This window comes from Euphorbia lathyris, chromosome 2 (assembly GCF_963576675.1).
Source record: "Euphorbia lathyris chromosome 2, ddEupLath1.1, whole genome shotgun sequence".
Taxonomy (NCBI): Eukaryota; Viridiplantae; Streptophyta; class Magnoliopsida; order Malpighiales; family Euphorbiaceae; genus Euphorbia; species Euphorbia lathyris.
Window position 1 is genome coordinate 109,944,481 of NC_088911.1, and position 72,089 is coordinate 110,016,569.

General features: G+C 38.8%; 1 protein-coding gene, 2 long non-coding RNA genes and 1 pseudogene across 3 annotated transcripts; 1 reads left to right on the forward strand and 3 right to left on the reverse strand.

The window, feature by feature from the left end:
* Nucleotides 1-721: 721 nt before the first annotated feature.
* On the reverse strand, nt 722-1,994 carry LOC136220953 (E3 ubiquitin-protein ligase AIRP2-like). The gene is made up of 4 exons (XM_066008810.1): nt 1,868-1,994; nt 1,632-1,698; nt 1,306-1,540; nt 722-1,050 (listed from the first exon to the last, which is right to left on the reverse strand). The coding sequence occupies exons 1-4, from the start codon at nt 1,973-1,975 to the stop codon at nt 840-842; spliced, it is 621 nt and encodes a 206-aa protein (XP_065864882.1). The 5' UTR covers nt 1,976-1,994; the 3' UTR covers nt 722-839.
* Nucleotides 1,995-23,139: 21,145 nt separating this feature from the next.
* LOC136219415 (uncharacterized) lies at nt 23,140-23,895 on the reverse strand. The gene is made up of 3 exons (XR_010684140.1): nt 23,643-23,895; nt 23,408-23,553; nt 23,140-23,321 (listed from the first exon to the last, which is right to left on the reverse strand). It is a non-coding gene; the product is annotated as an uncharacterized lncRNA (long non-coding RNA).
* A 6,119-nt stretch (nt 23,896-30,014) lies between these two features.
* On the forward strand, nt 30,015-37,009 carry LOC136217369 (uncharacterized; annotated as a pseudogene).
* Nucleotides 37,010-40,273: 3,264 nt separating this feature from the next.
* Nucleotides 40,274-41,003, reverse strand: LOC136220952 (uncharacterized). The gene is made up of 3 exons (XR_010684767.1): nt 40,777-41,003; nt 40,542-40,687; nt 40,274-40,455 (listed from the first exon to the last, which is right to left on the reverse strand). It is a non-coding gene; the product is annotated as an uncharacterized lncRNA (long non-coding RNA).
* Nucleotides 41,004-72,089: the final 31,086 nt, after the last annotated feature.

Here is a 72,089-nt window from a genome sequence, read left to right on the forward strand (position 1 = left end):
CATTTGGCTTACAAAACAAATAAGATTAATATTCACATAATTGTTTACAGTGGAATATATAGCATATGAAATGTTAGACAATTCATCATTTACATGTAATTCTTTACCAAAGCCTTAGACTACAAAAGCACAATCAGACAAAGTCCACCTCCTAACTTAGCTTTCACCTAATAAAATACAAAATATTAAACTTTGAATTCATTGCTGAAAGGCCAACAAATCTGCCAATGGTGAAGAATATTTTTGTTTATAACCACAATTCATCCAACCGAGTTTACTGCATAAGAAAAACGTATAAAATAAGGATACACAACACCTGACTACATTTCCAAACTTTGGTTTACTAGTACTATTTGATATCTATTTGACAGAGCTATATTGCATGATCATATGAGCCATGTACCTTGTTAGATTTGTGTTGCCGGAGCTCGCGAATGGCTACATTGACCTCATTTTCTTTTTTCCTGTAACTTTCATTCTGAACAACCAAAAATTGGATTATTTCACCATACTCCTATTCTAGCAATAGAATATTAAATGAACTTTTAAACAGTAGAATAATGTGTATACACAAGAAGCTATTATCATGGGCAAAGCTTCTTTATGAGGAAAAATAATGCTTGACAACATAACCATTGATTTCTCAATGAATTTTCTGTTATCCCTAGCAAAATGGCTATGATTGCTAAAAGTTATAGTCAACCATCCAGTTTGAGTTTTCCAAAATCTCTACCTTTGCAAGTAATAATTCACAACCAAAGACATTTACATTTTCTTTCATTTAATATATACAGTCATCGCTTATAATACAGTTGGAGTCTTGAGTTTCATAAACATCCTCATCTAACATGACAATCATATGGAATAATTACATGATCAGGAATAATAAGAGGCAGCTTATCAATGTACATGAAGAGCCTCTTAGAATTCTCTCTAAATATTATGGATAAATCAACAGTATCAGACTTATCTGTATAGATCCAAAGGTCATCGACATCGACTCTTTGTAGACTATCTCGACAGAAGGGACAAGATTGAGACCGTGTGTTCCTGCAATGAATACCAAGATCACATATTCTCAGATTCCAATCATAGTCAATACAGGGGAAAAAGAAGGCTATTTAATCATATTTAGAGAACTCTGATAGTTCTTTCTTTTCTGTGATGGTTCTTAATCACATTCTCAGATTCGAATCATTGTCAATAAGATGCTAAAACATGCTTATAATTTTCATTTTCTAGATAAGTAAAATGAAGTGAGCAGAATATGTACTCAAGACTACAGAGGAAGAAGACAAAGCTTACCAATCTTGATAGCACTTCAAACACAAAGAATGGCAGCAATGGGGCAAAACGACCTTACTGTTATTCTCCATACAAATCCCACACTCCTCATCTCTTTCTATGTCAACTTCCGAGAGTTTTCCCCTCTCTAACTCATCTTTTCTTCTGTATCTGATATTACACATCTCCTTCTGCTTTTTATCTTCTAAATCGGTAATCCCTCTTTGAAGTTGCAAGAGTGATGGAAATATCGCACCTGTCCGAAACCAAAACATCTAAACATAAGATTTCGTCATTTTTTGACAAGTTTTCTCCCCAATAAAAGGAAAAGTTAATCTTCAACTCACCATAAAAATCTCTAAGGCTAGCTCTCCTTTCGAATACAGACATGGTTGTCTTTCCATTAGCATAAGTCTGCATGAAAATGATCACATTGTCACACCCAACAAGAAGTTGTAATCTTATAACTACATTGTTGAAGGTGATCAAATGCAAAAAGTATGTAAACAAACAAACAGAGAAAATAACAGATGCAAATGATTAAAAAAGGACTAAAGAATGCAAGCTTGAAAGAACAAGGCACCTTGTAAATTAGAATTCTTAGCAAACCAAGTGCACCAGCAAGGTGACAATCTGTCCATTGAACAAGAAAAAGAAAAACTTGAGCAGCTGGACTATATGATAGTCTCATCTGAAGACGAGCTCCATCAGTTTCCCTTGGATAATCTAAAGCCCTGCGTATAGAAACAGAGTCAAAATATATCCAGCAATTTCATATCATAGTCATATGTTGAATAGACCACACTTTGACTAGTATCCATAATTTCTTCTTTCAGTGAATAAGCGCAGCAATTGTCATGTTTAGTCTAATTAAAATCAGTATAATTATGAACAAAAGCTTTAGTCGACAATCATTTTGAAGAACCCAGGTTTGAATAATGATGGTAAGGATTGGCATACAAAGAAGAAGATTTTAGCCTAAAGGTTAAAACTGCTATATATGTGAAGCAATTCAAGTTTATTGATGTTGATAATTCCTAAGCTAGAGGATGAGCTTTGATAGATGATGACCAATGTAGATACCCATTTTGTCCGGGATAAATTATCATGTTTTTCTGATTTCACCAGTTTAAGCCAATTTATTTCGTGAATATTTTTATTGTGGATAGTTACTTAATAAATTAATATTTTGCACAAGGAAACTGAAATTATGTATATAATCCCTATAATCGGTTAAATGTTCATGTTATAAAGATTAAACCGATTAATTAGGATGTTCATTATTAATTAAAGGAATGTTATTTCTTTGATTAAATATGAATGAAATAATGTTATTGGCCTGGAGGTGGGTAATGGTAGATCTATTAGCTTCTGGTATGACACCTGGATTGGTGATAAACCGCTGATTGATGTGTGTAATGCCCCTCCGTCGGCTGATCTCCTTTCCTGGAAAATTGCTGATGTGGTGGACTCGGGGGGAGACTGGATCTGGTCAAAGTTCGACTCTTTCTTTAGTCTAGAGACCCTTCTTAACATTAGAGGAGTGAAGATTAGCAATCAAGAGGAGGATAAGGATAGACATTGCTGGGCCTTGACGAATAATGGTACTTATTCTTGTAAATCGGCCTATGAAGCTTTTACCCCTAATAGGGCTGATCCTCCCTTGGAGATTTGGAAGTCCATATGGTCCCTCAAGATCCCTTACCGTATCAGGAGCTTCCTTTGGCTGGGTATCAAAGACAGGCTCCTTACGAATGCGGATAGGCACAGAAGGCACTTGACTGAGTCTAGTGCCTGTAGTAGATGCAGAGGCAATGTGGAAACCTTGTGCCATGCCTTGAGGGATTGCCCAAATAGTAAGAAGATCTGGGAAGGGATCCTCCCTCATCACATCCTCCCTTCCTTCATGGCCTTTTCTGAAAGGGACTGGTTCTCTCAAGGAGCCAAGGGGAACTTGCTGGCCAACATGGAGCACGGTGTCATCCTCTTTGCTATTACTTGTCACCAAATCTGGAAGTGGAGGAATGAAGAATTATTTGCGGGTAAGGCTGTCCTTATTCCTGATTTACTGTTTTTCTTCTCGAAGAAGCTCTTTGTTATTACTCAAAGCTTTGAAAGAGATTCCCTTGTTCGCCCCTCCCCGGATAAAGAGATCCTGCTAGTTGGCTGGAGTAAGCCTAGAGAAGGGTTTGCTAAGTTGAATACTGATGGCTCCTGTCTTAGCAATGACAGAATTGCTGCTGGAGGAGTTCTTCGGGATGCTGGTGGCAATTGGATGGCGGGGTTTACCCATAACTTGGGGACGGGCTCCTCCTTTTCTGCGGAGCTCTGGGGTATCTTGTCAGGTATTAAACTCGCAATTCGCATGGGTGTTAAAAAGCTCTCGGTGGAATATGATAATCTGGAGGCTATTAACAGGATTTCAGATAGCCAGGCTGTTTGTCTAAAGAGCCAGAATCTCATCAAAGCTATTTTGAGGCTTCGTCCTGCCTTTGAGTATCTTAATTTCTCCCATATTTTTAGGGAGCAAAACCGCGTGGCGGATCGCTTAGCACCTGCTGGGCATGGGAGAATGTTAGGTGTTTCTACCCTCTCTGTTCCTCCTTCTTTTCTTTTGCCTTCTCTCCTAGAGGATAGGATTGGGGTCAGCCTTCCTAGATTGATCCCGGTGTAGGTTTTTTGTTGGTTTTGTTTTTTTTCCTTTCTTTTCTTACCAAAAAAAAAATAGAGTTATAGCAAAAATATGAAATAATCAAGTTATAAAATAGTAATTAATTTTTAGTTGTAAATTCTCGATTAAGTAATTAAAAACGGAATAAAATCTATATACTAAATGTTTATGTGATGAAAATAACAAAGATGAATGAACATAATATCTTATTAAATAGCTTAAGAAATTATAAGGGTCTAGAGGCCCAAATCCAAATCCAAAGCCCATAAACAATCAATTAGTGTTTGAAATATACCAAACTAATTAATTGAGTTTAACACTAATTAATAAGCACTTTATGCTAAATAATTGAAAAATTTGCCTATATAAAGAGGCCGGTGGACCCAAAAGGGGGACAGACAAAAAAGAGAGGAGGTCATTTAGGAAAGAGGCAGCTTCTTCTCTCTTGATGATCTTCCAAAGATCACCATTTCCTTTTTTATTCCATTGTCAACCCACTTTCTGTTACATTTATTACTGTATATTTCCCTTTTTTGTTCTTTTGTCAACCTACTTCATCTCTTCTTGTGACATTTATTACTGCTTCCTTTTTTTCCAAAAGTAGAAATTCTTGACCATTAAAACCTTAATGGTTCTGTCTCTAGGTTCTAAAGACAAAACCATTAAGGTTTCCATTAATGGTCTCAGATCTATGTCCTTAATAAAAAAAAAGGAGGAAGCTTTAATGTCTAAACATCAAGGGAAGGGCATTTAAAGACCTTTTTCTGGTTTTCAGGTTCTGGAAACCAAACAAAAGGCCTCAAAAATGCAAAAGATCTAAGAGATCTGGAAAATATACCTATTTTCCAGATCTGAAAGAATCCTTTAAGATGTCTAAACACTAAAGTTTCCTCCTTTCACTTTTTATACCACTCTGGAATCTTTAACTAAACCATGAAAAAAAACAGAAAACTTTATGAAAAAAATGACCTTATTACAGTGAAAACCCTAAGACCCCAAAACCACCTATAAAGACAGAAAACTTTATGAAAAAAATGACCTTTTTATTACAGTGAAAACCCTAAGACCCCAAAACCACCTATAAAGACAGAAGCTTTATAAAAAATGACCTTTTTATTACAGTGAAAACCCTAAGACCCCAAAACCACCTATAAAGACAGAAGCTTTATAAAAAAAATGGCCTTTTATTACAGTGAAAACCCTAAAACTTCAAAAACCAAGGGTAGCAACACCAACTTTATAAAAAAAAGGGAGACCCTTTTTTACGATACCCCCCCCCCCCCCCCCCCCCAAATTCAAAAGTCCAGGTATCAACTTCCAAGAAAATAAAAAAAGGCAAACACTTTCACGTAAACACCAGATTCAGGGAACCATTGACAAAATGGAGTACAAACTAGCAAGGAGACGAATTTCTTCATTAATAAAATCCAGAAAATCCCATAAATGTCATCAGGGTACAAGTCGAGCACAATATTCGTAACAAAAACAAGAAAAAAAATACAAGTAACCATCCCCGCGTCCTCTGGTCCGTAACAAGTTAATGAGTCACCAAGATCTGCATCCCGAGCTCTAGGAACTCAGAAAAACACAAGAAAAAAGTTAAGAAATGGTGAAAGAACGAACATAAACAAAAAATATCTCAGACACGACTTACCTCAAGGGAAAACCGCCGGCAAGGGTGGATCGGACCTCCTAGGTACCTCGGAGGCGTCAAACGATGGCTCTCCGCTCTCCGAGGGCGTCGAGTCGTCTATAAACTCCTTAAACGGCACGGATCAGAAGCGGTTCAGCTCCGTTTCACCTGCAAACACCAAAAAATGGCCATCAAAACGACACGCTAGAAACCGGGAAGAGAAGAAAGGGAATAGGGGGAAAAAGCAAGGACTTACCATGGATTAGCCGCGGACGGACAGATCGGAGCGGATCTGCGCAAAACGCGAGGGAGGAGGGAGATCCAGCGCTCCGGCTTCGAAACGGAAGATGGAGAGAAAGAGGGGGACGCTACGGTGCTATCGGTACAGCGGCGACTCCATCGTCGGCAGAGCAAAGAGGCGGCGGAGCAAGCCCAGGCGGAGATCGCAACTCTTGGCGAAGGGAAAAATAGAAAGAGGAGGGGGGAAGCTGCACAATGAAAAAAATGAAGACAAAACCCTAAAAACGCAAATATATACCCTACTATTTTAGATTCCCAAATTACCCTTGCGAAATCCCACATTGCTCCTTTCTCTTTTCTATAATTTGTGAATTCGGCCCCCCATTATTCTAACTGTTTAGATCAAGTCCCTCCGTATTGCAGTTTGACCCCTCCTAAATTACATTTCGCCCCCTCCTTGTTTATTTTTGTTCTCCAATTCGACTCTTTTCATTTTTGTTTGTTTCGATTCGACCCCTCCTAATTACATTTCGCCCCCTCCCTGTTTATTTAGTTCTCCAATTTAACTCTTTTCATTTTTGTTTGTTTCAGTTCGACCCCTCCTAATTACATTTTGCCCCCTCCCTGTTTATTTAGTTCACCAATTTGACTCTTTTTATTTTTTATTCTTCAATTTAATTCCCCCCATGTTACCTTTAATTTCCTTTGTTAATCCAAATTGTAATTAAATCCCTCATGTTTTAATTAGGTCCCTGATTATTTGAGTTAAGCTAGATTAGGCCCTCTTTTAATTGTCTAAAATTCTAATTTAACCCTCAAATCCCTTTTAATTCATTTCTAATTTGGACCCTTCATTACTTAATTTCATATTACTTACATAGTTCAACCAATTTATTTTCACGTAACATATGTGTTATATCATTAGTAAAATATCATTTGTTTTCATATGGTTACATTTAATCCACCTTTTTCTTTTACGAAAAAATTAAACGACTTGATTTATAGCTCTATGTCATAGGGATATAAACCAAACGTGTACACTATAAAGTTAAGATGAATCGATTTATATCTTTATGTCATAGAGGTATGAAAACGATAATAAAAAAAATAAAACTTAATTAACGCGGAATGTTTCCATTTATCTGTATGTGCTACAAGGGTATAAAAAGATGAAAAAAAGTAACGAGATAGTTCGTAGTTCTATGTTATAGAAATAAGAATTAAACGGTACTAAATAAACAAAAACTGAACGAGTTAATTCACGGTTCTATGTTATAGGAATATGAATTAACCGTTACCCAAATTATATAAAATTAAACGTGTTAATTCGTAGTTATATGTTATATAAATGCGAATTAAATGTTGTCCGAATTATTGAAATTAAAAGGATAAAATTAATGATTTAACGTTACATAAATATCAAATACCTACGATATTAATCATGTAATTAAATTATATGCCTTTGTTATATTATGAAAATACAAATAAAATTGAGATAAATCAAATAAATTTAACACAAAAACCACATCTTTTTAGTACCAATATTTGGGCGAGGTAGGGTGATTAATCAAGTTTTTCTTCCCTACACGTAACCGACAAACGAACCAAACATCTCTATTTCGCAGACTCCCTTATCCATTAAAATTCAACCATTTTCGGTGTCCAATCACGCCTTAATTCTGATTAGTGGCGACTCTAAAAAATAGTTTTAACTAGAAAAAACGATTAAACGATTTAGCTTCCGGCGTTCGTGCTTGAAAAATCCGGTAGCGACAGCTGGCGACTCTGCTGGGGACCTGTCAAGCTAATTTAATATGTGATTTGTGTTAATTTGCTTATATGTTTTATTTGTTTTATTAATATATGTGATGTACTTTCATTATCATTATTATGTCATTTTTTTTATCACATTGTTCAATACATATCATAATCCTCACTAGCACACGAACACTCAAAGGCCAGGTTCTGGTCTTACCCTTTTTAGGATTTTAGGTGAGAACAAAGTAGGGGTGCCGCCATGGGAAACCTGGTTAGGCCCGTGAAACGTTTTCAACTCAGACCGCTTTCTCCCCAAGTTTTGGTGAGAAAGATTTTACTAAACCCGGTTCAGGAGTTAGTATCAAAAAGTGGTTTGAGAACCCACCCGTTAGAATTAGACCAAAGCTACCAATAGCAATTACCCTCTCAGAAAAACGTTTAGATACTCACTCATGCATATATATTAATAGAAATGTGGTACAATAGAGTCTTGCATGATGTTCTGCCACCCGTATGCTATCTCATATGTACATACATATGCATGACCCCTTATTAAAATTAAAGATATAACAAACACATTTCACCAGGAAAATGGATCACCCGATATGGAACGTTCCTATGGACAATGAGCTACCCCCTGACGTTATGATAAACATCACCCGAGCTGTTTTAGATGATAGGGCCAGAGAGATGGTCGGGACTCATCAAGACACCCTACTTCATCATTATGTGATACATAATGCCCCGGTCAAGTTTACAGACTGGCACGCTACCTTCCCACACTTGAACTGCTTTTATACAACAACGGAAGATGTACTCGGCTTTCCGCATGAAGCATATTCACTGTTATGGTACCTCTCTCGAGCAGGGAAAATGGGGTTCATTTTAGACAAGGCATGGATGATACATTGTATTCACTACTGGATTGAGAACCCCTGGGCTGTCTCTTATTTTAATGATTGGCTGTTGAAGTATGGGGACTACGAGGAATGGCTCGAGATCCTCCATGTTGCCCCGAATCTCCCATACGGGCTCTTTGTATTTGACATCAGGGAGGAGCTAGAAATGCGGGAGGATGGGATTCACATCCTAAACCGATACGTAGTCCATTTGGAAAGCAACTATGCCATCAACCCCATGCAAGACCCGATTAGGAACAGGCATGCTTGGCTGTAGGTCAAGCAAAAGTTGATGATGTATAACAATTACCACATTGAGGATGTGCCGCTAGCCTTGTTGAATCCCATAAACTACCACTTTGATGGTAGAGTCAAACTTCTCCCCTCACTCATCCCATTGGGGGCGATAAATGCGGAAAGGCATGCGGCAACTCATTACTACACTGCCCCGCTAGCTATGAACGGTTTAGACCTAATCCAAGATAGGAACATACTCCAACATGACCAGCCAATGAACGCAGGGGAGCCGATCCCATTTGATTATGATAGTGGAGAAAATGACGAAGAAGGGGGATCCCAATCAGAAGAGGACAGTGAAGAGGGAGAAGATGATGAGGAAAGAGGATCCCAGCCAGAAGAGGATAGAGAAGAAGAGGACGAAGATGGGGATTTGAGAGAGCAAGAGGTGGCGTCTTCGGAGTCCACTAATCAGGAACCCATGGAAATGGGTGATGGTAGCCAACCTTTGGGAGTTGAAATCAATCAGAATTTGAGCCTTTGATGGCTCCGATAGGCCAAGCAGCACCCGGACAAGTCATGCAAGAACTCGACGTGGAGCGTCACGAGCAGCTACCCGAGGATATTTTTGAATTCCTCAATGATGATATGGTAATCGGAGGGCTTCAATAGGCCCTTGAGGCAGATTGGTAGTGTCCTCCCAGCAGGGTGAAGATGACAAAAGGGGAATACAGCCTTGAACAAGAAAAACGAGCCTTCATCCTTCTTTTTTGTTATATATATAAATTAGGAGCCTTGTAAAGTGAGATGATAGGGTATTGATCTTCATAGAGAAAATGGTGAAGATAGCCATCTATCATTTCATTCTAGTAGATGCATATATTAGTAGATATTTTGTAAAGGAAAGGTTGAAACAAGCTGATTACTTCTTAAGACCGTTTCATTCTGTTGTATTTATGTTTAAGTCCCTTTCGGAGTGTAGGATTTTGTAAAAATGAAACAATGGGTGATGAGTTCAAAAAAAAGGGAAAAAAGGGACCAATCACCCCTGTTTCGTTCAGATAGATGCACATGATAGGGAAAATATTTTGTAAAAGTAACTTTTGACGGAGGCTGACACGTCTTAGTACCAGTTCTGCTCAAACGTTATCAATTAGGGCCCACTACCACATGGGTAAAGTGTAAAAAGGTTTAGTCTAGACGAAGGAGCAGTTGTCCTTCGCGTGTTTCTTCAAAAAAAATGTGATACCTTATCGTTATGAATGATATCTTTTTCCCGGGAGATCTGTTTGTTATATCTTAATTGTAATAAGAGACGCATATCATTCAACCATGCATAATCATCGCTTATACATTATTTTCATTTTTTCATATAACCCTTTATCTGAAATATGCATAACACAGGATATTCAATAAAATCCCAATGGAATTACCTGCCTATGAAATATTCGAAGAAAGGGCGGTGGAGGCATGGTCAGCAGAGAGCCAACAAAGGCTAGGAGACGTCGCGGCTGTGCATGCGACCCCCGACCGAGTAAAAACGGATTTCAACCAAAATGATTTGGAAGAGTTAAAAAACATATTTGGGATGTTGACAGCTACAGTAGTGAGGGCTTTCTCCAATGAGTATGGGTGGATACGACACTTGATATACGTACCAACTCACCCCACTATGCTTAAGGCACTGGTCCAGTTCTGGAATCCTAGCCTCAGATGTTTCACGTTCGGCACGAACGGTCTGACTCCTACCCTAGAAGAGTACCACTGTTTAACCTATATCCCGCTGACCAAGGAAAGCAGACTCTTTTCGTATAATAACAATGAAAAGGCAAAGAAACAGCTGGCCAGATTGATAGGGCTTCAAGACAAGGATATAGAAGGATGGGAAACAGATCGAGAATTTAGTGTGCCTAAGATGATGGCATTTGCAGTAGATAACCTTTGCAATGACAATGGAACTCGGATGTTGGCCTTGTTAATTTACGGTCTAGTGCTGTTTCCAAGACGTTTAGGAAGAATAGACTCAGCGGTTGTTGTCTACTTCTCGAAGGTGGTTCAGGGTGCTAAAGGTGTAAACCCTGTAATAGGGATATTGGCAGAAACCTTCCGTTCTTTAGATTATTGCAGAATTAATGGAGGTGGTAGGTTTGTGGGGTGCGCGCCACTGTTATGCATATGGGCTCTAAGTCATCTTCACTGCCCGGAGCGCTTTGGCTTTCCAGAAATAAAATACAATAAGAGTTACAACCAGTACAAGAACTATGTCACAGATTTCGGGGAAGCTATATGGCCAAAGAAACGTCCATCGAAGAAAGAATGGTCTAGATTCCTTCAGAAAATAGAACCGTCCGACATCATGTGGTTACCGGCTTGGAAGGAAAAGCTTAACACCATATACCGCTGTGGCGAATTCTTGTGGGTACCTTTGTTAGGTCCATGGGGAGGAACTGGATACGCCCCTTGCTTAGTAAGAAGACAGGCCGAATCTCGTCAGTTTGTTCCAGCTACATATGGTCTGAATCAAGCCCACTTCACTTATGGCAAAGCAAACACTAGGGACAAAGTCAATGCCGTAATAAAGGCTTGGGAAAACTTGAAAGTTATCACAAATCGGGACCAGACCGGGGGCATTAGTGGGGAGTATATTTCCTGGCACCAAAGGTTTGCGACGGAACTCACTCTATGTTTGCAAGATGATGAAGTCCTTGAATCTAATGAGCTGCCTCGATCCACCAACCTAGATGAGGTTGCTGAAGCTCAGCCTATGGCAATTGATGAGTTTGAAACGCTTGAGGAACGAGTAATGGGAATGAGGATAGAGGAGTTAGAAAGGAGAATAGCTTATGTGGAGCATGAAAGAGACTCGGCAATTCACGAGAGGAACTTGGTAATCCACGAGAGGAATGCAGCGATTCATAAGAGGGATTTAGTGATCCATGAACGAGATGAGGCAACTCTTAAACACCAACTTTGTGTCGAGGAAGCAACCATAAAACTTCGAGAGAATGAAGACCAGATCCGGGAACTTAAAGCTTTATATCAGTCTAGCCAGCAACAAGTGAATAACATGTGGGACGATGTGCAGCGGCTGTATGATCAAGATCAACTCCATCAAGAACAAGGAGACTTGACAAAGGAACAAATTAAGAGGGCCATGACCATTCTCAGGGAAACTACGGCACGAGCTCGATGCATAGCACATGAGTTAGCACAACTCAAAGACCAGCTAGTGATATCTGATGCTAGTGGAGTTAACTTATCATGTTATCTCGATGGACTCATCAGAGAACTAGAGTTCTATGGCAATCACGAATGAAGATTCCGATCGAGATTTTATTGAATATTATCTGTAATGTCATATTTTGTATATTGTATGGGAAAACTTGTTTTGATGTATTGTAATCTTCATATAAGTATTTGTCTGCATGTCATTGGTTTTTTTTTCTTCTCTCCTTGCTATACATAAATCATGAAAATAAAAATTCTAATTAACAATTCCTTTTAACGCCAGTAGTTCACCAAGAACGATATAGTCACCCCTGGCTCCTTTTTACGAAACTCGAGCAAGAGTAAGAATGATGAACGAAGAGGCATATGAAGAAATGAGGAAAGAAATGGAAGAGTTAAAGGAACAAGTGGCTAAGTTGGCTGGGCTCGCAGATCTAAAGGATCAAATGACTCAACTAATGGATATTGTGAAAGGAAAATCGGCAACCGAGACTCAGAAAATGCCTGAATCACACGGCGCTGGGACCTCTTCTTCCTCTCACGGGAAAAAGAAAGATACTATTTTTATTGAAATACCGAGGAATGAGGAGGTTCATCAAGAAACACCCGTCGTCCTAGATCTTGACGACGTAAAAATAAGAGATGAATTGAGAAAGTTTGTTACAGAAAGGAGTCTGCTGGAAGAAAGGTTGAAGGCCATCGAAGGGGTCAATGGAACCACAGACGCTACGACAATTTGTCTGGTTTCAGATATCGTGATAACCTACAAATTCAAATCTCCCGAATTTGAGAAGTTTAGAGGGGCTTCTTGTCCACAAACTCATATGACAATGTACTGTAACAAGATGGCAGCCTATGCCAGCAATGATAAGCTTTTAATGCATATTTTTCAAGAAAGCCTTAAGGGGCCAGCGTTAAGGTGGTATACCCAAATTGATCGAGCTCATATTCGCAAATGGAAAGACTTAGCAGACGCTTTCATGAAGCAATACAAACACAACATGGATATGGCCCCTAATAGAGAGGATCTGAGGACCATGGAGAAAAAAGATTCTGAAACTTTCAAGGAGTATGCTCAGAAATGGAGAGACAAGGCGGCAGAGGTGATCCCACCTTTGTCCGATAAGGAAATGATATCTAGCTTTTTGGATACTCTTAAACCACCCTTTTACAACATGATGTTAGCCAACACAACTGGGAGCTTTTCTGATTTTGCTGTAGCGGGAGAAAGAATAGAGCAGGCCATACGAAAAGGAAAATTAAAAAGTAGTTCACCGGACAAGAATGCTTTCCGGAAGGGTATCGTAGGGAAAAAGAAAGAGGAAGAGACACATATGATTCACGGGTACCCATCTACAGAATATTCTTACTTCTCTCAGGGACCAAACGCTTTCGCCCCAAACATACCTCAAAATGGGTTTGTTGCACACGCCGCAGGGGGTTCGCAACAAAGGAATTGGAACAATACTTCAAATCAGGGGAATAACTTTTCCCAAAACACCATGACTAGGAGACCCCAGGAGCCGATTGACCCAATTCCTATCACGTATGCTGAATTGCTTCCCCAACTACTCCAAAGCAGGCAGGTGTCAATTAGTCCTATAGAACCCATGGCACCGCCATATCCCAAATGGTAAGATGCTAATGCCAAGTGTGAATACCATTCGGGAGTGTCAGGGCATAATATCGAAAATTGCACTGCTTTTAAGAGAAAAGTTCAGCAACTGGTTAAAGCGGGATGGTTAAAATTCAATCAACGAGATCAGAAACCAGACGTGAATAAGAATCCACTTCCTAACCATGATGCAAAGGTAGTGAGCGCGGTGACGAATGATGATTGTTGCTTGGTCAAGACCAAAGTGGAGGAAATAATGATGCCAATGGAACACTTATACCGCATAATGTGCAAAATAGGACTACTCGAGGAACATCCTGAAGGGAGAACCACATGTAGCTATCACGCGGAGAAAGTGGAACACCTAATCGCGGAATGCGATCAGTTCAAGCAAAAGGTCCAAGAATACATGGATGCGAAGATGTTAATTTTTGAGGCGTCGAATCAAAGAATGGCAGATGTGAACGTGGTGCAAAGGGAGGAATCATCATTGCGATTCCTATAGTGATTAACTATGATAGAATGCAACAGGATCTCGTTGGGGATCTTGAATCTACTTTCATGACAAAGTTGATCATTCAGGCTCCAACTTCTTTTCCATTTGAGAGTACACGGGCAGTACCTTGGAAATGTGATAGTATGGTAGTACCACAAAATTGTAGCACCAGTCACGTGGAGAATTTGGCTGACATTTCTGGAACGACGGGAATGACTAGGAGCGGCCGATGTTTCACATCAGAGGAAGTAGAAAAGAGACATCGAGAAAGTACAGAAAGGCGTAGAAAAGGAAAAGTAAAAGAGGGTGAGACGATAGAGGACTCTTTGGAAAAACAATTTGATACCTCAGATAAGTCCTCCACTAAGGAAATCGTTACGGAGGATGAAGCTTGTGAATTCCTAAAGTTGGTAAAGCAAAGCGAGTACAGAGTGATTGAACAATTGAACCAAATACCAGTTCGCATGGAGGGTACGGGGCACACCAAAGCGCTGCATATCTCCGTTAAATGCAAGGATCACGCTGTTGCAAGGGTGTTGATTGATAATGGGTCATCCCTTAATATCATGCCCAGATCGACTTTAGCTCGACTGCCCGTGGATAGTTCATACATAAAGCCTAGCAACGTTCTAGTCAGGGCTTTTGATGGAACTAAAATAGAGGTGATAGGTGATGTGGAGTTGCCAATTCAAATTGGACCAGTGACATTCAACATCGCCTTTCAAGTCATGGACATCACTCCCGCATATAGTTGGTTGCTCGAAAGACCCTGGATCCATTCTGCAGGAGCAATCCCATCTTCGTTACATCAAAAGATCAAGTTCATAGTGAATGGGAAGCTAATAGAGGTATCTGGAGAGGAGGATATCTTGATAAGAAAATGCCCTTCGACACCCTACATCGACGTCGCCGAAGAGTCAATCGAAAGCTCATTTCAAACCTTCGAGGTTGCAAGTGCGGCCTATACTACTAAAGGGCCGCAAATTTTTATACCTCGACACTCTAAGGCAGTAATGGCAGTGGCCATGGAAATGATAAGAAGCCATTATCAGGCACAAAGAGGTTTAGGAAAGAATAATCAAGGAATGGCTGATTGTTTGGAACCTTTGGAAAACTACTTTCGAGTAGGATTGGGGTACCATGCTGCTAGGCACGAAAGGTGGAAGATACAGCAACAAAAAAGAGAATCCCGCCTTGCCAGGTTGGAAAATAGGGAGGTCAATGAAGATAAAAGGGAGTTTCCTCCCATAAGCAGTGCTTTCATAAGTAAGGGAAGGTTCTCGCTAAATGACGGGACGATGGTCATTTCAGTGATAGGGAAAGACGAGGGTGATCCAGGACCAAGTGACTGGGTGTCTGTTTGTAAAGGAGAGCTCCAGAATTGGAAAGCTTATGATCTTCCTGTAAAAAAGTAATAATAAGCGTTAATTTCTTTAAATTATGCCTAAGGTTTAAAGAATGAAATGTTATCTGGCGCCCCTTTTCTTTTTCAATAAAAAGTTATTCAATAAAGTGCAAGTTTTCACACCTACGACCATCTTTCTTGTGTTTTCATATATCTATACCAATATTTATTATTTCTTTTTTTCTTTCTTCTTCCTTTTATGATGTGTGCATTCAGGAGCAGTGATGAGGTATTTGACAATCATGATAATTATGAACCAATTTGCAATTTTTATAATTCGGTCTATGAAATAGACTCTGAAGGAGAAATCGAGGAAGAAATCCCTACAGAAATTGAAAGGATGTTAGAAGCGGAAAATAAAACCATGGAACCGCAAGATGAGGCCATAGAAGTAGTAAACTTGGGAATGGAAAAGGATCCCAGAGAAGTTAAGATAAATGGAACTTTAGACCAAGACATCAAAGAAAGGCTAGCAAGCTTATTAAAGGAATATATGGATGTGTTCGCATGGTCATATGAAGATATGTCCGGTCTAAATACAGACATTGTGGTGCATAAGTTACCGCTAAAACCTGAATCCAAACCGATGAAACAAAAATTGAGAAAAATGAAGCCGGAAATATTGTTAAAAATAAAGGAGGAGGTGAAAAAGCAATTTGATGCTGGCTTTTTAGCGGTATCTAATTATTCAGAATGGGTTGCAAATGTGGTACCGGTTCCAAAAAAGGATGGAAAGGTAAGGATGTGCGTAGATTACAGGGATTTGAATCGAGCCAGTCCGAAAGATAACTTTCCATTACCCCACATTGATGTATTGGTGGATAACACCGCCGGGTACCATATGTTATCCTTGATGGATGGATTTTCAGGCTACAACCAGATCTTGATGGATATGCTAGATAGAGAAAAAATGACTTTTGTAACCCTGTGGGGAACCTTCTGTTGCAAGGTGATGCCGTTTGGGTTAAATAACGCGGGGGCAACGTACCAAAGGGCAATGGTCACTATATTCCATGACATGATGCATAAGGAAATGGAGGTATACGTGGACGATATGGTAGCAAAATCGCGAGCAAATGAAGATCACGTGGTCGTACTAAGGAAAGTCTTCGAGCGGCTCCGAAAATTTCAAATTCGGCTAAACCCTTCGAAGTGTGTGTTCGGCATTACTTCTGGAAAGCTCCTAGGATTCATTGTGAGTAGAAGAGGGATTGAAGTTGACCTAGACAAAATTAAGGCAATACTTGAGATGCCTCCCCCAAAATCAGAAAAAGAAGTGAGAGGTTTCCTAGGGAAGTTGAACTATATAGCTCGTTTCATAGCTCAATTAACCTCGACCTGCGAGCCGATCTTCAAGTTACTAAGGAAGTGCAATCCTTACAAGTGGAATCCAGATTGTCAAAAAGCCCTTGACAAGATAAAAGAATACTTGCAAAATCCACCGATATTGCAGTCTGTTAATCCGGATAAGCCGTTGTTGCTCAACTTAACGCAGTGTTGTAAAAGTCGTAAGGCACTAGTCGGGCGGACAAGACCTCAAAAGATTAATCGGGGATTAATCGGATATGTATTTTTCTATTTTTTATATTTATAATTAAATAAATATTATATAAACACATTTAAAATATAAATTATCACATCTAAAAATAATATTAATAAATATTATATAAATATTATAAATATTTTCTTTAAATAAATAATAAAATATCCATAAATATTCATAAAAAAATGTCTACTACTTTCTCCATATTGATCAAATAGTTCTTTGTTTTTTTCCTCAAAATATTTAATAGTCGTAATCTAATATATTGAAATTAATTTTATTTAGTGCTATGTAAATTAGTTTTATTATTTTTAGTTGTTGTTGTGATCATTAATTATTTGTATTATTTATTTTCTATTAAAATTTTTATAATTTTATGATTTGACCCGATTTTTAGCCGTCTGACTCGATTTTTAGCCGCCTGGCCCGATTTTTAACCGCCTAACTCGACTTGCCCGCCTTACCCGACTTGCCTGACTAGCCCGACTTGTCCCGATTTACCACGACTTGAACCGCCTAGGTGGAAATATATCGGATCCCCGACTTAACCCGCCCAGTTATAAAAAATCGGTCAGTGTTCTGAATTTCGCCGACTAGTCGGCCGATTAGTCGGCGACTAGGACGACTTTTAGAACACTGACTTAACGGTACACGATAATTCCATGGGCGCACTCTTGGCACAACATGACGAAACAAAGAAAAAGGAGCATGCCATTTACTATGTCAGTAAAAAATTCACCGACTGCGAATCCAGATATTCCCCTCAAGAAAAAACTTGTGCAGCATTAGCTTAGGCGTCTCAGAGATTGAGACATTACATGCTAAATAATACTACGTGTTTGATCTCCAGGATGGACCCGGTTAAGTTCATCTTCGAAAAACCTGCATTAACGGGAAGGTTGGCCCGGTGGCAAGTCTTATTGGCTGAATATGACATTGTATATGTGACTCAAAAGGCAATAAAGGGCTCAGTGATCGCGAATTTTCTTGCTGATTACCCCGTGGAACATGACCACCCGATGGAAGTGTCCTTCCCAGATGAAGAAATTGTGGCTGTCGAGGTAGATGAAAATCCCCCTAACGTGTGGACTATGAGGTTCGATGGAGCTTCCAACGCCATAGGTCATGGGATAGGGGTAGTTTTGGTATCACCAGAAGGCCAACACTTCCCTATCACAGCAAGACTATGTTTTCAGAATACCAACAATACGGCTGAGTATGAAGCGTGCGGTTTAGGAGTCCGAGCTGCGTTAGAAATGGGAATAAAAAATTTGAAAGTTTATGGAGCTTCGGCTTTAGTCATCAACCAGCTTAATGGGGAGTGGGAAACTCGAGATAGTAAACTCATCCCATACCAAGATCATATACAAGAAATGATCAAAAGTTTCCATTTCATCAAATTTGAACATGTGTCCCAATTGGAAAACCAAATGGCAGATGCGTTAGCAACCTTAGCCTCCGCATTCGAACTAGAGAAATGTCAACAACTACCGGCCATCGAGATTAAGTTGCATGAAGACCAGGCCTATTGTGGGAATATAGAGCAGGAGGCCGATGGAAAACCGTGGTATCATGATATCAAGAATTACATACAAGAGCAGATCTACCCCCAGGGGGCAACTAGTAACGATAAGAGAGCGATAAGAAGATTGGCTACAAGTTTCTTCCTAAGCGGAGGCATTTTATATAAAAGGAACCACGATACCACTTTAATCTGATGTGTATGCTATCCTTACAATCAGAAGCTAGTAGAAGAGGTACACGAAGGGTTCTGAGGAACCCACCTCGGAGGACATGCTTTGGCTAGGAAAATCTTGAGGATGGGGTACTATTGGATCAAGATGGAATCTGATTGCATCAAATATGTCCGAAAATGCCACAAATGCCAAATTTACGCAGATGACATGAACGCGCCAACCGAACAGCTTCATGTAATGGTGGCACCTTGGCCCTTTTCAATGTGGGGTTTGGATGTTATTGGGCCTATCAAGCCAAAGGCTTCGAATGGCCATCGTTTCATCATCGTTGCCATTGACTATTTCACCAAATGGGTCGAAGCTGCATCTTATGCTAGCGTAACCAAAACAGTGGTAACAAAGTTCATGAGAAACAACATCGTCTGCAGATACGGGTTACCCGAGCGCATCATTACGGATAACGCAAAGAACTTCAACAACAAAACCATGGAAGAGATGTGTATGCATTTCAAAATTAAGCATCACAATTCCACGCCTTACAGACCAAAAATGAATGGTGATGTTGAAGCCGCGAACAAAAACATCAAAAAAAATCGTACAGAAGATGGCCTTGGCTTACAAAGATTGGCATGAGATGTTACCGTTCGCGTTGCACGGGTACAGAACCACGGCTAGGACTTCCACTGGTGCAACTCCCTTCTCTCTAGTTTATGGTATGGAAGCTCTCTTACCTATAGAGGTCGAGATTCCATCATTAAGGATTATGATGGAAGCAGGAATAGATGATTCAGAATGGGCTCAAAAAAGATATGACCAGCTAAATTTCATTGAAGAAAAAATGTTGACAGCAATATGCCACGGGCAACTGTACCAAAGAAGACTGATAAAGTCGTATGGTAAAAAGGTGAGACCCAGGCAGTTTCGAGAGGGGGAATTGGTGCTTAAGAAGATTATTTTAAAGAGCTTAGATCCTCGGGGGAAATGGACCCCAAAATATGAAGGTCCTTATGTGGTGAAGAGGGCGTTCACGGGAGGGGCGTTAACTTTGACAAACATGGATGGCAACGAGCTGCCAAACCCCGTGAATTCTGATTCTGTCAAGAAATATTTTGCATAATTGTGCTTAGGTTTGTCGAACGATTGTCAAACATCTTATTCTGGTATTTGAATAACACATGATTCTATATATATAAAAAATCTCTCTGATCCTCTGTCAATCACGAACACGCCCTATATACGTATATACTTTTAATATATAATTGCGCTCACATAAAAGAAGTCTTTCCGTTATATTCTTGTTTTCTTTTCTATCGCATAATACTGATGAATTTTTATGAAAAAAGAGGGGAGCATGATGCTAACGAATGTTATTACACAAAAGGGGAAGATTGTAAGATATTTCACTTTTGCCTTAAGAACCCGAAAGGATGAAGTTTGAATGATTGAATTAGCGGCGATCGAGTCTCGAAAATTGTAGTGCGCCATAATGAAGGAAAGAACATTCGTAAGGGACCAGATTCCCACGATAGCCCCAACTCTAGAAGGATGATGAAGGGGAGAAGATGAGGGTCAATAGAGACCGCTTTGTGCAACACAAGCAAACACTTACCAATAATATGGGGGGAATCAGACTTACTTCTTGGACGACCGGGGTTCGGATAAATGAGTCCGGGGTGAATGATCCCTACAGGGGACATTCCTTCGGGCGTTTGAAGAAACTGAAAAAAGAGATAAACAAAAATGAAGTAAATTTGCTTGCCATGCATCATACCGCACAGAATAAAACATATGTATGCCTTCTTCCTCAGTTCCACTGCATGCACTAGTTGCCTCTTTTAGAGTGTCTAGAATGCATGATAAGTATAGAATTTAAAGAAATGTCGAGCCCATATGTGCCCACCACGCCATACTTTCACGAATGGGCAGGTCCTTATGAAAAAATCGTCCTCGATCAGAGTCATCTTTGCTCGACGGTATCACCCATTGGTCCAAAAGGACTATTTAGTTTTTGCAAGGTGATGGATGCTTGCGGTTTATTCACGAAGTGGAAGTTTCAGCATCCCACCTAAACCTCCTTCCATAGAATCCTCTAAGATCAAGCCTCACGATTCGATTCTGTTATTTTCAATCTTGTTATTCCTTTGAGATCCAGTCTCGCAATTCGTTTCTATTCAAGGTAGAAATGTTTGTTCCGTAGAATCCCCTGAGATCAAGCCTCACGATTCGATTCTGTTATTTTCGATCTTGTTATTCCTTTGAGATCCAGTCTCGCAATTCGTTTCTATTCAAGGTAGAAACGTTTGTTCTGTAGAATCCTCTGAGATCAAGCCTCACGATTCGATTCTTTTATTTTCAATCTTATTATTCCTTTGAGATCTAGTCTCGCAATCCGTTTCTATTCAAGATAGAAATGTTTTGTTCCGTATAATCTTCTGAGATCAAGCCTCACGATTCGATTCGGTTATTTTCAATCTCATTATTCCTGTGGGATCTAGTCTCGTGATTCCTTTTCTATTCAAGATAGAAATGTTTGTTCCCTTCGGATCCCCTAAGATTAAGCCTCATGATTCGATTCTGTTATCTTCGATCATGATATTCTTTCGAGATCTCGCCTCGCAGTTTTATCTCTATTCAAGATAGAAATGTCTATTCCCCTCCGAATCTCCTGAGATCAAGTCTTCAGGATTCGAACCCTAATCACATGGATCCCCCGAGATCAAGTCTTGGAATCAACATCTATTTAAGATAAACAACATATTAAAAGCGTGCAAAATGTATATCTAGAGATACTTTGTATATCTTTATTGCATAAAGCTATACAAAGGGGGGCAACTGTAGATACCCATTTTGTCCTGGATAAATTATCATATTTTTCTGATTTCACCAGTTTAAGCCAATTTATTTTGTGAATATTTTTATTGTGGATAGTTACTTAATAAATTAATATTTTGCAAAAGGAAACTGAAATTATGTATATAATCCCTATAATCGGTTAAATGTTCATGTTATAAAGATTAAACCGATTAATTAGGATGTTCATTATTAATTAAAGGAATGTTATTTCTTTGATTAAATATGAATGAAATAATGTTTAATTGTATTAATAGAGTTATAGCAAAAATATGAAATAATCAAGTTATAAAATAGTAATTAATTTTTGGTTGTAAATTCTCGGTTAAGTAATTAAAAACGGAATAAAATCTATATACTAAATGTTTATGTGATGAAAATAACAAAGATGAATGAACATAATATCTTATTAAATAGCTTAAGAAATTATAAGGGTCTAGAGGCCCAAATCCAAATCCAAAGCCCATAAACAATCAATTAGTGTTTGAAATATACCAAACTAATTAATTGAGTTTAACACTAATTAATAATGCTAAATAATTGAAAAATCTGCCTATATAAAGAGTCTGGTGGACCCAAAAGGGGGACAGACAAAAAAAAGATGAGGTCATTTAGGAAAGAGGCAGCTTCTTCTCTCTTGCTGATCTTCCAAAAGGTAAGATCACCATTTCATTTTTTATTCCATTGTCAACCCACTTTCTGTTACATTTATTACTGTATATTTCCCTTTTTTGTTCTTTTGTCAACCTACTTCATCTCTTCTTGTGACATTTATTACTGCTTCCTTTTTTTTCCAAAAGTAGAAATTCTTGACCATTAAAACCTTAATGGTTCTGTCTCTAGGTTCTAAAGACAAAACCATTAAGGTTTCCATTAATGGTCTCAGATCTATGTCCTTAATAAAAAAAAGGAGGAAGTTTTAATGTCTAAACATCAAGGGAAAGGCATTTAAAGACCTTTTTCTGGTTTCCAGGTTCTGGAAACCAAACAAAAGGCCTCAAAAATGCAAAAGATCTAAGAGATCTGGAAAATATACCTATTTTCCAGATCTGAAAGAATCCTTTAAGATGTCTAAACACTAAAGTTTCCTCCTTTCACTTTTTACACCACTCTGGAATCTTTAACTAAACCATGAAAAAAAAACAGAAAACTTTATGAAAAAAATGACCTTTTTATTACAGTGAAAACCCTAAGACCCCAAAACCACCTATAAAGACAGAAAACTTTATGAAAAAAATGACCTTTTTATTACAGTGAAAACCCTAAGACCCCAAAACAACGTATAAAGACAGAAGCTTTATAAAAAAATGACCTTTTTATTACAGTGAAAACCATAAGACCCCAAAACCACCTATAAAGACAGAAGCTTTATAAAAAAATGACATTTTTATTACAGTGAAAACCCTAAAACTTCAAAAACCAAGGGTAGCAACACCAACTTTATAAAAAAAGGGAGACCTTTTTTTACGATAACCCCCCCCCCCCCAAATTCAAAAGTCCAGGTATCAACTTCTAAGAAAATAAAAAAAAGGCAAACACTTTCACGTAAACACCAGATTCAGGGAACCATTGACAAAATGGAGTACAAACTAGCAAGGAGACGAATTTCTTCATTAATAAAATCCGGAAAATCCCATAAATGTCATCAGGGTACAAGTCGAGCACAATATTCGTAACAAAAACAAGAAAAAAAATACAAGTAACCATCCCCGCGTCCTCTGGTCCGTAACAAGTTAATGAGTCACCAAGATCTGCATCCCGAGCTCTAGGAACTCAGAAAAACACAAGAAAAAAGTTAAGAAATGGTGAAAGACTGAACATAAACAAAAAAATATCTCAGACACGACTTACATCAGGGGAAAACCGCCGGCAAGGGTGGATCAGACCTCCTAGGTACCTCGGAGGCGTCAAACGATGGCTGTCCGCTCTCCGGGGGCGTCGAGTCGCCTATAAACTCCTTAAACGGCACGGATCAAAAGCGGTTCAGCTCCGTTTCACTTGCAAACACCAAAAAATGGCCATCAGAACGACACGCTGGAAACCGGGAAGAGAAGAAAGGGAATATGGGGAAAAAGCGAGGACTTACCATGGATTAGCCGCGGACGGACAGATCGGAGCATATCTGCGCAAAACGCGAGGGAGGAGGGAGATCCGGCGCTCCGGCTTCGAAACGGAAGATGGAGAGAAAGAGGGGGACGCTCCGGTGCTGTCGCGACGGCGGCGACTCCATCGTCGGCAGAGCAAAGAGGCGGGGGAGCAAGCCCAGGCGGAGATCGCAACTCTTGGTGAAGGGAAAAATAGAAAGAGGAGGGGGGAAGCTGCACAATGAAAAAAATGAAGACAAAACCCTAAAAACGCAAATATATACCCTACTATTTTAGATTCCCAAATTACCCTTGCGAAATACCACATTGCTCCTTTCTCTTTTCTATAATTTGTGAATTCGGCCCCCATTATTCTAACTGTTTAGATCTGGTCCCTCCGTATTGCAGTTTGACCCCTCCTAAATTACATTTCGCCCCCTCCCTGTTTATTTAGTTCTCCAATTCGACTCTTTTCATTTTTGTTTGTTTCAGTTCGACCCCTCCTAATTACATTTCGCCCCCTCCCTGTTTATTTAGTTCACCAATTTGACTCTTTTTATTTTTTTATTCTTCAATTTAATTCCCCCCATGTTACCTTTAATTTCCTTTGTTAATCCAAATTGTAATTAAATCCCTCATGTTTTAATTAGGTCCTTGATTATTTGAGTTAAGCTAGATTAGGCCCTCTTTTAATTGTCTAAAATTCTAATTTAACCTTCAAATCCCTTTTAATTCATTTCTAATTTGGACCCTTCATTACTTAATTTCATATTACTTACATAGTTCAACCGATTTATTTTCACGTAACATATGTGTTATATCATTAGTAAAATATCATTTGTTTTCATATGGTTAAATTTAATCCACCTTTTTCTTTTACGAAAAAATTAAACGACTTGATTTATAGCTCTATGTCATATGGATATAAACCAAACGTGTACACTATAAAGTTAAGATGAATCGATTTATATCTTTATGTCATAGAGGTATGAAAACGATAATAAAAAAATAAAACTTAATTAACGCGGAATGTTTCCATTTATATGTATGTGCTACAAGGGTATAAAAAATGAAAAAAAGTAACCAGATAGTTCGTAGTTCTATGTTATAGAAATAAGAATTAAACGGTACTAAATAAACAAAAAATGAACGAGTTAATTCACGGTTCTATGTTATAGGAATATGAATTAACCGTTACCCAAATTATATAAAATTAAACGTGTTAATTCGTAGTTATATGTTATATAAATGCGAATTAAATGTTGTCCGAATTATTAAAATTAAAAGGATACAATTAATGATTTAACGTTACATAAATATCAAATACCTACGACATTAATCATGTAATTAAATTATATGCCTTTATTATATTATGAAAATACAAATAAAATTGAGATAAATCAAATAAATTTAACACAAAAACCACATCTTTTTAGTACCAATATTTGGGCGGGGTAGGGTGATTAATCAAGTTTTTCTTCCCTACACGTAACCGACAAACGAACCAAAAATCTCTATTTCGCAGACTCCCTTATCCATTAAAATTCAACCATTTTCGGTTTCCAATCACGCCTTAATTCTGATTGGTGGCGACTCAAAAAAATAGTTTTAACCAGAAAAAATGATTAAACGATTTAGCTTCCGGCGTTCGTGCTTGAAAAATCCGGTAGCGACAGCTGGCGACTCTGCTGGGGACCTGTCAAGCTAATTTAATATGTGATTTGTGTTAATTTGCTTATATGTTTTATTTGTTTTATTAATATATGTGATGTACTTTCATTATCATTATTATGTCATTTTTTTTATCACATTGTTCAATACATATCATAATCCTCACTAGCACACGAACACTCAAAGGCCAGGTTCTGGTCTTACCCTTTTTAGGATTTTAGGTGAGAACAAAGTAGGGGTGCCGTCATGGGAAACCTGGTTAGGCCCGTGAAACGTTCTCAACTCAGACCGCTTTCTCCCCAAGTTTTGGTGAGAAAGATTTTACTAAACCCGGTTCGGGAGTTAGTATCAAAAAGTGGTTTGAGAACCCACCCGTTAGAATTAGACCAAAGCTACCAATAGCAATTACCCTCTCAGAAAAACGTTTAGATACTCACTCATGCATATATATTAATAGAAATGTGGTACAATAGAGTCTTGCATGATGTTCTGTCACCCATATGCTATCTCATATGTACATACATATGCATGACCCCTTATTAAAATTAAAGATATAACAAACACATTTCACCAGGAAAATGGATCACCCGATAGGGAACGTTCCTATGGACAATGAGCTACCCCCTGACGTTATGATAAACATCACCCGAGCTGTTTTAGAGGATAGGGCCAGAGAGATGGTCAGGACTCATCAAGACATCCTACTTCATCATTATGGGATACACAATGCCCCGGTCAAGTTTACAGACTGGCACCCTACCTTCCCACACTTGAACTGCTTTTATACAACAGCGGAAGATGTACTCGGCTTTCCGTATGAAGCATATTCACTGTTATGGTACCTCTCTCGAGCAGGGAAAATGGGGTTCATTTTAGACAAGGCATGGATGATACATTGTATTCACTACTGGATTGAGAACCCCTGGGCTGTCTCTTATTTTAATGATTGGCTGTTGAAGTATGGGGACTACGAGGAATGGCTCGAGATCCTCCATGTTGCCCCGAATCTCCTATACGGGCTCTTTGTATTTGACATCAGGGAGGAGCTAGAAATGCGGGAGGATGGGATTCACATCCTAAACCGATACGTAGTCCATTTGGAAAGCAACTATGCCATCAACCCCATGCAAGACCCGATTAGGAACAGGCATGCTTGGCTGTAGGTCAAGCAAAAGTTGATGATGTATAACAATTACCAAATTGACGATGTGCCGCTAGCCTTGTTGAATCCCATAAACTACCACTTTGATGGTAGAGTCAAACTTCTCCCCTCACTCATCCCATTGGGGGCGATAAATGCGCAAAGGCATGCGGCAACTCATTACTACACTGCCCCGCTAGCTATGAACGGTTTAGACCTAATCCAAGATGGGAACATACTCCAACATGACCAGCCAATGAACGCAGGGGAGCCGATCCCATTTGATTATGATAGTGGAGAAGATGACGAAGAAGGGGGATCCCAATCAGAAGAGGACAGTGAAGAGGGAGAAGATGATGAGGAAAGAGGATCCCAGCCAGAAGAGGATAGCGAAGAAGAGGACGAAGATGGGGATCTGAGAGAGCAAGAGGTGGCGTCTTCGGAGCCCACTAATCAGGAACCCATGGAAATGGGTGATGGTAGCCAACCTTTGGGAGTTGAAATCAATCAGAATTTTGAGCCTTTGGTGGCTCCGATAGGCCAAGCAGCACTCGGACAAGTCATGCAAGAACTCGACGTGGAGCGTCACGAGCAGCTACCCGAGGATATTTTCGAATTCCTCAATGATGATATGGTAATCAGAGGGTTTCAAGAGGCCCTTGAGGCAGATTGGTAGTGTCCTCCCAGCAGGGTGAAGATGACAAAAGGGGAATACAGCCTTGAACAAGAAAAATGAGCCTTCATCTTTCTTTTTTGTTATATATATAAATTAGGAGCCTTGTAAAGTGAGATGATAGGGGATTGATCTTCATAGAGAAAATGGTCAAGATAGCCATCTATCATTTCATTCTAGTAGATGCATATATTAGTAGATATTTTGTAAAGGAAAGGTTGAAACAAGCCGATTACTTCTTAAGACCGTTTCATTCTGTTGTATTTATGTTTAAGTCCCTTTCGGAGTGTAGGATTTTGTAAAAATGAAACAATGGGTGATGAGTTCAAAAAAAAAAGGGAAAAAAAGGGACCAATCACCCCTATTTTGTTCAGATAGATGCACATGATAGGGAAAATATTTTGTAAAAGTAACTTTTGACGGAGGCTGACACATCTTAGTACCAGTTCTGCTCAAACGTTATCAATTAGGGCCCACTACCACAGGGGTAAAGTGTAAAAAGGTTTAGTCTAGACGAAGGAGCAGTTGTCCTTCGCGTGTTTCTTCAAAAAAAAATGTGATACCTTATCGTTATGAATGATATCTTTTTCCCAGGAGATCTGTTTGTTATATCTTAATCGTAATAAGAGACGCATATCATTCAACCATGCATAATCATCGCTTATACATTTTTTTCATTTTTTCATATAACCCTTTATCTGAAATATGCATAACACAGGATATTCAATAAAATCCCAATGGAATTACCTGCCTATGAAATATTCGAAGAAAGGGCAGTGGAGGCATGGTCAGCAGAGAGCCAACAAAGGCTAGGAGACGTCGCGGCTGTGCATGCGACCCCTGACCGAGTAAAAACGGATTTCAACCAAAATGATTTGGAAGAGTTAAAAAACATATTTGGGATGTTGCCAGCTGCAGTAGTGAGGGCTTTCTCCCATGAGTATGGGTGGATACGACACTTGATATACGTACCAACTCACCCCACTACGCTTAAGGCACTGGTCCAGTTCTGGAATCCTAGCCTCAGATGTTTCACGTTCGGTACGAACGATCTGACTCCTACCCTAGAAGAGTACCACTATTTAACCCATATCCCGCTGACCAAGGAAAGCAGACTCTTTTCGTATAATAACAACAAAAAGGCAAAGAAACAGCTGGCCAGATTGATAGGGCTTCAAGCCAAGGATATAGAAGGATAGGAAACAGATCGAGAATTTAGTGTGCCTAAGATGATGGCATTTGCAGTAGATAACCTTTGCAATGACAATGGAACTCGGATGTTGGCCTTGTTAATTTACGGTCTAGTGCTGTTTCCAAGACGTTTAGGAAGAATAGACTCAGCGGTTGTTGTCTACTTCTCGAAGGTGGTTCAGGGTGCTAAAGGTGTAAACCCTGTAATAGGGATATTGGCAGAAACCTTCCGTTCTTTAGATTATTGCAGAATTAATGGAGGTGGTAGGTTTGTGGGGTGCGCGCCACTGTTATGCATATGGGCTCTAAGTCATCTTCACTGCCCGGAGCGCTTTGGCTTTCCAGAAATAAAATACAATAATAGTTACAACCAGTACAAGAACTATGTCACAGATTTCGGGGAAGCTATATGGCCAAAGAAACGTCCATCGAAGAAAGAATGGTCTAGATTCCTTCAGAAAATAGAACCGTCCGACATCATGTGGTTACCGGCTTGGAAGGAAAAGCTTAACACCATATACCGCTGTAGCGAATTCTTGTGGGTACCTTTGTTAGGTCCATGGGGAGGAACTAGATACGCCCCTTGCTTAGTAAGAAGATAGGCCGGATCTCGTCAGTTTGTTCCAGCTACATATGGTCTGAATCAAGCCCACTTCACTTATGGCGAAGCAAACACTAGGGACAAAGTCAATGCCGTAATAAAGGCTTGGGAAAACTTGAAAGTTATCACAAATCGGGACCAGACCGGGGGCATTAGTGGGGAGTATATTTCCTGGCACCAAAGGTTTGCGACGGAACTCACTCTATGTTTGCAAGATGATGAAGTCCTTGAATCTAATGAGCTGCCTCGATCCACCAACCTAGATGAGGTTGCTGAAGCTCAGCCTATGGCAATTGATGAGTTTGAAACGCTTGAGGAACGAGTAATGGGAATGAGGATATAGGAGTTAGAAAGGAGAATAGCTTATGTGGAGCATGAAAGAGACTCGGCAATTCACGAGAGGAACTTGGTAATCCACGAGAGGAATGCAGCGATTCATGAGAGGGATTTAGTGATCCATGAACGAGATAAGGCAGCTCTTAAACACCAACTTTGTGTCGAGGAAGCAACCATAAAACTTCGAGAGAATGAAGACCAGATCCGGGAACTCAGAGCTTTATATCAGTCTAGCCAGCAACAAGTGAATAACATGTGGGACGATGTGCAGCGGCTGTATGATCAGGATCAACTCCATCAAGAACAAGGAGACTTGACAAAGGAACAAATTAAGAGGGCCATGACCATTCTCAGGGAAGCTGCGACACGAGCTCGATGCATAGCACAGGAGTTAGCACAACTCAAAGACCAGTTAGTGATATCTGATGCTAGTGGAGTTAACTTATCATGTTATCTCGATGGACTCATCAGAGAACTAGAGTTCTATGGCAAACACGAATGAAGATTCCGATCGAGATTTTATTGAATATTATCTGTTATGTCATATTTTGGATATTGTATGGGAAAACTTGTTTTGATGTATTGTAATCTTCATATAAGTATTTGTCTGCATGTCATTGGTTTTTTTTTCTTCTCTCCTTGCTATACATAAATCATGAAAATAAAAATTTTAATTAACAATTCCTTTTAACGCCAACAGTTCACCAAGAACGATATAGTCACCCCTGGCTCCTTTTTACGAAACCCGAGCAAGAGTAAGAATGATGAACGAAGAGGCATATGAAGAAATGAGGAAAGAAATGGAAGAGTTAAAGGAACAAGTGGCTAAGTTGGTTAGGCTCGCATATCTAAAGGATCAAATGACTCAACTAATGGATATTGTGAAAGGAAAATCGGCAACAGAGACTCAGAAAACGCCTGAATCACACGGCGCTGGGACCTCTTCTTCCTCTCACGGGAAAAAAAAAGATACTATTTTTATTGAAATACCGAGGAATGAGGAGGTTCATCAAGAAACACCCGTCGTCCCAGATCTTGACGACGTAAAAATAAGAGATGAATTGAGAAAGTTTGTTACAGAAAGGAGTCTACTGGAAGAAAGGTTGAAGGCCATCGAAGGGGTCAATGGAACCATAGACGCTACGACACTTTGTCTGGTTTCAGATATCGTGATACCCTACAAATTCAAATCTCCCGAATTTGAGAAGTTTATAGGGGCTTCTTGTCCACAAACTCATATGACAATGTACTGTAACAAGATGGCAGCCTATGCCAGCAATGATAAGCTTTTAATGCATATTTTTCAAGAAAGCCTTAAGGGGCCAACGTTAAGGTGGTATACCCAACTTGATCGAGCTCATATTCGCAAATGGAAAGACTTAGCAGACGCTTTCATGAAGCAATACAAACACAACATGGATATGGCCCCTAATAGAGAGGATCTGAGGACCATGGAGAAAAAAGATTCTGAAACTTTCAAGGAGTATGCTCAGAAATGGAGAGACAAGGCGGCAGAGGTGATCCCACCTTTGTCCGATAAGGAAATGATATCTAGCTTTTTGGATACTCTTAAACCACCCTTTTACAACATGATGTTAGCCAACACATCTGGGAGCTTTTCTGATTTTGCTATAGCGGGAGAAAGAATAGAGCAGGCCATACGAAAGGGAAAATTAGAAAGTAGTTCGCCGGATAAGAATGCTTTCCGGAAGGGTATCGTAGGGAAAAAGAAAGAGGAAGAGACACATATGATTCACGGGTACCCATCTACAGAATATTCTAGCTTCTCTCAGGGACCAAACGCTTTCGCCCCAAACATACCTCAAAATGGGTTTGTTGCACACGCCGCAGGGGGTTCGCAACAAAGGAATTGGAACAATACTTCAAATCAGGGGAATAACTTTTCCCAAAACACCATGACCAGGAGACCCTAGGAGCCGATCGACCCAATTCCTATCACGTATGCTGAACTGCTTCCCCAACTACTACAAAGCAGGCAGGTGTCAATTAGTCCTATAGAACCCATGGCACCACCATATCCCAAATGGTACGATGCTAATGCCAAGTGTGAATACCATACGGGAGTGTCAGGGCATAATATCGAAAATTGCACTGCTTTTAAGAGAAAAGTTCAGCAACTGGTTAAAGCGGGATGGTTAAAATTCAATCAACGAGATCAGAAACCAGACGTGAATAAGAATCCACTTCCTAACCATGATGCAAAGGTAGTGAGCGCGGTGACGAATGATGATTGTTGCTTGTTCAAGACCAAAGTGGAGGAAATAATGATGCCAATGGAACACTTATACCGCATAATGTGCAAAATAGGACTACTCGAGGAACATCCTGAAGGGAGAACCACATGTAGCTATCACGCGGAGAAAGTGGAACACATAATCGCGGAATGCGATCAGTTCAAGCAAAAGGTCCAAGAATACATGGATGCGAAGATGTTAATTTTTGAGGCGTCGAATCAAAGAATGGAAGATGTGAACGTGGTGCAAAGGGAAGAATCATCATTGCGATTCCTATAGTGATTAACTATGATAGAAGGCAACAGGATCTCGTTGGGGATCTTGAATCTACTTTCATGACAAAGTTGATCATTTAGGCTCCAACTTCTTTTCCATTTGAGAGTACACGGGCAGTACCTTGGAAATATGATAGTATGGTAGTACCACAAAATTGTAGCACCAGTCACGTGGAGAATTTGGCTGACATTTCTGGAACGACGGGAATGACTAGGAGCGGCTGATGTTTCACATTAGAGGAAGTAGAAAAGAGACGTCGAGAAAGTATAGAAAGGCGTAGAAAAGGAAAAGCAAAAGAGGGTGAGACGATAGAGGACTCTTTGGAAAAACAATTCGATACCTCAGATAAGTCCTCCAATAAGAAAATCGTTACAGAGGATGAAGCTTGTGAATTCCTAAAGTTGGTAAAGCAGAGCGAGTACAGAGTGATTGAACAATTGAACCAAATACCAGTTCGCATATCCTTGTTGTCATTGATAATGTCGTCAACATCCCATAGAGCAGCTTTACTCAAGATTTTGGACCAGGCATATGTATGCCATGATATATCGGTGGAGAATCTGAATAATATAGTAGGTAATATGGTAGCATCCAACTATCTCACCTTTACGGATGATGAAATACCGATGGAGGGTACGGGGCACACCAAAGCGCTGCATATCTCCGTTAAATGCAAGGATCACGCTGTTGCAAGGGTGTTGATTGATAATGGGTCATCCCTCAATATCATGCCCAGATCGACTTTAGCTCGACTGCCCGTGGATAGTTCATACATAAAGCCTAGCAACGTTCTAGTCAGGGCTTTTGATGGAACTAAAAGAGAGGTGATAGGTGATGTGGAGTTGCCAATTGAAATTGGACCAGTGACGTTCAACATCGCCTTTCAAGTCATGGACATCACTCCCGCATATAGTCGGTTTCTCGGAAGACCCTGGATCCATTCTGCAGGAGCAATCCCATCTTCGTTACATCAAAAGATCAAGTTCATAGTGAATGGAAACTAATAGAGGTATCTGGAGAGGAGGATATCTTGATAAGCAAATGCCCTTCGACACCCTACATCGACGTCGCCGAAGAGTCAATCGAAAGATCATTTCAAACCTTCGAGGTTGCAAGTGCGGCTTATACTACTAAAGGGCCGCAAATTTTTATACCCCGACACTCTAAGGCAGTAATGGCAGTGGCCAGGGAAATGATAAGAAGCCATTATCAGGCGCAAAGAGGTTTAGGAAAGAATAATCAAGGAATGGCTGATTGTTTGGAACCTTTGGCAAACTACTTTCGAGTAGGATTGGGGTACCATGCTGCTAGGCACGAAAGGTGAAAGATACAGCAACAAAAAAGAGAAGCCCGCCTTGCCAGGTTGGAAAATAGGGAGGTCAATGAAGATAAAAGGGAGTTTCCTCCCATAAGTAGTGCTTTCATAAGTAAGGGAAGGTTCTCGCTAAATGACGGGACGATGGTCATTTCAGTGATAGGGAAAGACGAGGGTGATCCAGGACCAAGTGACTGGGTGTCTGTTTGTGAAAGAGAGCTCCAGAATTGGAAAGCTTATGATCTTCCTGTAAAAAAGTAATAATAAGCGTTAATTTCTTTAAATTATGCCTAAGGTTTAAAGAATAAAATGTTATCTGGCGCCCCTTTTCTTTTTCAATAAAAAGTTATTCAATAAAGTGCAAGTTTTCACACCTACGACCATCTTTCTTGTCTTTTCATATATCTATACCAATATTTATTATTTCTTTTTTTCTTTCTTCTTCCTTTTATGATGTGTGCATTCAGGAGCAGTGATGAGGTATTTGACAATCATGATAATTATGAACCAATTTGCAATTTTGATAATTCGGTCTATGAAATAGACTCTGAAGGAGAAATCGAGGAAGAAATCCCTACATAAATTGAAAGGATGTTAGAAGCGGAAAAGAAAACCATGGAACCGCAAGATGAGGCCCTAGAAGTAGTAAACTTGGGAACGGAAAAGGAGCCCAGAGAAGTTAAGATAAATGGAACTTTAGACCAAGACATCAAAGAAAGGCTAGCAAGCTTATTAAAGGAATATAGGGATGTGTTCGCATGGTCATATGAAGATATGCCCGGTCTAAATACAGACATGGTGGTGCATAAGTTACCGCTAAAACCTGAATCCAAACCGATGAAACAAAAATTGAGAAAAATGAAGCCGGAAACATTGTTAAAAATAAAGGAGGAGGTGAAAAAGCAATTTGATGCTGGCTTTTTAGCGGTATCTAATTATTCAGAATGGGTTGCAAATGTGGTACCGGTTCCAAAAAAGGATGGAAAGGTAAGGATGTGCGTAGATTACAGGGATTTGAATCGAGCCAGTCCGAAAGATAACTTTCCGTTACCCCATATTGATGTATTGGTGGATAACACCGCCGGGTACCATATGTTATCCTTGATGGATGGATTTTCAGGCTACAGCCAGATCTTGATGGATATGCTAGATAGAGAAAAAACGACTTTTGTAACCCTGTGGGGAACCTTCTATTACAAGGTGATGTCGTTTGGGTTAAATAACGCGGGGGCAACGTACCAAAGGGCAATGGTCACTATATTCCATGACATAATGCATAAGGAAATGGAGGTATACATGGACGATATGGTAGCAAAATCGCGAGCAAATGAAGATCACGTGGTCGTACTAAGGAAAGTCTTCGAGCGGCTCCGAAAATTTCAAATTCGGCTAAACCCTTCGAAGTGTGTGTTCGGCATTACTTCTGGAAAGCTCCTAGGATTCATTGTGAGTAGAAGAGGGATTGAAGTTGACCCAGACAAAATTAAGGCAATACTTGAGATGCCTCCCCCAAAATCAGAAAAAGAAGTGAGAGGTTTCCTAGGGAAGTTGAACTATATAGCTCGTTTCATAGCTCAATTAACCTCGACATGCGAGCCGATCTTCAAGTTACTAAGGAAGTGCAATCCTTGCAAGTGGAATCCAGATTGTCAAAAAGCCCTTGACAAGATAAAAGAATACTTGCAAAATCCACTGATATTGCAGCCCGTTAATCCGGATAAGTCGTTGTTGCTCTACTTAACGGTACACGATAATTCCATGGGCGCACTCTTGGCACAACATGACGAAACAAAGAAAAAGGAGCATGCCATTTACTATGTCAGTAAAAAATTCACCGACTGCGAATCCAGATATTCCCCTCTAGAAAAAACTTGTGCAACATTAGCTTGGGTGTCTCAGAGATTGAGACATTACATGCTAAATAATACTATGTGTTTGATCTCCAGGATGGACCCGGTTAAGTTCATCTTCGAAAAACCTGCATTAACGGGAAGGTTGGCCAGGTGGCAAGTCTTATTGTCTGAATATGACATTGTATATGTGACTCAAAAGGCAATAAAGGGCTCAGTGATCGCGAATTTTCTTGCTGATTACCCCGTGGAACATGACCACCCGATGGAAGTGTCCTTCCCAGATGAAGACATTGTGGCTGTCGAGGTAGATGAAAATCCCCCTAACGTGTGGACTATGAGGTTCGATGGAGCTTCCAATGCCATGGGTCATGGGATAGGGGTAGTTTTGGTATCACCAGAAGGCCAACACTTCCATATCACAGCAAGACTATGTTTTCAGAATACCAACAATACGGCTGAGTATGAAGCGTGCACTTTAGGAGTCCGAGCTGCGTTAGAAATGGGAATAAAAAATTTGAAAGTTTATGGAGATTCGGCTTTAGTCATCAACCAGCTTAATGGGGAGTGGGAAACTCGAGATAGTAAACTCATCCCATACCAAGAGCATATACAAGAAATGATCAAAAGTTTCCATTTCATCAAATTTGAACATGTGTCCCGATTGGAAAACCAAATGGCAGATGCGTTAGCAACCTTAGCCTCCGCATTCGAACTAGAGAAATGTCAACAACTACCGGCCATTGAGATTAAGTTGCATGAAGACCAGGCCTATTGTGGGAATATAGAGCAGAAGGCCGATGGGAAACCATGGTATCATGATATTAAGAATTACATACAAGAGCAGATCTACCCCCAGGGGGCAACTAGTAACGATAAGAGAGCGATAAGAAGATTGGCTACAAGTTTCTTCCTAAGCGGAGGCATTTTATATAAAAAGAACCACGATACCACTTTAATCCGATGTGTATGCTATCCTTACAATCAGAAGCTAGTAGAAGAGGTACACGAAGGGTTCTGCGGGAACCCACCTCGGAGGACATGCTTTGGCTAGGAAAATCTTGAGGATAGGGTACTATTGGATCAAGATGGAATCTGATTGCATCAAATATGTCCGAAAGTGCCACAAATGCCAAATTTACGCAGATGACATGAACGCGACAGCCGAACAGCTTCATGTAATGGTGGCACCTTGGCCCTTTTCAATGTGGGGTTTGGATGTTATTGGGACTATCGAGCCAAAGGCTTCGAATGGCCATCGTTTCATCCTCGTTGCCATTGACTATTTCACCAAATGGGTCGAAGCTGCATCTTATGCTAGCGTAACCAAAACAGTGGTAACAAAGTTCATGAGAAACAATATCGTCTGCAGATACGGGTTACCCGAGTGCATCATTACGGATAACGCAAAGAACTTCAACAACAAAACCATGGAAGAGATGTGTATGCATTTCAAAATTAAGCATCACAATTCCACGCCTTACAGACCAAAAATGAATGGTGCTGTTGAAGCCGCGAACAAAAACATCAAAAAAATCGTACAGAAGATGGCCTTGACTTACAAAGATTGGCATGAGATGTTACCGTTCGCGTTGCACGGGTACAGAACCACGGCTACGACTTCCACTGGTGCAACTCCTTTCTCTCTAGTTTATGGTATGGAAGCTGTCTTACCCATAGAGGTCGAGTTTCCATCATTAAGGATTATGATGGAAGCAGGAATAGATGATTCAGAATGGGCTCAAAAAAGATATGACCAGCTAAATTTCATTGAAGAAAAAATGTTGACAGCAATATGCCACAGGCAAATGTACCAAAGAAGACTGATAAAGTCGTATGGTAAAAAGGTGAGACCCAGGCAGTTTCGAGAGGGGGAATTGGTGCTTAAGAAGATTATTTTAAAGAGCTTAGATCCTCGGGGGAAATGGACCCCAAAATATGAAGGTCCTTATGTGGTGAAGAGGGCGTTCACGGGAGGGGCGTTAACTTTGACAAACATGGATGGCAACAAGCTGCCAAACCCCGTGAATTCTGATTCTGTCAAGAAATATTTTCCATAATTATGCTTAGGATTGTCGAACGATTGTCAAACATCTTATTCTGGTATTTGAATAACACATGATTCTATATAAAAAAAATCTCTCTGATCCTCTGTCAATCACGAACACGCCCTATATACGTATATACTTTTAATATATAATTGCGCTCACATAAAAGAAGTCTTTCCGTTATATTCTTGTTTTCTTTTCTCTCGCATAATACTGATGAATTTTTATGTAAAAAGAGGGGAGCATGATGCTAACGAATGTTATTACACAAAAGTGGAAGATTGTAAGATATTTCGCTTTTGCCTTAAGAACCCGAAAGGATGAAGTTTGAATGATTGAATTAGCGGCGATCGAGTCTCGAAAATTGTAGTGCGCCATAATGAAGGAAAGAACATTCGTAAGGGACCAGATTCCCACGATAGCCCCAACTCTAGAAGGATGATGAAGGGGAGAAGATGAGGGTCAATAGAGACCGCTTTGTGCAACACAAGCAAACACTTACCAATAATATGGGGGGAATCAGACTTACTTCTTGGATGACCGGGGTTCGGATAAATGAGTCCGGGGTGAATGATCCCTACTGGGGACATTCCTTCGGGCGTTTGAAGAAACTGAAAAAAGATATAAACAAAAATGAAGTAAATTTGCTTGCCATGCATCATACCGCACAGAATAAAACATATGTACGCCTTCTTCCTCAGTTCCACTGCATGCACTAGTTGCCTCTTTTAGAGTGTCTAGAATGCATGATAAGTATAGAATTTAAAGAAATGTCGAGCCCATATGTGCCCACCACGCCATACTTTCACGAATGGGCAGGTCCTTATGAAAAAATCGTCCTCGATCAGAGTCATCTTTGCTCGACGGTATCACCCATTGGTCCAAAAGGACTATTTAGTTTTTGCAAGGTGATGGATGCTTGCGGTTTAGTCACGAAGTGGAAGTTTCAGCATCCCACCTAAACCTCTTTCCATAGAATCCTCTGAGATCAAGCCTCACGATTCGATTCTGTTATTTTCAATCTTGTTATTCCTTTGAGATCCAGTCTCGCAATTCATTTCTATTCAAGGTAGAAACGTTTGTTCCGTAGAATCCCTTGAGATCAAGCCTCACGATTCGATTCTGTTATTTTCGATTTTGTTATTCCTTTGAGATCCAGTCTCGCAATTCGTTTCTATTTAAGGTAGAAACATTTGTTCCGTAGAATCCTCTGAGATCAAACCTCACGATTCGATTCTTTTATTTTCAATCTTATTATTCCTTTGAGATCTAGTCTCGCAATCCGTTTCTATTCAAGATAGAAATGTTTTGTTCCATAGAATCTTTTGAGATCAATCCTCACGATTCGATTCGGTTATTTTCAATCTCATTATTCCTGTGGGATCTAGTCTCGCAATTCCTTTTCTATTCAAGATAGAAATGTTTGTTCCCTTCGGATCCCCTAAGATTAAGCCTCAGGATTCGATTCTGTTATCTTCGATCATGATATTCTTTCGAGATCTCGCCTCGCAGTTTTACCTCTAGTCAAGATAGAAATGTCTATTCCCCTCCGAATCTCCTGAGATCAAGTCTTCAGGATTCGAACCCTAATCACATGGATCCCCCGAGATCAAGTCTTGGAATCAACATCTATTTAAGATAAACAACATATTAAAAGTGTGCAAAATGTATATCTAGAGATACTTTGTATATCTTTATTGCATAAAGCTATACAAAGGGGGGCAACTGTAGATACCCATTTTGTCCGGGATAAATTATCATGTTTTTATGATTTCACCAGTTTAAGCCAATTTATTTCGTGAATATTTTTATTGTGGATAGTTGCTTAATAAATTAATATTTTGCAAAAGGAAACTGAAATTATGTATATAATCCCTATAATCGGTTAAATGTTCATGTTATAAAGATTAAACCGATTAATTAGGATGTTCATTATTAATTAAAGGAATGTTATTTCTTTGATTAAATATGAATGAAATAATGTTTAATTGTATTAATAGAGTTATAGCAAAAATATGAAATAATCAAGTTATAAAATAGTAATTAATTTTTAGTTGTAAATTCTCGGTTAAGTAATTAAAAACGGAATAAAATCTATATACTAAATGTTTATGTGATGAAAATAACAAAGATGAATGAACATAATATCTTATTAAATAGCTTAAGAAATTATAAGGGTCTAGAGGCCCAAATCCAAATCCAAAGCTCATAAACAATCAATTAGTGTTTGAAATATACCAAACTAATTAATTGAGTTTAACACTAATTAATAAGCACTTTATGCTAAATAATTGAAAAATCTGCCTATATAAAGAGCCTGGTGGACCCAAAAGGGGGACAGACAAAAAAAAGAGGAGGTCATTTAGGAAAGAGGCAGCTTCTTCTCTCTTGCTGATCTTCCAAAAGGTAAGATCACCATTCCTTTTTTATTCCATTGTCAACCCACTTTCTGTTACATTTATTATTGTATATTTCCCTTTTTTGTTCTTTTGTCAACCTACTTCATCTCTTCTTGTGACATTTATTACTGCTTCCTTTTTTTTCCAAAAGTAGAAATTTTTGACCATTAAAACCTTAATGGTTCTGTCTCTAGGTTCTAAAGACAAAACCATTAAGGTTTCCATTAATGGTCTCAGATCTATGTCCTTAATAAAAAAGGAGGAAGCTTTAATGTCTAAACATCAAGGGAAGGGCATTTAAAGACCTTTTTCTGGTTTCCAGGTTCTGAAAACCAAACAAAAGGCCTAAAAAATGCAAAAGATCTAAGAGATCTGGAAAATATACCTATTTTCCAGATCTGAAAGAATCCTTTAAGATCTAAACACTAAAGTTTTCTCCTTTCACTTTTTACACCACTCTGGAATCTTTAACTAAACCATGAAAAAAAACAGAAAACTTTATGAAAAAAATGACCTTTTTATTACAGTGAAAACCCTAAGACCCCAAAACCACCTATAAAGACAGAAAACTTTATGAAAAAAATGACCTTTTTATTACAGTGAAAACCCTAAGACCCCAAAACCACCTATAAAGACAGAAGCTTTATAAAAAAAATGACATTTTTATTACAGTGAAAACCCTAAAACTTCAAAAACCAATGGTAGCAACACCAACTTTATAAAAAAAAGGGAGACCCTTTTTTACGATAACCCCCCCCCCCCCCCCCCCCCCCAAAAAAAATTCAAAAGTCCAGGTATCAACTTCCAAGAAAATAAAAAAAAAAAGCAAACACTTTCACGTAAACACCAGATTCAGGGAACCATTGACAAAATGGAGTACAAACTAGCAAGGAGACGAATTTCTTCATTAATAAAATCCGGAAAATCCCATAAATGTCATCAGGGTACAAGTCGAGCACAATATTCGTAACAAAAACAAGAAAAAAAATACAAGTAACCATCCCCGCGTCCTCTGGTCCGTAACAAGTTAATGAGTCACCAAGATCTGCATCCCGAGCTCTAGGAACTCAGAAAAACACAAGAAAAAAGTTAAGAAATGGTGAAAGACTGAACATAAACAAAAAAATATCTCAGACACGACTTACATCAGGGGAAAACCGCCGGCAAGGGTGGATCAGACCTCCTAGGTACCTCGGAGGCGTCAAACGATGGCTGTCCGCTCTCCGGGGGCGTCGAGTCGCCTATAAACTCCTTAAACGGCACGGATCAAAAGCGGTTCAGCTCCGTTTCACTTGCAAACACCAAAAAATGGCCATCAGAACGACACGCTGGAAACCGGGAAGAGAAGAAAGGGAATATGGGGAAAAAGCGAGGACTTACCATGGATTAGCCACGGACGGACAGATCGGAGCGGATCTGCGCAAAACGCGAGGGAGGAGGGAGATCCGGCGCTCCGGCTTCGAAACGGAAGATGGAGAGAAAGAGGGGGACGCTCCGGTGCTGTCAGGACGGCGGCGACTCCATCATCGGCAGAGCAAGCCCGGGCGGAGATCGCAACTCTTGGCGAAGGGAAAAATAGAAAGAGGAGGGGGGAAGCTGCACAATGAAAAAAATGAAGACAAAACCTTAAAAACGCAAATATATACCCTACTATTTTAGATTCCCAAATTACCCTTGTGAAATCCCACATTGCTCCTTTCTCTTTTCTATAATTTGTGAATTCGGCCCCCCATTATTCTAACTGTTTAGATCAGGTCCCTCCGTATTGCAGTTTGACCCCTCCTAAATTACATTTCGCCCCCTCCCTGTTTATTTAGTTCTCCAATTCGAATCTTTTCATTTTTGTTTGTTTCGATTCGACCCCTCCTAATTACATTTCGCCCCCTCCCTGTTTATTTAGTTCTCCAATTCAACTCTTTTCATTTTTGTTTGTTTCAGTTCGACCCCTCCTAATTACATTTTGCCCCCTCCCTGTTTATTTAGTTCACCAATTTGACTCTTTTTATTTTTTATTCTTCAATTTAATTCCCCCCATGTTACCTTTAATTTCCTTTGTTAATCCAAATTGTAATTAAATCCCTCATGTTTTAATTAGGTCCCTGATTATTTGAGTTAAGCTAGATTAGGCCCTCTTTTAATTGTCTAAAATTCTAATTTAACCCTCAAATCCCTTTTAATTCATTTCTAATTTGGACCCTTCATTACTTAATTTCATATTACTTACATAGTTCAACCAATTTATTTTCACGTAACATATGTGTTATATCATTAGTAAAATATCATTTGTTTTCATATGGTTAAATTTAATCCACCTTTTTCTTTTACGAAAAAATTAAACGACTTGATTTATAGCTCTATGTCATAGGGATATAAACCAAACGTGTACACTATAAAGTTAAGATGAATCGATTTATATCTTTATGTCATAGAGGTATGAAAACGATAATAAAAAAAATAAAACTTAATTAACGCGGAATGTTTCCATTTATATGTATGTGCTACAAGGGTATAAAAAAATGAAAAAAAGTAACGAGATAGTTCGTAGTTCTATGTTATAGAAATAAGAATTAAACGGTACTAAATAAACAAAAAATGAACGAGTTAATTCACGGTTCTATGTTATAGGAATATGAATTAACCGTTACCCAAATTATATAAAATTAAACGTGTTAATTCGTAGTTATATGTTATATAAATGCGAATTAAATGTTGTCCGAATTATTAAAATTAAAAGGATACAATTAATGATTTAATGTTACATAAATATCAAATACCTACGACATTAATCATGTAATTAAATTATATGCCTTTATTATATTATGAAAATACAAATAAAATTGAGATAAATCAAATAAATTTAACACAAAAACCACATCTTTTTAGTACCAATATTTGGGCGGGGTAGGGTGATTAATCAAGTTTTTCTTCCCTACACGTAACCGACAAACGAACAAAAAATCTCTATTTCGCAGACTCCCTTATCCATTAAAATTCAACCATTTTCGGTGTCCAATCACGCCTTAATTCTGATTGGTGGTGACTTTAAAAAATAGTTTTAACCAGAAAAAACGATTAAACGATTTAGCTTCCGGCGTTCGTGCTTGAAAAATCCGGTAGCGACAACCAGTAACATGAAATTCGTGCATTGTGGATGAACGTAGTTCCGATGATAGAAAAAAAACAGAAAAAAACCCAAATATGTTGAATTGTGCGGAATTAGAAAACTTAAATTCAATTATTAAAGAACAAAAACAGAGGGAGGAGAAATTACAGAGTATTGGCATGATGGATATCAGCTACGAATGCTTTGAGAGAATCCTTAAAAGACAACTTTCCCATGGCGGATTGAAATTTAGGAGAAAGAAAATCCCATATAAAACGAATAATCTTCAGTTTTGAAAGTCAAAATTGCTATTGAATAGCTCATATAGGCTCCAACTCCTTCTTGTAGACCAATAGCCACAGCAAGAGCACTCATGGTTACAGTATGTGATGAAGGCATCCCACCTGATGAAACATCCTTCTAGAATCCCATCTCTGCTCCTTGAACCTACACATTTAGACAAAAAAAAATGAAGAGGGTTTAGTGCAGCAAACAGACGCTGAAACAAATCGACTCACCAAGAAAGCCCCAAAACAGAGAAAGAAGATAAAGACCAAAGCCGTTGAAGGAACACAAATCCAAAGCAACCTCAAACTCGGCAGAGCAAGCCTCGATATGGTGAAAGGAGAGTGTGACCTGAGAGGCTCAAGATCTCTCGTTTCTTACCTAGCGACTGGAAGTTTATCCGAACACACAGTGACTCGAAGTTTCAAATGCGAAATCACAGTGACTGGAAAGTCTCAATTTGAAATCACAAGCATCAATATCAAATGGCAACACGAAAGGGTTCAAACTCCCAGTACTAGAAACTCTAATCTGCCTCTGCACATGAACTCGAATTCCAAATGGTGAAAGACGAACTCAAACTCTAAGGAACACCAAAACGAACTCGAATCCACCAAACACGCACTCGAACCGATCTAACTTCAACCCAGAACACCAACACGCACTTGAACTCCAATGAACATGAACGAGTGCAGACGGGAGTATCAATACAGTTAGGGCAAGAAGAAGAAGAAAGAAGCAGAGAGAGAGAGGCTCGTGCAACAATAAAGTGGAAAATACATTAATTTTTTCTATTTAGATAAGGGCCTTCACAGTCGGTTTTCAACTAGACCGACTCTATGGTCATTGGCGTCAGTTACAAGGATAACCGACGCCAATGACCATTTATTAGCGTTGGTTTATATTAAACCGACACCCATGAGTCTAATTAGCATCGGTTTGAAATAAACCGATCCTATTATTTAGCTTATTAGTATCGGTTTTTATAAAGAAACCGACGCCAATGATTCTTAAAAACGAACAATATCTAAAAAATGATATTTCGAGTCAGTTATTGAAAATATCTGACGCTAGTAAGGTCTTATTGGAGTCGGTTATTTAAAACAACCGACTCTAATAACCTTTAGCTACGGTTCTTATCGACAACCGTAGTTAATAAGGCGTAGCTGTAAGCCATTTTTGTACTAGTGACATGATCATAGGTGGCCTTGGCAAGTTGAAAAATTTCAGATGTCTTGGCCTGTTCAGTTTGCATCTCTTCTCTTGATAAATTCAGCATGCGAAGTGATTCAGCAATTTGCTCGATTGTGCATTGAGAGGTAGAGCCAACTAATTCTCGAGTTGTGGTCAGCTCAGTTTGGACTTGAGTAAGTTGAGCTGACTTAGCTACATCTGAGTTGGCGGCAATTGAGGCGTTGAGTTTCCCTTCAATTGTGTCCATATGTTGCACCATGTGCAAGTGAAGGTTTGCCATTTTGGTAGCGAACTCTTGCTTTGGATGTTGAGCTACCATTTCAGTCAGCACACATAAGAGCTCTTTGAGGCCTTTAAGTTCAGTGAGGAGTTGAGTGAGGGTGCTCAGTTGTGTAGGCTCCGCTGAACTGCGCTCAGTTTCAGTTCCATGAGTACTCTGTATTTCTGCGATGAGTTCTTGGGCCGCTTGGAAAATGCGTTTCCCAGTCTGGGAAGAAGTCAAGAACTACAGAGGGTCATTTTGTGAAGTTTCAGGAACTGAGCTTTGGTTGGCTGCATGTGGTTGGTCATTTGAGTGCACACCAGTAGTAGAGTTGTCCTTTGGATTAGGTGAGGGGTGAACAATCTGAGTGGCAGACGGAGTGACTGGGTCAGCTGCAGGAGTTGAAACATTCTCTGGCTGTTCAAGATGAGAGTTGAGTGATGCCATAGCATTGTCTACCTGCTCAGTGTCAGTCGGGAGCTAAACATTGACTTGAGGAGGAGTCAGCTCGAGATTATCCTGAGCAAAAGATTTCTCTTGTGTATGTTCCTTCTCTTGAACAGCGGGTTCATCGATCACTTGCTTTGAGGAGCTAGTAGCAGCGGTGTCGGCAGACTTGGCATGTTCCTGACCACGAGGAACAGAGGCTTGTTTTTCCTTGACTGGTGAGGGCTTGGAAATGGGTTTAGAGAAAAAATTGAAGTCCAAGTCAGTCAAGCTTACGATGGGTTCATGGAGAGGTGAGTCATCCAGTATATCAAACACTTGAGGTTTGTTTGCCTTCTTTTTGTATCGTTTATCACTGCCATCTTGAGAAGGGTTGGAGGATGGAAGTAGATCAGATGACTCAAGCTGAGTTTGCTCAGGTTCTGTAGTTGTGGTGTCAACAGTTGACTCATCTTTTGGCTCGGTAGCTGGATTCTTCATCTGCTCAGCGGAGACAGATTGCTTTCGTTGAGTGTCTGAAGGTGGAGTTTGTTCAGCAGATTCCTGAGTTCGCAGAAAGAAGGAATCTTTTGGTACTGATACATCCAGAAAAATTACATCCAACGGTGTAACATCAGAAACCCTCTTCCTCTTTAGGGGTGACTTAGTGTTCTTATGTTCATCCTCAACTTCTTGAACAATGGCAGGTCGCTTTTGGGCAGCTTTGGTAGGTTGAGGCTTCTTTTTGATTGACTCAGCGGGAGATGGGTCAGCCATAATAACTTTAGGCGTTTGACAGTTTGGAGTGTGGGTGCTACCTTTCTCTTCTTTCCTTTGTCGGTCGGCTCAGCTTCCTCTTCAGCTTCAGTTACCGCATCCTTTCCTTTCTTTGATTTAAAAGGAAGACTGTGTGCAAGTTTAGTGAGGTCCTCAATGGTGATTTCCGTCCCTAATATGCTTTCCTCATTCTTAAAGCTGATTTTGTAATCCCTAAGGATTTCGGTAATGAGTGAGCCCATTCGAAGTGCTCCAGTGCTTCGTTGCATAGCCCCGGTCAGGAATACAGGCATGTTCAGGGGTTTGTAGTTGAGCATATGCCATAAGAAGCATTGCTCGAAGTTGGAGGCAGAGGATGTGGAGTTGACCTTTGGATAGATGTAGTTGGTCAGTAGGTAGTGGGCGTGCCTCTGATGCTGAGTAAGCGAAGTGCAAGAGACTTCCCCTACATGCCCTTCAGGTTTACAAAAGGTAGCTGTGTACTTAACCTTCTTGTAGTCATTTGTTCTTCTCAACTCAGCTCCTTCTTCCTTCAAGTCTAGAAGGATGCTTAGATATGAACGGTCGATGATGATTTGCTTTTTGTTGACATAAGCGACCATGAAATCAATATCATCCGTGGCAACCAACATATTGGAGTAGAACTCAGTGACAAGCCTTGGGTAGGTCAGCCCGTTTAGGGAGAATAGTTTAGTCCATCCGTTCTTGGATATCCAGTCACTGTAAGGTTTCACTGTTTCTACGAAGCTTTTCGAGAACCATCGTGAAGCTACAACGTCTAAGCCTTCAACATCGGGATATACTGATCGAAAGGTTCTCTCCTCAGTTTCGTCAGTTTTCTTACCCTTGTCCTTCTTCTTTTTCTTAGAAGGAGTTGAGTGCTCAGTGTGAGGATCAACACCGAGAATGCTGACCTCGTCCATGGGTTGGTCATGCTGACCATGTCCAGTATGAGCCTCATCATCTGGAGTATCAACATATTATTGCTTAGGTGGGGAGCCAGGATTAATGTCTTAGCGATTGTCCTCATATTGTTCATCGGAGAGATTCTGGGAATCAGACATGGTGTTCTTGAGAGTTTCTTTAAGAAGATTTGAATTTCAGAAGTTTAGAGAGAATGAAGGTTTGAGTGCGAATTTCAAGCCTAGAGAGTGAATAGTGAGAAAACGTTCACTATTTATAGATGATGAATGATGACTTGATAGGTTGGATGGAACGGTGGGTATTTGAACCGTCAAAAGTCAGTTATTACTGACATTAATTTCGAGAAACAGCGCGTGCTATTACTAATGATGACGCTTATGTCATCCTAGTATTAATTCTACAACAGATCTTTTACTCAGTGTTAAGAATTCTAAACGTTTAATGTTCTGAGTAGTCAGTTCTACGCAAAGGAATTATTCGTGTGCTTAGTAGCTCAGCTTGAGATAACCACTCAGCATGTAATAGACATTGATTTAACATAAATCACTCAGCATGGTAATCAACTCAGCATGCATATATCACATATTATACTTGGAATTTATTGAAGATGATTAAACATACCAATGGCTTCTCTAAGTATGTTGAATTGCTCACGAGCCAGTGGCTTTGTGAAGATATCAGCAAGCTGCTCATCCGTTGGGACATAGGTCAGCTTTATCTCTCCCTTGAGTACATGATCTCTGATGAAGTGATGTCTTATGCTGACGTGCTTCATCCTACTGTGCTGGATTGGGTTCTTTGATAGGTCAATGGCACTCTTGTTGTCACATTTGACTTCAATTGTTTTAGTCTGAACGCCATAATCTTCTAGCTGTTGCTTAATCCATAGGACTTGAGCAACATAGCTTCCAGTAGCAATGTACTTAGCTTCAGTGGTTGACAGGGCTACTGACGACTGCTTCTTACTAAACCAAGACACAAGACAACTTCTAAGGAAGTGACATCCTCCTGAGGTGCTCTTTCGTTCAAGCTTGTCTCATCCGTAGTCAGCGTTAGTGTATCCAATGAGTGTGAAATCATAAGTATTGGGATACCATAAACCTGCATTCACTGAGCCTTGCAAATATCTAAGGATTCTTTTTACAGCTATGTAATGAGATGCCTTAGGGTTAGATTGATATCTAGCACAATAACATACTGAGAACTGAATGTCCGGCCTACTAGCAGTTAAGTAGAGTAGAGAGCCAATCATACCTCGGTACAGTTTGTTGTCTACTGACTTACCATTTTCGTCAGCGCAAAGGACAGTGTCAGTGCCCATAGGAGTAGATATTGACTTGCAGTTTTCAAGTTCATACTTCTTCAATATCTCCTTAGCATACTTAGTTTGACTGATGAAGGTGCCATTTTTCCCTTGTTTGATTTGAAGTCCAAGGAAGAAGTTGAGTTCTCCCATCATTGACATTTCAAACTCAGTCTACATCTGCTTACTAAATTCCTTGCACATGGACTCGTTAGTGGCACCAAAAATAATGTCATCAACATATATCTGAGCTAGTAGGGTATCTTTACCCTTCCACTTAATGAATAAGGTTGTATCAGATTTACCTTTGACATAATTTCTAGTCAGCAGGAAACTGGTCAGCCTCTCATGCCAAGCACGTGGTGCTTGCTTGAGACCATACAGAGCCTTTTTGAGTTTATAAACGTGGTTTGGGAACTTGGGATCCTCAAACCCTGGAGGCTGATTAACATAGACTTCCTCGTGTATAACTCCAATAAGGAATGCACTCTTAACATCCATTTGAAATAATTTAAAGTTCATATAACTTGCATATGCACATAAAATTCTTATAGCCTCTAGCCTTGCCACTGGGGCGAAGGTCTCACCGTAGTCAATACCTTCTTGCTGACTATAGCCCTGAGCTACTAGTCTTGCTTTGTTTCTGACCACATTCCCTTGTTCATCTAGCTTGTTGTGGAAAACCCATCTTGTTCATATGGTCTTCTGACTTCTTGGATTTGGCACTAAGTCCCACACTTCTTTTCTTCTGAACTGATCAAGTTCTTCTTGCATTGCACTCATCCAGAACTCATCGTGCTCAGCTTCAGTGAAGTTCTTTAGTTCCTGAACTGAGACGAATGCTACGTTGCTAAGGTATCTCCTGAGTTGATTTCTTATCATCAGGGTGTTTTCAGCAGCATCAAGAATGGCACTCTCTGAGTGTCCTCTTGCTATTCTGATCTCTTTTGGTAGAGTGATGTCTTGAGCTGGTTCTGTTTCAACAATCTCTACAGGTATAGATTGGTCAGTGAAAACAATTTGAGTTTCGCTTTTACCTTTGGTCAGCCCTTGAGGTAGTGACTCAGCGGGTGTTTCTTGGTCAGCGGGTGCTGAGTATGGATCATCCTCAGTCAGCTGCTTGTCTTTTCCTGCAGGGTTAGTTTCATCGAACTCAACGTGTACTGACTCTTCTAAGACCTGAGTTCGTTTATTAAAAACTCTGTATGCTTTGCTATTTGTTGAGTAGCCTAAAAAGATAGCTTCATCAGCTTTTGAATCAAACTTAGCAAGGCTGTCTTTAGTATTTAGAATAAAACATTTACAGCCGAAGGCACGAAAGTACCCAATGTTGGGCTTTCGTCCTTTCCAAAGTTCGTAGGGAGTCTTCTTTAATATGGGTCTGACTAGAGCCCTATTAAGTATGTAGCAAGCTGTGTTGACAGCTTCTCCCCAAAAGTACTTTGGAAGCCTATGCTCACTCAGCATTGTCCTGGCTATTTCAACCAAGGTTCTGTTTTTCCTTTCAACAACCCCATTCTGTTGAGGCGTTCTAGGAGCAGAGAAATTATGGTCAATGTCGCTGGCTTCACAGAATTCAACAAACTGTTGGTTTTTGAATTCTCCACCATTATCACTTCGGATGTGAGCTAACTTTAGGTCTTTATCATTTTCAAGTTTTCTTACTAATATTGAAAATGTCTCAAAGGTTTCATCCTTGCTACTCAGCAAGATGACCCAAGTGTGCCGAGAAAAGTCATCTACAATGACCAAGGAAAATCTCCTACCACCCAAGCTCAGCGGCTGGACTGGTCCGAAGAGATCCAAGTGTAGCAACTCAAGTGGACGTTTGGTTGAGACAATGTTTTTACTATGAAAAGATGTTTTGGTTTGTTTTCCAGCCTGACAAGCATAGCATAATTGATCCTTTTCGAACTTAAGTTTTGGCAGTCCCTCAACTAATTGCTTTCTTGCTAATTTGGCCAGGAGGTCCATGCTTACATGACCAAGTCTCCTGTGCCATAGCCAGGAATTTTCTTCCTTTGACACTAAACATACATTTTTTGAAAATTTCTTTTCCAAATTCAGCATAAAGACATTATCAATACGAGGGGCAGTTAAAATCAATTCATTTGTTTTTCCCTCGAGTATTTTACTTTCAGTGTTATCAAATATAACTTTTCTCCCGTTATCACATAGCTGAGCTACGCTGAGTAAGTTATATTTAAGTCCACTGACTAGGGAGACTGACTCAATAGTAGGATTACCACCAACGGTTCCTGGCCCTACTTTCTTACCCTTTTTGTTGTCTCCGAAACTTACGCTTCTACCTCATTTACGCACAAATGTGATGAATTGAGTTTCATCACCTATCATATGCCTCGAGCATGCGCTGTCAATGTACCACATTTTTTACTTCTCAGCACACCTCAGGCTTACCTGCAATACATCTAGTTATCTTTAGGTACCCAAGTCTTTTTGGGTCCTTGTTTGTTAGGCTCAGCAGGTAAAGCATCATATTTAATCTTATGGCAACACACTTGGACAGTGTGTCCATTTTTCCCACAGAAGTCACAGCTGACCTTCCGTTTGGGATATCTCACTGACTGGTCAGACCCCAGTGCTGAGCATGCCAGCACACCTTTGTGGTGTGTGTTGGTCCCTTGTAAGGTTGCAAGTATAGTTCCAAGGGGGGGGGGTTAGGAACTATTTAAACTTTTTCGCAATTAGGGCAGACTTCTTTTTCTAAAGAAAAAGGTTTGAACAGCGGCGCTGAGTAAACAGCAAGATACTGGCTTAGTCAACAGGTGACTAGGTCAGTTTCTTAGCTTGAGTCAGGAGATAGCACTTAGAGTCTATTCCTGAGCTCAGACGTTCAACACGCACAAATCAACTTGACCTCTTTACTTGGTCAGTTTTTGGTTATTTTAAGCAAGCAATATAAATAAGGAGTTAAAGGTAAGAAATACTTCACTCAGCAGATTTATCCAGGTTCGACTTCTTCTAAGCCTACGTCCTGTCCCCGGAACACGTTCCGAGATTTCAAATCCTCTACTGAGCTCTTTAAAGGTAGAGCCTCAAACCTTTTACAATATCAGCAACTGAGTATGACAAGAGTACCTTCCTCTATACTTCTACTCAATCCTAATCTCTCGCTGAGTACTAAAACCGAGTACTCAGCCTCTCCTTTCTATCTCTAGAAATGATAAGTGTTTTGTCCTATACAAAGGTTTGCTAAGACACTTTAGACGATTTAACAATCACTCTAGACTTTTACACAGATATAAGAAATGTAGTGTTAGAATTTGCTTTGCTTCTTTGCTTGTAGAACTTGTAGAAATTTGGTCAGCGTAAATGCTTGATCAAGTTCTGTGTGTTGTGAAGCTTGTGATGACACTATTTATAGAGACGTCTGGGCATCGGTCATTTCGAATTTCGAAATAACCGTTGGAGGGAAATGGCTACATGTCGTTGTCATCCTGACTTGCTCAGAGCTCTCGGCCAATCAGAATTGTGTATCTTCTGTCCTCGGTCAGCTCTGCAGACTGTCTCTCCTTTTATGGTAAAGTCAACTGGACAACATACTGTGTCGTCTGAACTTTGCCCAAAGGGGAAATACTTTATCTGGAAGTTTTCCTTCGCCAGCTGCTGTCTTGTACGTTTGTCGAATCTACTCAGCAGCTTCATCTTAAAGTTGTTCCCGAAGGTCTTCTAGATCCTTCCGTTTGCTGAGTTGCGTTCTGTTTAGAACGGTAACGTTTTGACAGACGCGGGCCGAGTGTACTGAGTTGTTTGACTTGGGCCTTGGCTTCCGTAATGGGCTTGGGCCATTTAATCCTTATGTCTTATAATAGTTTTAACTCAACATTGAACAAACACATCAGTAGAATAAATCAAAGCATTTAACTTAGTGTGTTTAGAATATGTATTTTAAATTATACTTAAACAATTTTGTCAAATCAAAATTATGTGGAAAGGTGTTTCAACAGTGTGTCCCTTCTTCCCACAGAAGTCACACTGGACATTCCGCTGAGGATTCCATCTCTGCTGACTAGTACTTCGGTACTGAGTGTTTAGAGGAATATTTCTTTTATTCAGAATCTTGAGTTGATTCTGAATAGATGTGATGTCCTTTCTCAGTTTCTTAGAATCTGATTGGACCTCTGAGACAGATTTGTGCATAGTTTCTACGTTGCTATGCAAAGTTGAGTTGTATTGGAGAAGATATCGAAGGTCACTCAGTTTGACCTCTTTAATCTCGTCACATCGCCTGCTGAGTGCTCTAACCTTCTTGTTACACTTTTTGATAAGTGTGTAGAGGTCACTCAGGGCATTTACCATTTCATTTCTGAGTAGGGGTAGTGATATTACCTCAGTAGAGTGTGCCTCATCGTCAGATGCAATGGAGGGGTCAGCATGCTCAGAAACACAAGGCTCAGCAAACTCATCTGCCATGAAGCAGATCTTTGCTGACTTAGTGGCATCAGCTCCTGATGATGATGACTCATCACTATCACTCCAGGTTGCCACCATTGCCTTCTTGTTGTTCTTCTTTTCCTTCCTCAAGGTAGGACAGCTTGATTTGATATGGCCAGCTTGATGACATTCAAAGCATGTGATGTGTTTTGAGCTGTCCTTCTTGTACTTGCTGTCACTGGACTCAGCTTTGTACTTGTCAAACTTCTTGTAAGGCTTCTTGGAATATTTATCATTCTCTCTGAACAACCTTTTCATTTTTCTGGTGAACATGGCCATCTCTTCATCGTCTGTTGAGCTCCCATCAGTGGAGTCAGCTTTCATGACAAGAGACTTTTGCTTCTTGTCCTCAGACTTCTCCTTCACCTCAAAATTATTCATTGAGATCTCATGGGTCAGCAGAGATCCAATGAGTTCATCATACTTATAGGTGGTCAAGTCTTGAGCTTCCTCAACAGCGGTTTTCTTAGCTTGCCAACTTTTGGGAAGGCTCCTCAGTATCTTCTTGACTTGCTCTTCCTCGGTAAAGATCTTGCCAAGTCTTTTGAGCTCATTGATTATATTTGTGAATCTTGAGTTCATCTCAGAGATTCCTTCATCATCATTCATTTCAAACAGCTCGTACAACCTCATGTGCTGGTTCACCTTGGACTCCTTAACTTTGTTGGTTCCTTCATAGGTGACTTCCAGTTTCTTCCAGATTTCCTGCGCTGACTCACAACCTGAAATCTTGTTGTACTCTGCAGCATCTAACGCACAGTGAAGCATGTTTATAGCCGAAGCATGATTTTGTAGCTTCTTGAGGTCATCTTCTGTCCACTTAGCCTCAGCTTTGACAACCGTTTGGCCGTCAACAGTTTCAACAGGAACAAATGGGCCTTGGACTATAGAAAGCCATGCACTCATATTTGTTGCCTGAATGAAATTTTTCATTCTGTTCTTCCAAAAGGTGTAGTTAGACCCGAAGAACAGAGGAGGCCGAGTAATGGACAGTCCCTCAAGATAGTTATATCTTGCTCAGTGAGCTTTTAAGGCTCTAATACCACTTGTTGGTCCTGTATAACGTGACAAGGTTAGTTCCAAGGGGGGAGGGATAGGAACTATTTAGATTTTTTTCCGTTAAGGCTGACTTCTTTTCTTTCTGAAAAGGTTTACACAGCGGCGCTAAGTAGTTTTAAGACACAAGCTTAGTCAACTGGTGACTAAGTCTACTTCTTTCCTTGAGTCAGGAGATAACACTTAAGTCTATTCCTGAACTCAGCTTCTTAGTGCACTCAACTCAGTGTGAGTTCGTTACTTAGTCAGTTTTATAGCAAGCAATATATAAAGGAGTTTAAAGGTTAGAAATATGTTACTCAGCAGACATATCCTGGTTCGGCCTCTCCGCCTACGTCCAGTCCCCGGAACTCGTTCCGAGCTTTTTGAATCCTCTACTGAGCTCTTTAAAGGTAGAGCACGAAACCTTTTACAACAGAAGCTGAGTATACAAGAGTACCTTCCTCTATTCTTCTACTCACTCCTATAACTACCGCTGAGTACTATAACCGAGTACTCAGCTTCTCCTTTCTATTCTTCTAGAAATGATAAGTGTTTGTCCTAAACAACAATTGCTAATACACTTTAGGGGTCGTTTGGTTCAAACTTCGGAATCGGAATTGGAATCGGAATCGGAATGTTACGGAATCGAAATCGGAATGTATATTTCTTTCTTTTGTTTGGTTTAATCCGGAATCGGAATCAAAATAAGACGAAATCAAAATTTATTAGATAATAATATATCTAATGGATAAAAAAATTAGAAAAATCATTCATAATAAATAAACTAAAAAAAATAAAAAAATCAATCTAATATCAAGAACATTAAAAATTTATGATGAAATTTTTTAATTAAAAACACACTATTTTTTGGTTCAAAAGAAATATCAATTCACCATAAATATAGGAACATCAAATTTTTTTTAAAAAAATAACTAGAAGTTAACGTGGTAGTTAAAAGAGGGAAAAAAAATAAAATTAAAAACAAACCAATAAAGTGTAGTGGGAATCAACTTGATTAACATGGGAGAGAGGGGGAATGGTTGATTCCAGGATTTATTGGAATCAATTCCCATTCCATGGTTAAAATTAATAAACCAAACATTACAAATGGGAATAATCTCATTCTCATTCCCATTCCATGGTGTTTTTAATCCAACCAAACACCCCCTTAGATGAATAAAATCACTCTAGACTTTTACACAATGATTGGAATTGGTGTAAGATTTGCTTTGCTTTTCTCACAGAACTTCAAGTATGAATTTGGTCAGCGTTTCGACTTGATTGAAGATCTGCGTCGAATGAAGTATTTGAGAGGCCTATTTATAGTGACACTTCAAGCACTGGTGATTTCGAATTTCGGAATAACCATTGGAGTCAAACGGCTTCCTGTCGATTTCACTCAGTACGTGCTCAGCGTCTTCGGCCAATCATATTCTTGTATCTTCTGTCTTCACCAGTGCTCAACAGCTTTTCGTCAGATGAAACAGAATGTTCCCACATTTATGGCAAAGTCTCCCAGACAGTTTCCTGCGCCTTCTGAGCTTTACCCAAAGTAGAAATACTTTGTCTCCAAGTTCATTCTGTTCCGCCGCTCACCTGACAGCCTTGTCGCTCAACTCAGCAGCTTTATCTTGAAGCTATTTGGCCGAAGGCTTCTTGATCCTTCTTGTTGCTGGGCTAACGCCTTACTCAGTACGACGGCGTTTTGAGTCTTCTTGGGCCGTGAGGCTTTGATCTATTGACTTGGGCTTGACTTCCTCTTCTGGGCCTTTGGGCCATTTATCTTAATGTCTTATAAATCAAATAACTCAACATTGAACAAACACATTAGTATGAATAAATCAAAGCATTTAATTTTAATGTGTTAGAATATTTTTATCATTCACATAAATAATTTTGTCAAATCAAAATCATGTGGAAAGGTGTTTCAACAACGATAATATGAAATTCAATCTGATGAACAATATAATCAATAACCTAACCTGAATTGCATAAACTTAAGATAATTAAACCGACTTATCCTTCTAACGTCCATAGTACACAATTCCTTTGTTACGGGTCGTAACTAGCTTTATGGTTGGGAATTTGGATCTGTTTACTGTAGATTGTTGGTCCATTGTGAGATAATGTTTACTTCCAAAGGGGGATGAATGGAAATATTGGGTAAATTTAACCTTTAATAAATTTTTCTCCTTCTTCTGGGTTTTAATCCACTGATGAACCCTTTCAAATGGTAGAGCACAAACCTTTACAATAGACTCAGAGGCACAACAAAGTGTCGTCCTTTGCACAATACACTCAGCAATCTATCTACCTCTCAACTTATTCATTTATAACCGAAGTGAACAGAAGAGCTTTGATCTTTTAGCAATTGATGAATTCTTTTCTAACTTCGAACATAAAGTAAAGTACTATCAGTATTACACGAATGAAAACAATGAATGTGTATAAGATTTTTTCTTTTTACTTTTGGCACTTGAAGGATGATTCTTTTGATTTCAGCGTTGATGATCAAGTGCAAATGAAGCTTTTGTTGGGGCTTTTATAGTGAAGTCTGGAGGAGGGTCATTTCAAAATTCGAAAAGACCGTTGGAGGGAAAGCTCCCTTCTGTCGCTTTCACCTTCTGATTTTAGTACAAAAGCTTTTCGTTGAAGTTTCTTTTCCTTCTATCTTCTTGAGACATCATACTTCTGATCTCTGCTAGAGGCAGACTGACGTTTGGAAAATTATGGCAAAGAGACCAAATTGTCCAGGGGAACATGCAACATTTCCCTTGTACTTTTTTCCACATTTAGTAGCATATTGTTAGTGAGAGAAGTCAACTTTGATTCTCTTTGATTCTCTTGTCTTCCTGTGGAATTAATCTTCTATGCTAGAGATAAGCTTTTGGATCCTTCCAGCTTTTGGACCAGATTGAAGCTTTGGGCTTTCGCCCAACCTTAAGGCCTTTCTTTAATTCCTTTTCTTTCTCTTATTAATCAAACACACTTAACAAACCATTAGTTAAATCAAATCAATATTTAATTTTTATACTTAAACTATTTATGGAATTTTAACTTCCTATTTAGTATTTTTGTCATAATCAAAAGTCAGTGTGGAAATCATGTTTCAACATAGATGTTGTCAATATCTACAGTCTCCGGTTTAGACAGCCAAATTTATACTCGTAATATGAACCAAGTAAGTGTTTGGACTTTTGAATGATTTAACTCAATTAAGTAGAGCATAAACAGGAAGATGAAAAATGCAATTAAAAATCAATATTGAAATTATATTAAAGATGAAAAACAACGGTACCATATACAATTAACTCATAGTTCATAGAAAATATCTAAAAAGCTAAGAAAGACTATGAGGGTAAAAATCTCTTTTGGAACCTGTCGAATCAAGCAGTCTTCTTTATGAGATTGAAGGATGAAACTTGAGAATCCTCGAAGCAGAGATGAAGGAAGCTTTCTGGTGCTTTAATGGCAGGATGAAGGTTGGAGAAGATGAATTCTCAGAGGTATAATAAGGTTTACACAGATGTTAGGCGAATTTCATAAGTGCACAATTTTGGTTATAGTAATAAAAAGATATCGTTCCCTCAGAGAATACAATTGATTGGTTAAATAATTATTAGATTATTAATTCGTTTTCTTTTGATTATAGAAAACGAATAAGTTGTAAAAATAGTTTTGTTGTAAATAATATAATATCTAAATTATATTTATATGGTTTGATTCCGCGCATAGCTCGGGATACATAGAAGGTTTTATTAATTATAAACCTGTTAATATTTCTCAATCTTCCTATAGTTGTATCGGATAGAAAATATTTAATCCAATCTCTCGATCTAGGATTAAATAACTTAGCAGTGTCTATATAGATAATTCTAATTCCTCGCAGTGAATTAGAATTAAAAATAAAAAATGGAATAAGTAAACGATGTGATACAATTATCCTTTTATGAACTGAATCTCTTCTAACTTCATAAAATGATAACTATTCACATGTCTTGCTTATATGGATTTCCCTAGAATATTCATATAATAAAATAAGATGATGAACATATAACAATTTGCATTAGATTGATTTGGTTCTTGATAAACAAGTATTAACATTGTTGATCATATGTCAAAGGTAAATAATACAGAGAATAAAGACTATAACAGATGAGAGTATATAGGGGTTGTGAATCCTTTTACTGTCTCTGTAATGTCAAGCCTCTGGTTCGTCTTCTTCAATTGTATCTTGTCTCTTGTATCTCGAGGAAGTGTATCTTTGATCTTGCTTCCTTTAGTGCTTGGAATTAAATTCTTAGAAATAATTGTAACTTGATAACTTCAGTATATCTCTGAATGTCTCTTATGAATTTCTGTAATTATCAATCTGTGTGTTGAATGGAGAGAAGGATCCTTCTTATAGTTGATAAAGGATTGTGTCCTTTTGAATTGATAACTCTTCATGTAGATATGATGAAAAGTCACAGCCAATGGTGAAGAAGAATGCTGATTCAGATGAAAGGAGATGCCTTAGAAGTGAGAAATCGTGTCTTTTTGCAGTAAAAATGACTGTCACAAATGAGATAGGGGTGTCACGTTCGTGACAAGGATTTCCATGCAAAGGTGTTGAAATTTTCCTGTCACGATCGTGACAGGGATCACGATCGCGCCATATATTTTTTTATCCTTGGTTTGATTTTTGTACATGTCACAATCGTGACAGGTGGGTCACGAACGTGACAGATACTTTTGCCCTAATCTAGGATTCTTTTCTTATCTTCTGCTTGTTTCTTGCTGATATTTCTTCATATTGAGATTTTATCTGTTTCAAACCTATCTCTGTTCAAATCATAAACAACCGCGTGAAATCTTTTCAAAACATTAAGTAAACTAAGCTAAATGCATAAATATAAACGTGAATATGCATGCAAAAATACGTAAACTTTGGACTTATCAACAGATTACTAAAAATAAAAGAATGCTTATAAAGAAATTAGAAAATACCTAATAGTGCTAAAAATTAATTGTCATTCTTAGATGAAGAATGCTCAAAATAATTCTATAGGACTAACAATGGCTAAACAAACAATTACAGACTGATTCTCTAAAAACTAATTATCTCTGCTAACTTTTGGGGATGGAAATCCAAGTATTTAAAATACAAAAAGAAAGCCTAAAAATAATACAATCTGCCAAAAATATTATGCAGGATTATTCAAATTTGAAAGTAAGACCGAGTCCAATGAATCTGGTTAGAAACTCATCTGATTCTGAACCTTACAATCTCCACTTTTATCTCTAAAAATATGCACATAAATTCATAAAATATTATTAGATAATTATCCAAAAGAATTAATTATCTTACCAATTTTTTTTTTAATTACCAAAGAAAAATTGATATATTTTTGGTAAGTTAATTTCATAATTTTGGGTATATGAAGCTCAAAATAATATATGGAAAATTAATTTATTAAAAATGGCAAAATACTTCACAAAAGCTAGGAATATTTAACAAATTGCTAAAAAAGTATTTAAAAAATTTAAAATTTACAAAACAAAGATAAATTAATATTAAACAAAATAAAAAGACAATTAAAGATAGTAAAATACACGAAATAGTCCATAAAACCGTACTAAAATATAGAGGGTTTCACCCCTATCACATTGCAATTCTATTAATACACATTCTCAAGAAGCATGAATTCAAAAAATAATCTAAGTAAAAACCATTTCTATGTCATCATATTTACTTCTCATATGTAGAAAGTGGAAACAACTTCTATAAGTAAACTTCGAATGATCGTGCTAGTACCTAATATAAAAAAATCGACCTAATCGACTAAAGTGAGTTGTCAACTTGTATTATAATCTAAAAAGAATACGATAATAATATAATAATAGAACGTATAATATTATTAATACGAATTCACACTAATGCTAATGAAAATACAGAAAATCTTAAGCCTTTATATGAACATAAATGAAGAAATCCGATGACTGATGAAATCAATGTCCTTAAGACAGATTTTACCTCAATTTGTAATCATCTCCAAAATATAATAGATGTGTAATTCTGATCACAATCCCATAAAAGCACACTAATGCTTTGGTCGGCTCTCGCGTTAGGCAATCACTTTTAAAAACTACACTGACAATCCCAATCACAATCCCATAAAAGCACACTAATATGGATCACTTAATATACCACTACAGAGTGTTTAGTAGTGATATGATAAAATCTGGGTGATAATGCTCCGATGATGGCGAGAATCCTTTCTAAGCATGAGGTAAGATAGAAAAAGGATCAAGGCAGGGTTGCTGACTGGCAACCGATGCTTAAGTTAAAAGTGTTTAGGAAGGTAAGCACTAAGAAATTGAATATAAATTGCAATAAATGTGTGTAATTCATGGTTGTGATGCCATGTTCCATTTATAGGGTGTTAATGTCGATTTCGGTAATCAGTTCAAGATGCGTGCCCTAGCTTCTTTTGAGAACCAATGTCGACTCTTGGATGACAGATTTATTTTAGGCAGTTTGTAATATTCCCAAACTGTAGTTCTAAATTTTACGCTTTAATTAAATTGTAAACTGTTTTTTAGACACGACGAATATTACTAAATTTGAAGCACATGGAATTAATATAGGAAAGGAGGATTAACCAACGTGAAAGATAAGGATAGATTATTCATTACCAATAGTGACATCATAATGTGAGTGAACATAGAGGTTCCCTAAATCAGCAGTTGGATGGTGAGTCATCTAGAGTTGATAAGCCAATCATGTGGTGCAAATTAAGAGGCTGAGGCAAGCTTAGAGGCTAGACGGATGTTGTTTCTAGCATTTTTTTATTAAGTTTTAGAAGTGGGAATTGGCGAGCAATGTGACCTATACCTTTAATATTATGAAAAACATAGGTACTAACATTAAGACGAGCATATGTAGTACAAGGAGGTTGAGGGGAAAAGGATCCAGAATACCTCCATAACCACAACCTCATCCTTAATTTTTGTTTCTAGCAAAACGTTAATAGGTACTAACATTATTGTCTCTAGTAGCTATTCTAGTAAATTACAAGAACATGTGCAAAGAGATGAGACAGCTGTAATAAGTGCAAATGTGAAGCAAAATAGGCTTTATACGCAATCACCTTCCTCTAGATAATTACCTCCAACCAAACATAAAGTACCTAAAAAGAAGCAGCGCGAAATCCTACAAGAACAACACTTAACCTCAAGAAAGAGGATTGTTATAATTATCAAGGTATCAAATTATACTATTAAAAGTGATTACTTGTTAGAAACGATCAAAATAACCTAAGAAGGATGCAAAAGCATACAAATGTTATAAGTACAATAAACTTATGAGATAAATTGTGAGAAAACAATTGAAATCTGCACCAAGAGTATCAACAACAACAAATTTGAAATGCATAGATAAAAATACATAATAAGCTAAATAAACAGCATATTCAGTTAACTCATTGGTAAAGCAGAAATATAATAAGATAAAAGAATAATAAAATTAGAATATAGCCGAGTTCTAGAACACTTAACATGAATCTAAAGTCTATATTGTGAATATCACCTGAAATTGTAGCACCAAAACAAGGGTTCCAAAGGCCGGCGCAACTTTGGCAGCAAAATTACTCAAACTCAAACTCGAATGAACTCAAGCAGACGGAGGAACTCAAGCCAACTCGAACTCAAGCAGACGGAGGAACTCAAGCAAACTCGAACGAAAATGGGTCTAGGGTTCTTCGCGCAATGAAATAGGTTTAATAGCAGAAGGAAGAAATGGTTTAGGGTTTAATCGCAGAAGTAAGAAGAAAGAACAAAAGATTAGGAAATGGGTTTAATCGCAGAAGGAAGAAATGGTTTAGGGTTTATTTCGAACTTACCCCTACGAATTACAGATTACCCCCTCCTGTTTTATCAATCATTAAATTTGACCCCAACTTTCTTTAATCCCTTCAATCATGCTCTTTCATATATCAATTTAGCCCCAATTGTTTAAATATGGTTCGATTAAACCCCTATGCATTACCATTACCTGCTTTAGATCTTTGATACTTCAATTTAGCCTCTAAAACATTTTTATTATTATTTGTGCTTTGTGAAATGGGGATCCCATATGATAGATTTTTTCCATCCAAAGGTTAAAAACAACCCAACCTATTATTATTATTTTTTTATACCCAACCTAATTTTTTGAAATACTAAAGATTTTATAAATTAAAATTGCATTTTTGATATGTTTAATCTAACTAGAATTAAAAAGTATTTATTTATTTTTAGAAAAATTAATTTTGGTAAATAAATTCAAATTAATTTGTGGAAAGCACCATAGAAAAGTAAAAAGAAAAATTTCGTATAAAAATTAGAAAATTTCTTTTGCAAGTTTATATATTAATAAAAAAAATTAATATTTAATATTGTATAATTGTTTCGAAAAATTAATATTATATAATTGTTCTCAAAAATTAATATATATATATTAATAAAATAATAAATTATTTTAATTGCAACATTATATATTTGTTAGTTTTGCTTTATTTTTGTTGCATTGGATCACTTAAATGTCAATGCAACAATTATAATTTTGTTGCTCACGGTTTTACCTTATTTTTTGTAACAATTTAAACAAATTGTTAGATTAGCTTACTTAAAAGCAACATGACAAGCAACAATTAATATTTTTGTTGCATAATTTTTTTATCATTTTGCTAATTTGAAGATCAATGCAACAAAAATGTAACATTATTGAAATACAGCAAAATAAACTCATTTAATGCATCAATTTTCAAGCAACAAATTCAAATTTGGTTGCAGTAGGGGTTTTATGGTGTAGTGTGAAAGTTGACACTCCTTATTGAGTAGAAGACCCACAAGATCATCAAAGGATACAAACTCTAAGTGATCCTCAAAAGCACAAACAAATAGCTCAAATAATACATTGGCCCAATTAGATCAAGGATTGCTTCAATAAGATCATCATTTGAAATTGTACGTTTAAGATATACGAGTTGATGGTTCATCAGTTTTTCTCTTTGAACATAGACAAAGATACTTTCATTCTATCTTTTCAAGTTGTGAAGTCCGTATTTTAAATCCCTTATCTGAGACAAAGAACCCGAAGAATAAGATTTAACAAGGTTTTGCCAAGAATCAATAGTCGTTTCTGAACCAACTACTTGGGGAAGAACACATTCGCTTAAAGAGAAAATTATCCAATTGGGAACTTGTTTGTCTTGTTGTTCCTACGCCGAGTATTCCTGATTAGGAGCTTCAAAAGGTAATTCTTTCGAAGGTGAAACATCATCGCACTGAGGTGCTTAGCTAAGTGATGACCTTTCAGCAAAGGAGGAAATTAATTTGATGCAGTGGCGATTTTGTAACTTTTTCCATGTTTGGAGTTTTGGATTTTGGCATTTTCGAACCTTATTTTCGAAATAGGCCAACAATCAAAACTAATAGATGTGGCATGACCTCGTGCTATTTCAGTTTAATTTGGACATTTAGGCCTTCAAATTCGCAATTTTCTTTTTTAATTTTCCTTTTTTTTAATTAGGATTCAATTTTCATATTCATTTATGATTCTAATTTAGTTTTAATTGCAAATAATTTAGCATTAATTGCAATTGACAGTTTTTTGGGTCTAGTATTAATTGTAATTTAATGTTTTCGAGCTTTTATGTCATATTTTAGTAGATAGGAAACAATTTTAGGGGTTTCTTTTCCTATTTAAGGAACAATTTTGTTTTTAATAGGGTAGCTTTTGATATTCTATAAACATATTTTGTTTTCCCAAAGTTCTCTTGAATTTTGAGGGTTATCAATATGTATTCATGCACGAATCAATTATTCATAACATCTTATTGTGTTCTTATTACCTTCTATTGCATTAGTTGCTACCAGACCATGATTAACATATTCACCATGCCACCATGAAGAGGGAGATGTTTGGATGATGTTTATGGCCATGAGGATTTGCAACATCTTAAGTAGAGAATTAAGCAAAGAGTTGAATAAGTGATAGGTCAGCGGATGGACACTATCATGGATCAACTGACACAAATGGTGGGTGACTTGTCCATGAATCATGAACGAAAGAACCCTAATCATGAAGGTATTAATAATGATGAGGAACGAAGGAATCCCTCCGTATGAGAGTATGTTGACAAAGATGATTCTGATGAAGGCTACGACGACGGAGGAAACAACTTGTCTATTAGTGAATCGATTTTTGATCAAGACATTATGGATGAGGGTATAATGATGAGGCCGACACTGTGCTTATTGGTGGACCAATCTTTAACTAGGAAATTATGGATGAGGTGTGCTTACAGGTGAACCGATCTTTGATCAGGAAAGTGTGGATCAAGAAGTGGTTCAGGAAACAAATGTGGTATGTGACTTAAATGGGAAGGTGGTAACAGAGAGGTTGAGGTTCCTGATAAGAAGTGGTGATAAGCCCAAAATATACCTCATTTAGCATACATAATGTGTTTGATTTCGTGTAAATTATGTGTTAATTACATTATTTTGAAACGATTTCACGTGGGTATTTGATATTTATGTGCAAGGTATTAATTATTTGGAGAAAGCTAAATCGTAGCAAAAATGGATTAAAATTGAGTGAGAAATCAAGCTTTCAACATAAATCACATCCGAGAATTAAAAGTCACGTCTCAGAATTTGAATCACATCACCAAAGGAGGAAAAGAAAGTTTATGTCACTGCCGAGATTTTCAGAATCTCGACAGGGACACGCGCAGAACATGTTGCGCCCTCTCTCCCCTTTCCCTCATTGTCGCGGATGAGATTCCTGAATCTCGTCAGTGACAATGAGCAGTTTGTGTATTTCTGCATGTTTATTTTTCCAAACGATGCATCCTTTCATCCGGATCGAGGCAACTCTTCACCAACGGACACATCTCTCCACTATACCTTTTGGAAGATTATAAATAGAGGAAAAATTCTGTAGAAAAGAGTTGTTCAATTATAGAAAGATACGCATACTAAATACAAGTTATAGATTTTATTATTTATATTAAGGCTTACCCAAGTCGAGTTTATGCTTCGAAGTTGATTGAGAGATTGCTATTTTTGAAGACTCAACGAGAAGATCCAGAATTGAAGGCGAACCACGGTGTGACAAACTACAAAGTTGAGTAAAGGATTGACAACCCGGAATTCATGCTTTGTTCAAATGCTTTTCAACCTTCTTGTTCTCTGTTAAACTTGTGATGTTTATAACTCACATTAATAAAATATCTTTTAATTCAATTCCATTTTCACTATTGTTTTATTTAAAGTTTGATTTAACGATATTCTTTAAGTAATATTAATTGGTGTTTTCATTTAAAAGTACTTGGAAAGCAATTTTGTATTTGAACATGCAAGCTTTGTTGAACACTTAAGCAAATTCGGATTTACATTTGGTCATTGTGGTAATTCGAATAATCGGGTTTAGATTACAAATTTGACTAAGGTTTTCAGTCTAAGATCGAAAGTAAAGATTGGTAACAGTTCAATTCCTTTAATTGAATCAATTGGCAATTTATTATATTTATTTTAAACCAAAGTTTAAAGTTGTGTTTTTGCTTAGTATAAATTAACCTTGGAATAAGTCATAATCTAGATTTAATCTCTGTAATTGTAGTTGTAATTGTAATCATAATTAGAATTAGAAACCATTTAACCACTAACGATTTTCTATTTACTTTAAGAAAAATCAAATTTAATCAAAACACTAATTTTTAATCAAAATATCAAACATTCTCTGTGGGATCGATATCTTTTATTACTGATAACATCCGCCATGAAACATGGAGGACTAAACTAAAGATATTCCCTCACAATGAGGGCTTGAAGGGAAAAAGGCAAGATCAAGGCCCGCCACCCAGGAGTATATGACGTACAGATAGAAATACGGTGTCGTTTCATAAGTCCTCCTTACGATCCGCCATACAGTGCATAATGGGAAATACGGTGTCGTGCCATGGGTTCTTACAAAGATCCGCCCGGCAGGAAAAAGAAGGGATCCGCCTTTGAAAGAAACGAATGACTATACGGCGTAACTCACTAGCATTAAACTAGCATTAAAGATATCTCAAAACCTGCCAAAGCTTGGAGGTTAGAGGATGGAGTTAGACTGCATTAAAAGAACATTACTCTTCATTAAAAGGGCATTAAGAGAAGGTTATTACACTTATCACTCAAACCTATATAAATACCCTTGTAACATGACAACAGAGGTACACTTGCACACTCTTCTTAGCTTTGCTTTGTCATTACAGTTTATTCTCTTAAGAAGTTTACTAACTTAGGCATCGGAGTGCCCCCGGCCGATCCCAACGGCGCCTCACAGGGACGCTTTACGGTGTTGCTAAATCTACACAATATTAATTCGTGCGGTGATCGTGGAATCCTAATAAGTAATAGGGTTACACAAAGAACATTCAAACATGTCTTCAAATAATCCCACTGGGAATATCTCCACTACAAGAAACACGGGGAATACCCATGCCAACGACGATCCTAATAACAGTCCCCTTGAACAAATTATACCACATCCCGATGGCACGGTGCAACCTTCGCATGAATGGTCTTCCGAGTCATTTTTTGACCAAATGGTGGAGTTCGTTTGACGGGAGCTAGGCAACGAATCAGCGGAGAGGGCGCACAATATTCTCAATGGAAATGACGTAACAGAGCAGGCCAGAAGGGTGTTTGCACAACAACAACCCTAGGGAGGTGCCATTAATGCTACTCCAGCACTGAATAATTCTGAACCAAGAGATAGATCGAGATCACGTCACAGACGTTCGCCCAGACCATGAGAAAATACCAATAAGGATCGGGATGGCGGATCTCTTTCTCCAAACAGGTTTACGGCGGCGATAGAGGCGCGATTCCAGGAGGAATCCTGAAAACAAAAGCAGAATGAAGAGCGATACGCCCATCAAGTAAATAGGCATTCGCCTTTCACCGCCTATATTATGGGATTCAAAACAGATGGTCGCTACAAAACCTCCAACTTACCGCAGTACAAAAAAGCAGAAAACCCTGAAGCACACGTAAGAAAATACAGGGAACTGATGGACCTAGGGGGAGCGAATGAAGGGATCCTTTGCAGAATGTTTTCTACAACACTGAGTGGATCACCTATGGATGGTTCGAATCCCTAGCGGCTGGATCCATAAATAGCTGGGAAGAATTAAGCCGGGAATTCTGTGCAAAATTTGCAGGTAGTATTCCCTGCGAGGTGTCTAGCAGAACACTATATGATCTAAAGCATAAAGAGGGCGAACCGTTGAGAAACTATATCAAAAGATTCAATGACTTGTTCACGGATATAACAGACGTTGATGTAAATACAACGGTAGAGGCCATAATCAAAAACACGAGGTGTAAATGATTGTAGGAAAAATTGGTTATCCATAAACCAAAAACAATGGTGGAATTAGTAGAACGCTGCAAAAGATTCATGGAGATTGATGACATCAATAGAAACAATGAATCGTCAAGCCATAATTCACCAGAAAGAAGAGATCATGGCGGATCTGGCAGACGTGAAAATAGGTGGGAGGATGCCAGACCCAATATACGGGATAACAGGTGGACTGATAGCAGATGGACGGATCAAAGGGGCAAGCGTCCCTCCAAAGGTGGATCTCATTTCACGCCTCTTAACACCCCTAAAAATGAAGTCTTATTATGGCTAGAGAAGAGTAGATTCAAACGAGATGTCACATACCCTGATTTAAAGGAGAGCAGCACATCCCCATGGGAAAAAAAATGCAAAGGCATATTACAGGTTCCATAGAAGGCAGGGCCATGACACTAATCGATGCATTGCGCTGGATAAAGAGATTGAAAAATTAATTGAACGTGGGGTGCTCGACAGGTTCGTTCAAAACGAACAAAATGAAGGAAAGGAAAAGGAAGGTGGCAAAAGCAAAGGCAAGGGAGTGATCAATGTTATTGCAGGAGGACTAGGATATCAACCACTTGCTAAAAAGGCGAGGATGCAGGATTCTGACAAGGTGGCTCTCAATAAACCTTTCGCTGAAGTTGGATCCACCAATGGTCCCCACGCTGATGCATTAGTAATCATGATGAACATTGAAGGATGGGATATGAAGCGTGTCATGATCGACACCTGAAGTTCGTGTAATGTGATCACAAGGAACGCATTCGCCAAGTTAAAAATAGATCCAATGCAGCTTGAAGCTACTATTGTGGACATCCTAGGAGTAATTGGACACACCGTCCAAACCAAGGGACATGTAATGCTGGAATGTGAGATCACGGACAGGAACGAGACCTGGAAGGGAGAACAAAAGTTTACCATCCTGGATGGCCGACTGGCGTATAACGTTATCTTAAGAAGGCCTTTCCTCTCAGAAGCAGCCGCCCTAATATCGGTACGCCATTTAACCATGTACGTGCCAACTGAAAAAGGTGGGATAATGGTCAAAGGGAGCCAAAAAACGACTCAAGAAACCTACACGGGGTCCCTAACCATACGCCCTCAAGAAGATAATGATGGACAGAAGGAGGAGAATATGAACACTGCCGCCCTAGGAGAAACAGAGACATGCCTTATCTCTGAAGGAAAAAGAGTGAAAATTGCAAAGGGGCTGCCCCAGAGATCAAGGAGGCGATTATACAAACGCTCATTGAATGCTAGGAGGTTTTTGCCGGTGATAATGAAATACTAAGAGGAGTGCGCCCAGATCTCATTACTCACAAACCCAATACAATGGATGAGGTTATACCGGTCACACAAAAAAGAAGGAATCATGGGCCAGAAAGACAGAAGGCGATAGAAGAAGAGATTGCAAAGCTCAAGAAGGCGGATGCAATAGAGGAAGTAATTTATACTGAATGGCTGGAGAATGTGGTTCTAGTTAAAAAAGTTGGGGGAGCATACAGAATGTGTGTCGACTTCACGAATTTAAATAAGGCGTGCCCGAAGGATAATTACCCTTTGCTATGTATTGACGTTTTGGTGGATGGAACAGCGGGGCATGAAGTCTACTCTTTCACAGATGTGAAATCCAGCTATCACCAAATACCTATGCATCCTAAGGATAGGATCAAGTCATCATTTATCACACATCAGGCCACGTATTGTTTTAAGGTGATGCCTTTTGGCTTAAAAAATGCAGGGGCCACATATCAATGCATGATGAACAAAATCTTCGAGGATAAGAAGGGCGATAACTTCTCCATATACGTTGATGACATGATCATCAAAAGCAAAACCATGAAGGAACATGCGGCGGATATTAAAGAGGTACTCGATGTATTAAAAATTCGTAATATTAAGCTTAACCCGGAAAAATGTACGTTTGGTGCCACATCTGGCAAATTTCTGGGCTATATCATTAATCGCCAAGGAGTCACGGCCAACCCTGAAAAAGTAAAAGCGATATTAGAAATGAAGCCGCCAAAGAACCTTCGAGAGGTGCAGCGCCTGAACGGGCGGATCATTGCTTTGGGAAGATTCATATCCTGCTCCACTAGACGATGTCTCCCCTTCTATGAAGTGATCAAAAAGCAAAAATCCTTGGATTGGAATGGCGATTTCCAACAAGCCTTTAAAGGAATTAAGGAGTTCTTGTCTAAATCGCCACTGATGAGTAGACAAGGTGCGGACCTTTATTTATACGTCTCAGTCACAGAAAAAGCGATATGCACAGTCATAATCAGGGAAGAAGAAGGACATCAATATCATATATATTATGTAAGCAAGGTGTTGAAAGATGCTGAGACAAGATATTCAAAGCTAGACAAAATGGCATTGACGGTAGTAGTCACTTCCATCCGCCTGCATCCGTATTTTCAAGCACACACCATCATAGTGCGAACATGTATACCGATGAGAAAAGTATTGCAGTGACCAGAAACGTCTGGCAGGTTGATGGCATGGTCCATACGGCTAGGCGAGTTTGACATCCGGTACGAGGGAAGGGTAGCATTGAAAAGCCAAGTTTTGGCGGATTTCGTTAACGAAATCATAGAGGAATTCACAAACTCGTCAAAAGTCAAAAAAAAGAGGAATGGACAATGCATACAGACGGATCCTCTTCAGAAGAAGGAGCAGGAGCGGGAGTAGTAATAAAGGGGACAGAATATGTCCGAGTCTGCTATGCAGCCAAATTAGATTTCTCCGTAACTAACAATGCGGCAGAATACGAAGCCCTGATCCTCGGATTACAACTGTTGAAGGAAGTTGTACCAGAGCATGTAGTGATATACAGCGATTCAAAGCTGATGGTGAACCAAGTAACGAAGAATTTCCATATCAAAGACGAAACTCTGGTAAAATATGTAGAAGAAGCAAAGCGAATCCTATCTATACTGGAGGGCAAGGACGTGAAGTGGGAAATAATACACATCCCGTGAGAATCAAATACGGAGGCGGATCACCTAGCCAAAGCAGCCTCCAGCAAAAGTTAGTGGCAAGACCTCACATGTCCATTTGCAATCAAAATGAGACCAGCATTTGATAAAGAAGAAGTGGCGATCGTCCAATTAAATCAGAACGACTGGAGAACCGCCATAGTGAAGTACCTAGAGGAAGGAATTTTGCCTGAAGATAAAAATCAAGCCAAGAAGGTGGTCAAAAAGGTCGCTCATTATGCTATTATGGAGGATCAATTGTACAAGAAGTCCTTTAGCCAGCCGTGGTTAAAATGTATAACTATGGAAGAGGGATAAGACGTCCTGTGGGAATTACATGAAGGGATATGTGGAGCACATAAGGCACAGGCTGCGATCTTTAGAAAGTTAAGGTTAGCACGGTATTATTGGCCCACGACAGAAAAAGACGCCAAGAAAATGGTAGAAGAATGCCACAGTTGTCAAGTTCACGCAAATGAAACACATGTGCACAAGGCCCTTCAAAGGCCAATAGTGGAAGGATGGCCATTCGCCACCTGGGGCATTGACATAGTGGGCCCCTTCCCGCCTACCAAGAGACAATACAAGTTCATAATAGTGGCTGTAGATCACTTCACCAAATGGGCGGAGGCCGAACCTGTTTCAATTATTACTGCTAGGCGAATGATAGATTTCCTCCATGACAATATTATTGGAAGATTTGGCGTACCCCATACAATTGTTACGGATAATGGGACACAGTTCAATTATGAAGAATTCAAGAAATATTGCTCAGATTGGGGAATCACCAACAACTTCACCTCCGTTTATTATCCGCAATCCAATGGGATGACCGAGGTTACAAATCATACACTTGTCAAGGGAATCAAGAAAAGATTGGGAGAAAAGAAGAAATGCTGGGCGGATGAGTTGATGTCAGTCTTATGGGCGTACTGTACAACCCCCAGGGTGGCGACCGGGGAAACTCCATTCTCTCTCACTTATGGAGTCGAAGCGGTTCTTCCCATTGAAATCAAGAACCCAAGTGGGCGAGTCTCCTTTTATTGTGAGCAACAGAATGAAGAAAGGCTTAGACAAAGCCTGGATGATCTTGAAAAGATGAGGGATAAAGCTTCTACCAGAATTGCCGCCTACAAACAACGAGTTGCCTCCTATCACAATAAAAATGTTCGCCTAATGGAGCTAAACAAAGGAGATTTAGTCCTGAAGAAGGCAAACAAAATCCAATCGGCAGATGGGAAAGGCAAGTTAGGCGTAACCTGGACGGGGCCATACCGCGTAGTGGTTAAGATCGGAGCCGCCACCTTCAAGCTTGAGGAGATGGATGGAAGGGAGATACCAAGAACTTGGAACATCCAGAATCCTCGCAAATACTTTCAGAAGTAGAAAGAAAAAGGGCCTTGAGTACTCTTTTTCCTTAGAATAAGATTTTTTCCCGATGGGTGTTTTCTTGTTATAAGGTTTTAATGAGGCTCATAAGAGAGGCTATTCACCATTGTAATAAAGGCAAGACATTTTTTGCTCAATGAATAAATTGCTATTGAATAAATTGATTCTTTGCTTGCATGTTTCTTTCTAGAATATAATACATAAATGTTTTCTAACCAAGAGGGAAGGCATAAATTCTCCATTTGTGTTCACCATTGTTTCTTTTGTAAAGAGATTTTAGGTGAAGTCCCTCTATAGGGCAAATTATCCAGTAATGTCCTCCATTATTTCTCTTGTAGCGAGATTTTATATAAAGTCCCCCCGTAACAGGGCATATTCTCTTCCCCGTGAAGGAATCTCTTAAAAGTCCCTTCATATAGCGGATCCAAATTATAAATGTCCCGCAACGGATAGACACTTCTTTGTAAAGTGGTCATTTAGATATCCTATTAATGGGCGGATACATCCTGCGCAAAGGAAATCCTTAAAAGCTTATCGCAAGCTTACCGGGGGACTGCTGGCCACCTACCCCGGAATATGGTGGAAAAAGTTTAAACACTTGAAAGATCAATACTGTGGAAAAATTTTAAATACTTGAAAGATCAATATGGTGGAAAACGTTGAAATACTTGAAAGATCAATATGGTGGAAAAAGTTTAAACACTTGAAAGATCAATATGGTGGAAAAGTTTAAAAATCAAATATGGTGGAACAAGTCTGAAATGCTTAAGAAATGGGCAGTTTAGAGGATAAGTTTAGATTCTTATGTCTCTCCTAAAAAAGCATACAATCAGGTAAATGCTTAAAGTAAAAGGCATGCATCCAAAAGACAAAAGCTTTTTTAAAAAAGAAAAGCAAAGAAATGTGCAAAGTGATATTGTAGCATTTTTACATCAAAAAGACCTTAAACAGTAAGGTCATCAACATTATCATCAAGAGGAGAGGCGCTTGGGTTAGCTTCAACGGGCTTCGGCGTGGGCTCAGGAGCAAGGTCATATTGGCCTTCTGTCGGTTCATCCACCTTAGGGAGATCCTCACCAGGCGCATCATCGTCATCCCCCAAGGCGTCCTCCATATCCTGAACAATGCCCTCCAAGTCA

Bases quoted from the DNA above. Each gene is read 5' to 3' on its own strand.
- LOC136220953 (XM_066008810.1), bottom strand. From the start codon at position 1,975: ATGAGACTATCATATAGTCCAGCTGCTCAAGTTTTTCTTTTTCTTGTT. The intron at 1,699-1,867 runs GTGCCTTGTTCT...ATTTTCATGCAG, and splicing joins TAAGAATTCTAATTTACAAG to ACTTATGCTAATGGAAAGAC. The intron at 1,541-1,631 runs GTGAGTTGAAGA...GGTTTCGGACAG, and splicing joins TAGCCTTAGAGATTTTTATG to GTGCGATATTTCCATCACTC.